This window comes from Triticum aestivum, chromosome 4D (genome assembly GCF_018294505.1).
Source record: "Triticum aestivum cultivar Chinese Spring chromosome 4D, IWGSC CS RefSeq v2.1, whole genome shotgun sequence".
Taxonomy (NCBI): Eukaryota; Viridiplantae; Streptophyta; class Magnoliopsida; order Poales; family Poaceae; genus Triticum; species Triticum aestivum.
The window spans coordinates 263226103-263282443 of NC_057805.1; the positions used below are offsets into that span (position 1 = coordinate 263226103).

Genomic DNA, 56341 nt, shown 5'->3' on the forward strand with positions numbered 1-56341 from the left:
GTCTTCGCCGGCCGCCGCCACCAACGCCGCCGCCGACGTCGCCAGCCGCCTCCCGTGGCCCGCGCCTCCCAAGGACCCCGCCGCCGTAGCCCTCTCCTCCTCCCGTCGCCGGTCGCTGCCTCTTCCCCGAGCCCCGCCTCTCCGGCCACCGCGCCCTTACCTTCTCTGGCGAGCTCGAGGTCAAGCCGAGCTCGATCCCGATCCAGTCAACGCCGAGGTTGACTTCTTCCCCCTCCCGATTTTCTCTGTCTGAAATATTTACATTACATGCCTCTGTTCATTACATTATAACTCTCCGCATATAGTTCTGTTTCGTGCGTGTAATATATAGAAATGTGCGCCTCGAGATGCTCTTCATTTTGTTCCATTGCACCATGTTCATTTTAGTCCATCTTGATGCCCAAATCTCTGGTACAAGAGTGCTAGTTGCTGTTATCTGCTGTTACTTATCAGAACTTGAGGATTAATTATTTTTGTTGCATTTAATTTGTGCATCTTTTGGGCATGAGCTCTACATGTGTTTTGTTGTATGCCATGCCATCTTTACAGAGGTGTTTGCCATGTATTTTTGTGATCTCTGTGGTGACTAGCACAAGCATGCAAACTAGGCTCCGTAATGTTTCTGATTTCAGGGACTTAGTAATTTTACTAAGTCTGTGACTGCTGTTATTATGTTGATATGTATCCATGTGGCTACAGAGAGATCCATGCTTATTTTGGTGATGTTCAGTAAGGATGTTTTGTAGATATTCTTGTAATGGATCCATTCATGGCCTTTTTTGCAATTATGGAGTGCAATAGCATGACTCAATCTTGCTCTACTTTTGCTATAAAATGTTCCTGGCAGATTGTTTACGTGTTATCCAATTTTGCCAAGCTTGTTGTAGTTGATCCTTTCATGCTATGTACTTTCTCTTGCCATGGATAGCTTCATAAACATGCCATCTTTCTGTAGATATGCTTTTTTTGTCATGCATTGCCTTGTGGTGAGTGCATCAAGGTCACCAAGATGCCCTCATAATGTCTGTTTCTGCCATGCTGTGTTTTCTGCCAAGTCTGGAACCTGTTAACGAAACTTGCTATGTTTACATGGTTGCCATCATATCTTCTGGTCCTTTTTGGCTTATGGTCAGTAAGGTACTTTTGTCATATACATTTAGTAGAATACTACCATTCCTTGTTTTGCTATGTTAAGTTCATTTAGCATGTTGATTTCTTGCTCTGAACATTGCTACCTGATGCTGTTTCAGCTATGTCCAGTAATTTCTCCGTCTGTGAACCTGATATCTTTTGCACTTTTGCCATGCTTGTTTGAACCTGTTGTGGTATGATCTAGCCGTAGCTCAGTGTTCATCCTTTGTCAAGCATCTCCTGTAGATTACTGCCATATGCTTTGTTGCTATGTTGGAGTGCTGTAGCATTGTTACTTGTTGCATTTTAAGTGCTATCATGTTGTTAATCGCAGATTCGTGTCATTCTTGTTTTGCTTGCCATTTGCAAACTGTGCATCCGTTTTCGGTGATCTCTATATCGATTTCGACCGAAATCATCTCATTTTTCCAGTGGCATGCTTGGTTTGCCAAGTTACTGCCTTGTTCATTATTTTGCTTCCGGAGCACGCATATGCATCGCATATCACATCTTGCATATCATTCATGTTTTGCATCATGTTGCTTGTGCATTTCCCGTGATTGATTGTGGTTCCGTTGCTTGTGTTCTTGTTTTGGGTAGAGCCGAGAGACGAGTTCATGAACGAGGAACCTGTTGAGTACGCTTACGAGGATCAAGCTTTCGACAACTCTGAGAACCTTGCAGGCAAGATGACCACCCCTCGAAATCACTTCTATCTTTGCTTTGCTAGTTGTTCGCTCTATTGCCATGCTGCGCTACCTACCACTTGCTATATCATGCCTCCCATATTGCCATGTCAAGCCTCTAACCATCCTTTCCTAGCAAACCGTTGTTTGGCTAAGTTACCGCTTTTGCTCAGCCCTTCTTATAGCGTTGCTAGTTGCAGGTGAAGTTGAAGTTGGTTCCATGTTGGAACATGGATATTGTTGGTGTCGTGGAATTGTCACGGCAGATGTCCTCAAGCTAGGACTTAGTCGTGGAGCCATCGCCGCTAGGAAGCTTGAAGGGGTTAAACGGGACAAGGAACACGAAGGTTTATACTGGTTCGGCCCCTTACGGTGAAGGTAAAAGCCTACGTCCAGTTGAGATGGTATTGATTAGGGTTTCGATGACCAGGGAGCTTAACTGCTATGCCTGGCTCTCGACGAGATCTTTCTTACCCCTGAACCGCTGCCGGGTCGTCCCTTTATATGGGGAGGTTGACGCCCAGTAGCTCTCAGAGTCCCGGCCGGCTCATAAGAGTGTCCGGCTCGGACTCTCAACTATTCTTGCCTTACACTACAAGTTCTACCATAATGACGGTTGTAACTACGGGCCTTAAGCCATCTCCGGGTCTTAAGCCCATATTTGGCCCACCGTCTTCAAGCTTGGCGCCGGGCTTCTGGTGATGATCCTTATGTGTAACCCGGCCCCGCCGGGCGGGTGACTCTAAGGTTTATATCCTCAACATTAGGCCCCAGATTGATTTGAGCCGGCTCATGTCAATCTTCAATCCTTTCGACAGAAAATCTCCGGCTTACAATTGTGTGAAGGCCATAACCCGGCGTGACGTCATCCTCTGGATTCCGGGTAATCCGTCGTGACGTCATCTTCCATTAAGTCCATTTTTTTACTCCACCATATCCGCAACGGATCTTATCTTTACTGCCATCCCGAAAATCGAGGCGCCTCTCGGGCGAGATAATCACGCCGTGACCTCCTCGTTTCTCGCGCCCACTTATGAGTCTGGCCTTATAAATAGCCCGACCCTCGGGTCTTCTCCATTCTCCCCCTTCTGTCGTCCCCTTCCTCTCGCTACTCCCGTGCTGCTCGAGCTCCGCCGCCGCCGCAACAGAGCTCCGCGTCCTCGTCGACCTTGGCCGCTGCATCACCCTGAACCGTCCAGAGAACCGCGGCGAACCCTCACAGCACATCTGCATCTGTAAGTTCCTTCCTCTCCGTTCCTCAGATCTGCATTAAGATTTTCGAGTTCACCGGTGTTCTTTGCTGTTCGTCATGAACTCTTCATAGATTTCACCACCACCGCCCTTTCTTGATCTTAAGATAGTATAAAACCAACGCGGTAGCTGTTTGGCACCCATTTCAAATGCAAATAGATCTCTTTTCACTGCATAAAGGCTCCGTTCGAACCCAAGAACTTCTTTTGCGTCTGTTTTAGGTCTAGAAAATTTCCTTTTTAGCCGACCGTTTTGATCCAAATTAGTTACTGCGATGTGTGAAACCTGTTTTCACCACACTTAGTAAAAAACTGCACCCGCTGAGTCATGGCGGTTTACATTTCCGGCTTAAAGAAGCCACGCACTGTAAAACCTTCCGGCTCAAAAGAAGCCACGTGCCGTAACATTTTCCGGCTCATTTACAACAAGGCTGTAGACGATTGAATTACTCTTAATACCTCCAGCGGCTTAGATAACCCGATGCACTTAGATATATGTCATTAGGCCCCTCTATAAGCCGCCTCTTTAAACATTGAGCTGTAAATTTCCTCCGGCTTATAATTAAACCGGACATTCCCTTTTATCATAGGCTTCCGACTTTCACCATGCCTCCCAAAGCTCCCAAAGCACCCATCACATGCAATTGGATGAGGTCCAACGTCACCGACGAGACCTTAGCAGATTTCGTGAAGTCGGGTTACCTGCCCAAGAAGGACGTCATGTCCTACCGTGCCCCCGACCCATCAGAGGAGAGACCACAGCCAAGAGACGGGGAGGTGGTAATTTTTGCGGATCATATGAGCCGGGGCTTCGCACCGCCTAGCTCAAAGTTCTTCAGAGACGTGCTGAATTTATTTGACCTGCGGCCACAAGACATAGGACCCAACTCGGTGTCGAATATATGCAACTTCCAAGTATTCTGCGAGGTCTACCTTGGAGAAGAGCCCAGCCTGCTACTCTTCAAAGAACTCTTTTATCTGAACCGCCAGAACGAGTGCGCCAACGGGCCGAGCTTAGAACTTGGTGGAATCTCCATTCAGCGACGGAGAGACTGCCTTTTTCCTTACGCCGAGCCGCCAAGCCACCCAAAGGACTAGAACCAGACGTGGTTCTACTGCCAAGACACTTCGCCGGCTGATGAGAGCCCGCTGCCCGGCTTTCGTCCTTCGCATCTGGAACCAACTCACCCTCTGTCAGACAAGTTATCTCAGGCGGAGCGCCAACCTCTGATTCCTACCATCAACAAGATCAAGGCCCTCCTGGGAAATGGCCTTAATGGCATTGATCTGGTCCGAGTCTGGATCTCATGGCGGGTGATCCCCTTAAGCCGCCGCCCCGGTTTAATGTGTGAGTACACGGGCCGGAAAGATGACCCCCTGAGACACAGCCGCAACGATCTTCCTGAAGACGTTGCTGAGGACATGACCAAGGCTCTCTTGAACGAGAGCTTGGTAGACTGCGGGAGGACCGGCTTAAGCCCCTTCTGCAAGACCAACCCGGCCTCAGCGGTAAGCCGCTGATCTGAACATCTTATTTTCTTCTGTAGATAGCTTTCATCTGAACTTTAAGAAATCGTCATTGTATTTTTCAGGCTGATGACAAATTCTGGAAGGTCAAATATGACCATGAGGCGGCCAAGAAGGCCAGGAAGGCTAAGAAAGCTGCCAAGAGAGCCGCTCCCCGCAAGAAGGGAAGTAGGCCTACTGCTTCAGAGCTGCTGCAACTAAGCGACAGCTCCGAGTCAGAGGTAACCCCTGAACCTGTAAGCTCTTGTTGTATTTGTTGTTTATTTCTGTCCACCTTATCAATACTGTTCATCCACAGGATGACACCGGAGCAAGTAACCCGGTGGTTGAAGAGGTAATGACACTTTCCTCCGACTCGGAGCCCTTGCCAAGGCTGAAAGTCCGAAGGGTAACCCGGAAAGTATGATTTTCACATCCTTTAGCTTATCAAGATCCTCAATTTCTTTTGAAGCAACAGATTCATGAGAGCTGGCGGCACACCCGGACCAACAAGGACGCTGACCTCTCCTCCGGTTTACCTGACGCGTCGAGGAAACGCCGGACCGAGGTTATCTCCCACTTGTACCCTTTTCATCCTTTGGCGGGTGTTATACGTCAACCGCTCAATTCTTCTGATTCAAACTATCAGGAAACCTCACCCTCCTCTGGTGACTCGATGCAATCAAACCTGTCGGCCTTCAAGACCGTACCCGGGTAATGATGATCATCTCTTTGTTGTGCTTATCTTTACTCATACTTTTGTACTAACCTTTTTGTCCTTTCAGTGCCCAGGCAAAGCTCAGCAAGAGGGTGCAAAAGAACAAGCCGGTCGAAGAGCCGGACTTGCCTGAACCGGAGGTTGCAGCTCAAGAACCGCCAGTTGCCTCTGCTCCTGTAGCCACCGCTCCAACCGACAAGCCAATCGCAGAAACTTCTGCTAACCCGGAGACCTCCAGCCTGGCTCAGCCGGCCGATGACCCGGACGTGGTAATCACCCGGACGGAGTTTGTTGAGCCGGGGAGACCCACTGTGCTGGCCAAGTGCTCCGCCAAGGAAGAGTTGCTGGAGAGCCGCCGGGCCAGTCTGGACCTCACCGACTATGCCAATCTGAGCATCGGAGAGATCGTCTCCGGCTATGTCAGTCAGGTGCACAAGAGCCGGGATTTAGAGATTGACATGGTGAATCAGATTCAGCAGAAGTCTGAGGTACCACTCTTCTTGCTTACTGCATAGTTATCTTGTTATCTTTACCATACTCTAGCCCCCAAGTCAACTACTTATGATAGAATACGTTGTAGACTTATCTTCCGGCTTACTCGCATGAACCGGTAATTTGTAAATAGAAACGTTCGATATGCATTAGCCCCCAAGTGCCAAGTGTCTTTGCTTGGAAAGTGCTTGGGACTTTTAAAATTGCACAATAACTGTTCATACTATAACCCGGAAATTATGCAGGCTGCTTGCAAGAAGTTTGAGGCTGACATCTCCGATCTGAAGACCCGCCTGAGGACGCAAGAAACTGAGACCCGGAAGGCCAACGCCAAATTTGTGTCCAGTATTGCTGCTCAAGAGAAGCTGAAAAAGGACTTTGAAGCTGAACGGAAATCTTGGGCCGAAGAGAAGGCTGCTCTGGTGAGCCGAGCTGAACAGGCGGAGAAAGCTCTGACGGAGAGAACCGCCGAACTCTCCGGCTTAAAGCGCCACGTGTCACAGATGGTCGCCGCCATCTTCGGTAAGTTATTCCACCGGCTTTCATCAAGTTTACAATCTTTATGGCTCGTAACTCCCATCATTGCCAGCGGCTTATTTTACTCTGTTAAACAGGTCCAAGAAGCGCCAACCTCAACCAAAGCGTGCTGACCAAGTTGAAGGCCGTGTACACTCTGGTGGAGCAACTCTACACCGGGTCACAGCACGCCTTGGCCGTAGTGGCCCTATCCAATGAGGTGCCGACTCACCTGGCGGAAGTTCTTCGCCGGCTTGCCGTTCTTCCTCAGCGTGTCCAAGAGCTGCGACGGGCCTCTGCAAGAGCCGGCGCCATAGCGGCTCTGAGCCGGGCCGAGGCGTTCCTTCCAGAACTAGACCCGGCGGACATTGCCATTGGCTACCCCAGCTTGAAGGAAGACGGCACCCCCTTCGACCAAAGGGACTTTGCAGCCTGCGTGAAGATCGTACGCCCGGTGGCCACTCTGATTGGAAATGACACGAATCTGACCAAGTACCAGCCGGGTTACGATGCAGAGAATCAGAGGATCCCCACTCCGCGTTATGAAGCCATCAGCTTAGTCCTGCCGACTCGTAAGCACACCTTTGCCCCGGACATTGACCCGGCCGGGTTAATTGACGAGGAAGCTCAATTTGAAGCTCTGAGCGGCATTGACTGGAAATCGTCAACTCTCCAGGTCTTGGGAATAGCCGGAGGAGCGGAGAGGGATGAGCCGGAAACTTCAACCCAGCAAGCATCTTAACTCTGTAGGCGGTTTATTCAAACAATGCTTCACCCTTTTGGACTCGATTAGTCTTGTAATAGAATAGGACCATTTTAACTTTGTCGTGCCATCGTGCACGTGCTGAATGCTTTAATTCCATTGATGTTGTTTCCTTATATTCCTCCGGGTCATAATGATTATTCATGTTCCTTAAGCTCAAATAGCTGTCTTTTACTATCCTGCATAGAAAAACAAATCACAAGTCTCTAGGCGGCTTACCGCACTGAGAATCATAGTCTTATACATATAACCCGGAATATGAATCACAAAAGACTGGTCCTCAATTATGTTCTTGATATAACCGTAATAACACACTTACCGGCCCGCAAGCACACTCCCGGCTTATATAACCCGGCTAATAAGGTTGATACCTCAATTCTGGTTTACCAGTCTTAATAACGCCGATTGTGTTCGACTAGTACTGTGAATCAAAGTTAAGCCGGCAAAGTGAGACCCGCCGTGCACACTTGAAACAATCAGAAGAATTCGTTGCAAATCAGAAAATCTTAGGGGCTTCCGGTTCGAATACGACCAGAGACCCGTCCCAAAGGGGTGATGCTAAGATTCGAATGTGATCATATAGCCCCCAGTGGGTGTGGCGATGCCAATCAAGAGGGTACCGACAGCTATGTTCTCTTAGGTTCGAATACGACCCATGTTTGAACAGGAAGCCCCCAAATGACCTTAGGAGTTGTTTAACGACGCTGATTCGAATACGATCCACGTCGGTTCCCAAAGGGGGGTTGAACTATGATTCAAATATGATCAAAGAAAACTCCCCAACGAGCTCAGCACTTTGCCAATCAAATGGGTATCGACAGCTATGTTCTCTTTGGTTCGAATACGACCTATGTTTGAACAGGAAGCCCCCAAGTGACTATATTGCGTATGGCTAGATTCGAATACGATCATAAGCCGGATCCCCGTTCAAGTTATCATGTGATTTTGCAATGAAAACAACACGTTCACCTTTGGAGGAGAAAAAAGGGCAGAGGTCCTGCTTTATTGCTTATCATAATATATACATGGCTTAGAGAAATATGTACATTATGAGAGCCGGTGGCTCAAGTGTAATAAGGTCGAAGCTGAGCTATGTTCCACGGCCGACGGGTCTCTTCCTCCGACTTACGTGAATCTTTGTGCTCCCGAATGTCAATGAGGTAATATGACCCGTTGTGCAAATTCTTGCTGACCACAAAGGGCCCTTCCCAAGGCGGGGACAGCTTGTGCGCATCTGTTTGATCTTGGATGAGCCGGAGCACCAGATCGCCTTCCTGGAAGACCCGGGATTTAACCCGGCGACTGTGATAACGGCGCAGGTCTTGTTGGTAAATCGCTGAGCGAGCTGCTGCCACATCACGCTGTTCGTCCAACAAGTCAAGAGCATCTTGGCGCGCCTGTTCGTTATCCGCCTCAACATAAGCCGCCACTCGAGGCGAATCATGACGGATGTCACTGGGGAGGACTGCTTCCGCTCCATAAACCATGAAGAAAGGCGTGAAACCTGTAGACCTATTAGGAGTAGTGTTGATGCTCCACAACACGGAGGGTAACTCCTCCACCCAACAACCCGGCATCCGTTGTAAAGGGACCAAAAGCCGGGGTTTAATGCCTTTCAGAATCTCCTGATTAGCCCTCTCAGCTTGACCATTGGATTGAGGGTGAGCCACTGATGAAACATCAAGTCGAATATGCTCTCGTTGACAAAACTCCTCCATGGCGCCTTTGGATAGATCGGTACCATTGTCAGTGATAATGCTGTGTGGAAAGCCAAAGCGAAAGATCACCTTTTTCATAAACTGAACTGCCGTGGCTGCATCACACTTGCTAACTGGCTCCGCTTCAACCCACTTGGTAAATTTGTCAACTGCCACCAAGAGGTGGGTCTTCTTATCCTTGGACCTTTTAAAAGGCCCAACCATATCAAGCCCCCAGACCACAAAGGGCCAAGTAATTGGGATCATCCTCAGCTCCTGAGCCGGCACATGAGCCCGTCGCGAGAACCTTTGGCAACCATCACATTTACTGACCAAGTCCTCCGCATCAGCATGAGCCGTCAGCCAATAAAAACCATGACGAAAAGCCTTGGCCACAAGAGACTTTGAGCCGGCATGATGGCACAATCCCCTTCATGAATCTCACGCAAGATCTCTTGACCTTCCTCAGGGGAGACACAGCGCTGGAACGCTCCCGTAACACTGCGGCGATGCAGCTCACCATTGATAACAACCATTGACTTAAACCGCCGGGTTATTTGTCTGGCCAAAGTTTCATCCTCAGGCAAATCTCCCCAGGTCATGTAAGCCAGATAGGGCACTGTCCAATCCGGGATGATGTGGAGAGCTGCCACCAGTCGTGCCTCCGGGTCAGGGACAGCCAAGTCTTCCTTTGTAGGCAACTTAACAGAAGGGTTATGCAGGACGTCCAGGAAAATATTAGGCGGCACCGGTTTTCGCTGAGAGCCCAGCCGGCTTAGAGCATCAGCCGCCTCGTTCTTCCTGCGATCGATGTGCTCTACTTGATAACCCTGAAAGTGCCCAGCAATGGCATCAACTTCACGGCGATAAGCCGCCATGAGAGGGTCCTTGGAGTCCCACTTCCCTGATACTTGTTGAGCCACCAAGTCTGAGTCGCCGAAGCACCTTACCCGGCTCAAGCTCATCTCCTTAGCCATCCGAAGACCGTGGAGCAAGGCCTCGTACTCAGCCGCATTGTTAGTGCAAGGAAACATCAACTGTAGCACATAATGGAACTTGTCACCCTTAGGGGAAGCCAACACGACTCCAGCCCCCGAGCCCTCCAATTGCCTGGACCCATCGAAGTGAATAGTCCAATATGTGTTATCCGGCTTTTGCTCGGGCACTTGTAACTCTGTCCAATCGTTGATGAAATCCACCAAGACTTGAGATTTAACAGCAGTGCATGGTACGTATTTTAGACCATGAGGTCCGAGTTCTATAGCCCACTTAGCCACTCTCCCTGTGGCCTCTCTGTTTTGAATGATATCTCCAAGGGGGGCAGAACTGACCACAGTGATGGGGTGACCCTGGAAATAATGCTTAAGCTTCCGGCTTGCCATGAATACACCATAAACAAGCTTCTGCCAATGTGGATACCGCTGTTTGGACTCGATGAGCACTTCGCTGACATAATAAACCGGCCGCTGAACTGGATGCTCCTTACCCTCTTCCTTGCGCTCCACCACCACAGCCACACTGACGGATCGTGTGTTAGCAGCCACATACAGCAATAAAGGCTCCTTGTCAACCGGAGCAGCAAGGACTGGGGGCTCTGCCAGCTGCCTCTTCAAATCCTCAAAAGCAGTATTAGCTGCATCGTTCCAGACAAAGTCATCAGTTTTCTTCATCAACTGATATAATGGCATGGCCTTCTCCCCCAAACGGCTTATAAAACGGCTTAAAGCAGCGATACGACCCGCCAAGCGTTGGACGTCGTTTATACACGCCGGCTTAGCCAGGGAGGTGATGGCCTTGATCTTCTCTGGGTTAGCTTCAATGCCTCTGTTAGAAACCAAGAAACCCAAGAGCTTGCCTGCAGGAACACCAAAAACACACTTGGCCGGGTTAAGCATGATCTTGTAGACCCGGAGATTATCAAAGGTTTCCCTCAGATCATCTATCAAGGTTTCCTCCTTCCTAGATTTAACCACAATATCATCCACATAAGCATGAACATTGCGCCCAATCTGGTTATGAAGACAGTTCTGCACGCAACGCTGATAAGTCGCTTGTGCACTCTTGAGTCCAAAGGGCATAGACACATAGCAGAAGGCTCCAAAGGGAGTGATGAACGCCATCTTCTCCTGGTCCTTAACTGCCATTTTAATCTGATGATATCCGGAATAAGCATCCAAGAAGCTTAAGCGCTCACAACCCGCCGTAGCATCAATGATTTGATCAATACGGGGAAGGGCAAAAGGATCAGCCGGACACGCCTTGTTTAAGTCCGTGTAGTCCACACACATCCGCCAGGTGTCATTCTTCTTGAGCACGAGCACCGGGTTAGCTAACCACTCTGGGTGAAAGACTTCAACAATAAACCCGGCCGCCAAGAGCCGGGCCACCTCTTCACCAATAGCTTTCCGCCTCTCTTCATTAAACCGCCGAAGGAATTGCCTGACCGGCTTAAATTTTGGATCAACATTGAGAGTGTGCTCAGCGAGTTCCCTAGGTACACCTGGCATGTCAGAAGGCTTCCATGCAAAAATGTCCCTATTCTCACGGATGAACTCGATGAGCGCGCTTTCCTATTTTGGATCTAAATTGGCACTGATGCTAAACTGCTGAGATGAATCACCTGGAACGAAATCAACAAGTTTAGTCTCATCAGCCGACTTAAATTTCATTGTCGGCTCATGCTCCGTAGTCGGCTTTTTCAGAGAGGTCATATCTGTTGGGTCAACATTGTCCTTGTAAAATTTTAACTCCTCTGTTGCACAAACAGATTCTGCATAAGCTGCATCACCTTCCTCACACTCCAAGGCCACCTTTCGGCTGCCATGAACCGTAATGGTCCCATTGAGACCCGGCATCTTGAGCTGTAAATACACGTAACACGGCCGTGCCATGAACTTGGCGTAACCCGGCCGCCCAAATATGGCATGATACGGGCTTCTTATCTTGACCACCTCAAAGGTCAATTTTTCCACCCTGTAGTTGTGCTCGTCTCCAAAGGCCACTTCCAACTCGATCTTGCCGACTGGATAAGCCGACTTACCAGGTACCACACCATGGAAAATAGTGTTTGACTGGCTGAGGTTCTTATCAATCAATCCCATACGACGGAAAGTCTCATAATAGAGGATGTTGATGCTGCTGCCTCCATCCATGAGCACCTTAGTGAACTTATATCCTCCCACCTGAGGAGCCACCACCAAGGCCAAGTGACCCGGATTATCCACCCGGGGAGGGTGATCCTCCCTACTCCACACTATAGGCTACTCAGACCATCGTAAATAGCGTGGAACCGCCGGCTCAACAGCATTCACAGCCCTCTTATGAAGCTTCTGATCTCGCTTACACAGACTGGTGGTAAATACATGATACTGTCCACCGCTAAGCTGCTTTGGATTGGTCTGATAACCCCCCTGCTGCTGTTGATGACCCTGGCCAGACTGCTGATTAAAGCCCCCTTGACCGTTCTGAGGATTAGAATTTGAGCCGCCGCTCGGGCCATGAAATCCGCCGGCGCCTGAACCACCGCCCGGGCCAGTGTTGCCGTTAAAGGCATTGGAATTCTTAAAGGCCTTCATGATTGCACAATCCTTCCACAGATGAGTAGCTGCCTTCTCTCTGGAACCATGCCTTGGACAAGGCTCATTCAACAGTTGCTCCAGCGTCGGGCCTGACCCGCCGGCTCGGGGAGGGGGCCTCCCCTTGCGTCTCTGGCCATTACCCTGTGAACTGGCGTTGGCCACGAACTCTAGGCTGTCGTCGGCCTTACGCTTGCCACCTCCTTGGTTCCCCAGGTTATGCTGAGGACCCTTGCCATTGTCGTTCTTCTTTCCCTTCCCTGTCCTTTCATCATCTGAAGCGGGGTCCTTGGTACTATCAGAATCGGCGTACTTGACGAGAGCCGCCATCAGCATACCCATGTCATTGCAGTCGCGCTTAAGCCGCCCGAGTTTCATCTTCAGGGGCAGAAAACGACAATTTTGCTCCAACATTAAGACTGCAGAGCCGGCATCCATCTTATCCGATGAGTGTATGATCTCTTTGACCCGGCGAACCCAATGTGTCGTAGACTCACCCTCCTGTTGCTTACAGTTAGTCAAATCCACTATTGACATAGACTGTCTACAGGTGTCTTTGAAGTTTTGTATGAACCGGGCCTTCAGCTCAGCCCAAGATCTGATGGAATTCGGCGGTAGCCCTTTCAACCAAGTGTGGGCAGTCCCATCTAGCATCATGGTGAAGTACTTGGCCATCGCCGCTTCACTGACCTCCAGCAGTTCCATGGCCATCTCGTAACTTTCGATCCAGGTTGCGGGTTGTAAGTCAGTCGTGTAATTAGGCACCTTCCTAGGGCCTTTGAAGTCCTTGGGTAGACGCTCATTGCGGAGAGCTGGCACTAAACAAGGGACACCTCCAGTCCTGGTAGGGATACCCACGTCGACGGAAGTCGTCGGATAAGCCGGGGGAGTCTGGTAAGCCGTCAACTGAGGCACCTGCTCCGCCTCTTGCCGCGCTCTGTCTTGGTCTGCTACGTGAAAGGCTCCATTATGAGCCGGGCCATGGCCAGGGGGCGGGTCATGGTGTCGGACATTACTTGAGCCGGTCGCTGAGACCATGTGTCTGCTATAACTCGGGCTCCGGCCTGGACGAGGGGTCGAGTGGATCCTGTCCCGGCTGTAAGAGTACGCCTCTTGCTGTGCCAGCGCTGTCTGAAGGAGTTCCCTGACCCGGCGGGTTTCAATAGCCGTTGGAGAGTCGCCGTCAATTGGGAGGGCCGCCAGCCGTGCTGCTGCGGCGACCATGTTCTCCAGTGGGTTAGCATAATGACCCGGTGGTATTGGCACATACTGAGGCGGGGCAGGGCTCACCCGGGGAGGCCCCATTACTTGTGGCTGAACAGGGGTCCCAGACCCGGGCACTATGATCCCTGGCGGGTTACTAGACCCTGCACCTGGCATGTCGAAGAGGTTTCGAGGATCGTAGACCGGAGGGAGCCGAGATTGGGCCTTTTGATGCCTCCTTCTCATGACCTCATTGGACGCGTTCTGATCCATCGTGAGCCGGAAGGACTGCGCCTGAATCAACTGAGTTTGGGCGTCAAGAGCCGCCCTCTCCGCAGCCATCCTAATCCCTTCCGCTGCCAGATCCTCCTTGGCTTTCACTAGATCTAACCTTAACTGCGCCACCTCCGCGTCATGCTGAGCTTGATCCGCCGGGTCAACCGCGGCGGTCAACTGGGTCGTCATCTTGTCCGTGAGATCCATCAGCACCTGAGCCGGCGAGGGCACCGGGTTTCCCGCCCCAGCAGCAGGGTTCTGAACAGGCTGCGCACCGGCCATGAAGATTCCAACCCGGCTCGGCGGCTCAAACGGGTCCGGAATACTGTCGCCATCGGAACAACCCATGAGCCTGCCATCTTGAAGTTGATACAACGAGTTTGACTCATCTGTGGACGACTCGCCGTCAGAGCCGGCGGCCGTCTCATCACCAGATCCAGATCCACCAGAGATCCCTCCATGGACACATCCCACAAAAGCATGCTTCAAGGCAGGCAGGGCTCGGGCGGGTCGTGCGCGCTGAGCCATCTCGATGAGATCGGTGCAGAGACCCGGCTCAGGGCCCGGCTCACCAATCTTGCCAATGAAAACATGAATTCCGCCGAAGGGGACCCGGTATCCGTACTCAATTGAGCCGGAATCGGGGCCCCAGTTCGCATCGTCGATGTAGAGCTTGCCGCGACGACTCTTGGTCATCCGGCCCATAGCGTATCCCTTGAGCCCTTCGAAGCTGCCCTTCAAGAACTCAAATCCACTGTGCGCTGGCCCCACGGTGGGCGCCAACTGTCGTGGAATTGTCATGGCAGATGTCCTCAAGCTAGGACTTAGTCGTGGAACCATCGCCGCTAGGAAGCTTGAAGGGGTTAAACGGGACAAGGAACACGAAGGTTTATACTGGTTCGGCCCCTTACGGTGAAGGTAAAAGCCTACGTCCAGTTGAGATGGTATTGATTAGGGTTTCGATGACCAGGGAGCTTAACTGCTATGCCTGGCTCTCGACGAGATCTTTCTTATCCCTGAACCGCTGCCGGGTCGTCCCTTTATATGGGGAGGTTGACGCCCAGCAGCTCTCAGAGTCCCGGCCGGCTCATAAGAGTGTCCGGCTCGGACTCTCAACTATTCTTGCCTTACACTACAAGTTCTACCATAATGACGGTTGTAACTACGGGCCTTAAGCCATCTCCGGATCTTAAGCCCATCTTTGGCCCACCGTCTTCAAGCTTGGCGCCGGGCTTCAGGTGATGATCCTTATGTGTAACCCGGCCCCGCCGGGCGGGTGACTCTAAGGTTTATATCCTCAACAGTTGGGATATCACAATATCTCTTATTTAATTAATGCATCTATATATATATGGTAAAGGGTGGAAGGCTCGGCCTTATGCCTGGTGTTTTGTTCCACTCTTGCCGCCCTAGTTTCCGTCATACCGGTATTATGTTCCTTGAGTTTGCGTTCCTTACGCGGTTGGGTGATTTATGGGACCCCCTTGACAGTTCGCCTTGAATAAAACTCCTCCAGCAAGGTCCAACCTTGGTTTTACCATTTGCAACCTAAGCCTTTTCCCCCGGGTTTTCGCGAGTCCGAGGGTCATCTTTATTTAAACCCCCGGGCCAGTGCTCCTCTGAGCATTGGTCCAACCTGTCAGTCGCCGGTGGCCACCAGGGGCAACTCTCGGCTCGCCTATCGGAAGCTTGGACAATCCGGTGTGCCCTGAGAACGAGATATGTGCAGCTCCTATCGGGATTTGTCGGCACATTCGGGCGGCTTTGCTGGTCTTGTTTTACCATTGCCGAAATGTCGTATAAACCGGGATTCCGAGACTGATCGGGCCTTTCCGGGAGAAGGTTTATCCTTCGTTGACCATGAGAGCTTATGATGGGCTAAGTTGGGACACCCCTGTAGGGTATTATCTTTCGAAAACCGTGCCCGCGGTTATGAGGCAGATGGGAATTTGTTAATGTCCGGTTGTGGAGAACTTGTCACTTGACCCAATTAAAATACATCAACCGCGTGTGTAGCCGTGATGGTCTCTTCTCGGCGGAGTCCGGGAAGTGAACACGGTTTCGGGGTTATGTTTGGCGTAAGTAGGAGTTCAGGATCACTTCTTGCTCATTACTAGTTGACGACCATTCCGCTGCTTCTCTTCTCGCTCTCTTTTGCGTATGTTAGCCACCATATATGCTTAGTGCCTGCTGCAATTCCACCTCTTTACACCATCCTTTCCTATAAGCTTAAATAGCCTTGATCTCACGGGTGTGAGATTGTTGAGTCCTCGTGACTCACAGATTCTACCAAAACAGTTGCAGGTGCCGACGATGCCAGTGCAGATGACGAAACCGAGCTCAAGTGGGAGTTCGACGAGGAACGTGGTCATTACTATGTGTCTTTTCCTGATGATCAGTAGTGGAGCCCGGTTGGGTCGATCGGGGATCTAGCATTTGGGGTTATCTTATTTTCATTTGGATTTGACCGTAGTCGGTCTATGTGTGGATTTTGGATGATGTATGAATTATATTTATGTATTGTGTGAAGTGGCGATTGTAAGCCAACTCTCGTTATGCCATTCTTGTTCATTACATGGGATTGTGTGAAGATGACCCTTCTTGCGACAAAACCACAATGCGGTTATGCCTCTAAGTCGTGCCTCGACACGTGGGAGATATAGCCGCATCGTGGGCGTTACAATACTGATTGTTTCTACCATGGTGTACAGAATTTTTATCAAATTGCCATGGTCTACCAAGTAATAAGTAACATGCTTGCATGGGTTCCACATCACAATCAACATAATCAACATATGTAGAGATACTAAAATGCACACGAACAATACGTGTTACCTTAACCTTGCCACTATTGTTGAACAATTGGATGTAGTAAGGATGTGGGTGTGGTCTTGTGGTGAGATATAGCTTCTCCACCATCCCCATGCTAGCTAAGTTGTTGCAGCTCCCTCCATCTATGATGAGGTGAACAGAACGTTCCTTCACAACTCCCTTTGTATGGAACAAATTATGCCTCTGATTTTTCTCAGCTTGTGTGACATGCACACTCAGAAAACGTTGAACAACTAAAATTCCATACCTGTCAGCAGCCATGTATTGCATCTCATTATCAGAATCATCTCCACCGTGTTATTCACTTGTAATAAGAGCCAAAGTCTCCTCATCGTAATCACTAGTGGACTCATACCCACCATCCTCAGTAGGAATCATAACACGCGAAGATTGGCGTTCTCTCCCATAATGACCTCTTCCTTTACAACGACGACAAATAATAGCATGTGTGTGCCCTGTTGATCCATGGATGAAGAAGAGCTCTGGGCAGGCCCAGAAGGTGTACTCCTGGCGGATGGTGGTTGTGGTGCCTATTTTCTTGTATGTCGGTTGGAATTGGCGGCTAAAGTCAGTGGTGCTGCAGTAGGACGTGTGGGAGTATAGGATGTACGTGGTGTCCATGACGAAGACCGACCTGAAGAAAAATTAGTTCGCGCCAATGCCTTTCGATCCTGCACTTCACGTTCAGCTTTGCAAGCAAGATGGAATAAACGAGTGATATTATTATACTCCTTATACTCTAGAATGGTCGGAATCTCTTTATTTAATCCACCCATAAAGCGTGCAAGCATAGCTTCATTATCCTCAACAATACCACATCTAATCATGCTAGTTTGTAATTCCTGATAATATTCTTCTACATAATTTTCCCCTTGTCTTAAACGCTGCAATTTTTGAAGTAATTCACATTGATAATATGGTGGAACCCAACGAGTACGCATAGCAGTTTTCAAAGCATCCCAAGTAGCTGGAATATGATATAATCTACAATGTTCAGACCACCAAACACATGCAAAACTAGTGAAAGCACAAATAGCAGCAGGAACACGTCTCTCCACAGGATATTATAAACATGTAAAACGTTGTTTAGTTTCTAATTTCCATGTAAGATATATATCAGGAATATATCTACCCTCAAATGGCGGAATATTCAATTTTAGGTAGGAAGATGGTCATGATCTCGTACCTCAGGTGGTGGTGCAGCCCTACCGTTGCGATGATATGCATGAGGACGACCTAGTGGTGGGGGTGCTGGTGGTTGCACATAGTTCTGATTTTGATCAACCTCATCCTCGTAATGGTTCTCCACCTCTGCAGTAGCAGCAGGAGCTATAGAAGCATTAACAACAGTAGTAGTGGCACCAGAAGTTTGTCCTGGCTCAAGAGGAACACGTTGCGCTCGCCCTACTGGATCGTGACATGGAGGCGGTTGTTGTTGTTGTTGTTGTTGCAATGGTGCAGCAGATGTGGGTTGTGGTTGTGGTAGACGCGCGAGTACTTGATCGAACTTGGTGTCTAACTTGGTGTCAATTGTCTACTCGATATCATCAATCTTCTCCAGGGCGTTTCCAAAGCTGGCCATCAAGTCTTCCACCTGTTGACCAAACATTTGCTAAAATTTATCATGAAGGTCCTTCTTCGTCATGTTCTCCCAGTCAATCTCATCCGCTTGTGGTCCTGCCATGGTTAGCAACAAGAGAAACACACAAAATCATGATCCTACAGACTACTAGAAAGAGGTGATGGTGGGGTGTCACCAAACTGTCAACCAAATCTCAAATTCTTACCAGTTCTAACCCAGTAGCAGGTGGTGACCGGCAACTGTTATAGTCAAAACTCTCAAAGCATGGACAAAGCGATTGCTAGGTGGTGTCAAACGCACGATGTAGATCTATGTGGAGTTGGGAAGGCTTATGATATGGTAGCAAAAATGTCAGAAATAATCAATTCAGAGATGCAAAGTTGAATAAACGCTCAACAATGGTACTGTGCTTGTCCTAGGCTAGACCGTGCTAGAGATGCGAGCCTAGTACACTAAAAAATTCACGGCGCTGCACGGAAACAAGGGAAAAGCACACTCAGAAAAAAAAATTGCTCTTTTTTTGCGCTCTTTTTTTGCTCCTTTTTTTTGCCGAAAATCACTATAAGGACGAGTGTCTCAAAACTCTTCCCAAGTCAAAATAATAGGATATACATGAATTTTTTTGACTATTTTTCAGAAATCAGGGCAGCGATGACCAAAAAGTGAGATAAAAAATCAGTATGATGGCACGTGTCTCAAAAGACTGAGAAAATCCTAAAAACAGGATAGGGAAAAATATTTTGTTGATTTCAATGATGTTTTGACTTGGGAGTGTTGGTTTGATGATGTTTTGTTGATTTTAATCCATGGATTCATTGTGTTACTAGTCGATCTATCTTTCCCCCAAGTTTCCCCACTTTTCATCCATGAAATCTCTCCAATTTTGCCCCCAAAATCGAGTTCCTTGAGTTCATCCTCGGACATGGAGCCCTGACATCCGACCCGTGGCCCCGGACATTCTGCCCGTAGGCCCGAACAACCGGCTCCTGGAACGCAAATCGCGCTCGGTTCTGGACATCAGGTCCCGGATTTCCGGCCTCGACCCTGGATGTCCGGTCCCTGGCATTTTAGCCTTCGGTGTTTCACTGTTTTGACCATAACTAATTCATCCTAAGTGCGATTTTGACGTTCTTTAGCTCGTTTTGAAGCTATTGACATCCCCCATAACATAAAAATACTTCCAACATCATTTGACTCCATCAAAAAAATTCGTACTTTGGCACCTTTGCCTAGGCCTTCCATCATAACATCCGCATTGCCACCACCGACTTCCGCAACCTAACCCATTTTATTCCCCATTGTATTTGAGGTTGTTTGAGTTGTGATTCGAGTCTCCTAAGGTGTTTCGGCTACTTAGGGACAGTTGCTTCTTCATTAACCACCACCATAACTTTCGCATAGGCTTGCCCACCATACACTTCCTCCACCCCAACTTAACCCAATTTTGTTTGTGTTTTGAGTTGTGTCTCCTAAGGTGTTTCGGCTACTCAGGACCGTGTTTTCAACTCAGACACCTTGTATATCCCATCATACCCTTCCGCCACCTTAACCCATTTTGACCGGGTTTCCACCAATACTTCCGCAACCACCACCGCCTTTCCGCTACCACCATTTGACATTTGCCTTTGGAGATTTTGAGTTTGCGGTTTTTCCATTTCTTAGGGTATTTCAGCTAACTAGAAATGGTTTGACATCGACAACACTGCCGCTCAACTTTGTCAAGGATTCAACATCGACCACCTTCACCATTTTGACACCCTAACCGTAAGCTGGATGGTAACCTCGATATCACCTTGGTATTGTGGTATCCCATCATTTTACATTCATTGTTGCCATAGTATTGATAACCCCTAGCCCATTTTGCATCACTTGCCAATCGAGACTAGCCATTGAGTATTGTTGGCAATGTTACTTGTACACATTAGTGATCATCGACCCGCCCTTCCATTGCATACATACCATATCATTTTGGTATCATCATCTTCGTATCATCATATCATCTCTTATGTCACAAGATTGTTCCCACATATACAATATTGCCATCTTGGTTTGTGCATTTCGCATTGTGGCCAAAAAAAGAATAAGCTTTTAAGCAAAGAGAGAAAAGAGAGCTTGTAAGGAATAGCCATAGCACCATACCACATTGCACATTAAGATTGTCATATCCGATCATCTTCAGAATATCATCGGGAACATCATATATAGATAGCATACTTGGGATAGAAAGTCGTTGCATTTTTGCTTAGAAGGTTGTTCACAAGTCTCGTCTCCGCCTATTGTGCAATCGTGCTAGCGTCTCTAGAGTTGTGCAACAAGAGAATTTTCCGTGGATTCCACATTATGAGCTCATTCCTTGGTTGCACGGCCCCATCTATCTATCCTTGTGTGTGGTTCCGTGTACCATTGATTGCTATTGGTCAACTTGTTTCACTTGTGAATTTGTTAATCTCTTTCAACATTATTGACTCTTGCTAACAATTGCATCAAATTTTTGGACCGCTATCCTCTCCAAGCTACTCCATAAGCCTTACTTGTGTAGGTGTGAGAATTGACGAGAATTGGTACCAATTCTTCTATTTCCTTGTTACATTATTGAGTGATCATTGATCCATCTTCAACATTGGATAAGATACATTTGGTCTAATTCTTCTCTTTCTCACCCTCACATTTGCTCGAGTCTTGTGATGGATAGGGAAAGCATTTCATGTCCGATCTTCGATGACAAAGACGCGCGAACTACTACATCACCAAAATGTCCATCTTCGATCTACAGCGATAAGGTGCATAGTCAAGATTGCGAGAGTGCATCGACAACCTCGCCATCGACATACGACACTCCAAAGCACATACAAGAGACTACTTTGTGTCATGGGAAAACACGGCCACCTATGGGGCCTTCGACCCCTTGTAGTTCTGCAGGGGGAAGAGCACATTGCACAAAGAGCGGAGGGCGCAGAGCAGCACAGCTGCGATCATGCAGGCAGTTTTACCCAGGTTCAGGCCGCCGCGAGGCATAAAACCCTACTCCTGCTTTGGTGGATTGATGAGGGGACCATGGTGGAGACGCAACACTCTAGCCCGGCCAGGTTGCCTCAGGGCGAGAGAAGCTACACGCGTATGAGAGTACAAGGGTCTAAGTTCTTTCTAAGTTTGCCACGCCCCTCCTTTTATAGATCAAGGGGTCACCGCAATGGAAAATCAGTCATTGCGTACTGATTAGATAGCAAATAGTACTATCATACCTAACACTATAGACAGGACAAGGTGCATTAAATGCACCGCTTAGTGTCACATCGTAGCGCAGCCCGGCAAGCCTTGTCGGGTCGTTTGGGCACCTTCTCGCCTGCCTGTGTGAGACATCTGTGGACGGGTCTCATTTGGAGGCGATTTCCTTCGGAAGTGGCTGCCACGTGCCAAATAAAAGCCACATAGTCACTTGGGGGTCGACACCGCACCGCCCGGTGACTTACATTGTGAGGTGGAGCGGTGGAGTCTTGGCGGGGTAGTCCTCCCTCATCGTGCCCGGCATGTCTGTCGGGACATTCTTGAGACTTGTCTTCGGGGCAACCTCGACCTCGCCAGGCTTGCCTGCCCGGTAAGGGAGGTTTTTCCTTAGTGGTGTCTTGCTCCTTTAGCTTGGTCTTGGTCTTCTTGATCCGCCCCTTGATTTCTCAAAGGTCTGATCTCTTCTGCTTGGTCTAGTCTTGGACATTGCAATCTTGCTCTTAAACCTGTGTACAGTCTGGGCAACAGACCTTGGGGTTTCACTGGTGCGCGTTGGTCCTAAATAAATGGTTTTTTACCCCTTTCCGCGACGGCATTTGGAACCGTCGCCAAGTGAGTGTGGGCGATAGGGGGGTCCTTCCCACACGACCTAGAAACTGTCGGGGATATGCCCTCCTGGCATACACGTTCGGCAAAATGAGGTCGTGTGCGACCGGCGAGCGCTCAAATACGGAAATACGTACAGTAGAGCCAAAAAATACAATTATACGGCAAAATTGTTTCCGATCGCAAGTACATCCCACACAGTCAGTCCCCGCTAAACGTTTCCATTCGTATGCACATCGCACACAGTCGCTCCAAGGAAAACGTTTCCGTGCACAGGTACATCACACACAATTTTTCCCGTTAAATCGTTTGCGTTATTGAATGTATCACACACGATCCGTTGAAGAAACTGTGTTGCAAAGGATGTCCATCACACACAGTTTTTATGTGATAAACGTTTGCGCAAGGTGGCCTAATGCAAACAGTTTTCAAGAGAAAGTCGTGTGTGATTGTTCATTGATCCAACACGGTTCATTCCTAGAAACTATGTGCGTTGCCTGAGGTCATTGGCCACGTTATTTTTTCAACAACCGTTTGCAATAGCAAAACACAATTAGCAGGCTAATTCGCCATTAGCAGGCTAATTATCCAATTATTCATAATCTATTTATTAATCTAATTGACATTTCATATTAAGCACGCAATATATTTCATTTTCCATATTAAGGAAGCAGAATTTCACAATTGAAATACATCAGAGTACAACATGATATAGCTTCAGCACTCAGCTACCCCATTACACAACTTCACCAGTAGCAAGTTCCACATGCAACATGTAGAACCTTTCGAAATTAGCATCATAGACGGTATATAGACAGATGCATCTCATCTGGAAGACTACTAAAGCGGAAGGCGAATATTGAGCCTTCATTCATGTTGAAGGTCTTTTCAACTTTACACCAGTGCCTGTGGGTGATTGGTCGTCTGTCCTTCGTCCTCATCAGTAACACTTCAATATTGAACCGTGGGTGTTGTATGAAAACCTTCCTCGCCTCCTGACCATAGAGGTGGTTTGAGAGGTAATCATCAATGAACTGCTTTGGAATGGCCTGAAAACAAGGATGTGCATAAATATCTTCTCTATATTGAAAATGGGGCAAAGGAATAAAAAAAGGCAAGGTACAATAGTTAGTACCATCTTGTAGTGAATTGATGTCTTCTTCATTGTGCAGACAAAGATCTTGTTGTTTTTTGTCGCTAATTTCTTTATCCTAACAATCTTTCTGAGTTTATTGATTTGATTGATATTCATGGACAACTCATTTCCCCATATGCAAAAAGGGTCGAACAGTGGGTCAAAACCTCTGACAGCAGGACCTACATGTGCAAGACCAAATTGTTAAAAACCAAAATATTAGAATGGTTCCTGCAATTGCATGATCATGTGCTATTAGACAACGGACCATGCACGTGCTAACCTCGATTGTAAACCTTAGTGCTTCCCATTGTTTCCCTGCAACACATATAAGGTAGTTAGTCATCAGGTTAAGTAAGGGTTCGCATGCTATCAGTAAAATATGTTGATGAAAAATAAGCACATTGCAAATTCATCAAATTAATTGAAGCCACACGAAAGACCCGTTTATCCAAACCAATCATGATTAATAACTAGGAAATATAGCACTTGTATATGTTTCTCATGTATTAAGTGCAGCCAAATTCGATTTATTCCTCACATGCACAACAATACAAAATTCTACCCACAATAATTGGACATCGCATTGCAGAATTGAACCAAGCAGTTAACTAAACACCACAACAAATGAACCAAACATTAACTAAGCACCACATTGCACAATATGACATACTCCTAATAGAAGATCAGAGAGTTAACCAAACAGTTAACTATAGCCAACTATAGCAATTGTATTACAGCCAAATTCAATTTATTCCTCACATGGTGTACAATAACAGAATGCACCCACAATTTTGTAAAGAAATATTCGATTTATTTCTCACATGGAAGACAATACAAAATTGCAGCCTGAAGAATTGAACATCACATTTGCAGAATTGAACCAAACAGTTAACTGAAGACGACAACTAATTAACAAAACAGTTAATAAGTGAGCACCACACTGCATGACATATAGAACATATACACTAGAGCAACAGATTGCATGGTGAAATTAGATAGCACAATTCACTAGAATTTGTGAAGGAAAGGCAGGAGCAGCACACACAACGGGTAAACCGAGCATGCTTAACAGGCGTAGCTAGCAATTGGCAAGGTGCTCCTTCAAGATCTGGGGGTCGGCACGAATGGCAGCCATCGCGACCTCATCCGCGCGTGCGGCCGTGATTTGCTTCTCCGCTACCAAATTCTCCTTGAGTTCTGGCTATACTGCGTGCACCATGGCTTAGGCCGACGCTTATTTGGTGGAGGGGTCGGTGATTTGGGTGGAAGGTGTCGCGCTCGCACCGGCGGTCAGGGCATGTGGGATTTGGAAGGAGGAGGAGGATGGGAGTCGGGTGTGGATTACCTGCCTGGATAGAGGAGGCCGAGCAGCGTGAAGGAGGGTCGCCGGCGAGGAGGCGGCGGCGCTGCAAGCAAGGAGTGAAGGTTTCAACATGGAAAGGGAGGCGGAAAGAGGGGAAATGTGGCTTCTGGTAAGGGGGAGGGGCGGGGAGGTAGATATTTCTGCGGAAGCCGAAAATTTGGAATCGCTTCAGCCAAAAAACCGGCGCGCAAAGTGTCATCAGACACGGTCCCTTATTCAGAACTGTGCACGATATGTGGACATCACAAATGATTCAGATAGCTTAACCCGTGTGTGATGAGTTTGAACATCAAAAGTTTTGGTTCAAATTTCCATGGTTACAGTGGTCATCCACGTCATTGCATAATTTGGGTACACAAAGGAGACTACAGCACAACCACACTTCTTAATCGAGCAAGTTCAGCAATTAAACAGAGCTAACTAACCTAAACATTACTCTAACAAATTAAAGACCCACGCTTTTAATTAAACAAAACAAAGAGCACTACTACGGCTGGTGCTCGTCGATCTCCGCCGCCGCCTCCATGTCCAGCTCGCGCCCGACGGTCTCCTGGGAAGGGGCTCCATGGCATCCATCGCACCATACTCGGCAAGCATCTCGTCGTCCGCGTCCACCATCTCTTTGGAAAAGGCCGCCACTTGCTAGGCGTGGGCGGACGCGATCTGGGCTTGGACGGGCTCCGTCGTCGCAAGGTATGCGGCGGAGGAACGGGCGGCTGCTCGAACGCTATCGGCGATTGCCAGCTCCTCGGCCGTGGGTTGCCGACCATTGTCAGAGAAGCTTCGCTCGATTTGTGCGGTGACCGCCAGGAGCTAGGCGTGGGCGGCCTCGACATGGTCGTGGGCGACCTCCGTCAGGGCTAAGGCCGCCGCTGCGGAACGAACAGCTGTTGTGCCGCTCTCGCCAGTTGCTATCCCCGAGGCAGATGTTGCTGCCGCCACCTGAGAAGCAACAGCGGCCGTTTGGGCTGCCTTTGTCGCCCGGTCGCAAATTGCGGCCGCGCTCATGCACCTTATTAGCACGCACATGGCGGCTGCGGCCGCGCTCTCGTCGGAGTGGGCCACCGAAGTTGCCCTCACGACGAGGGTCCACGTGCCCATCTTTCACCAGCGACGATTGAACAGTGAAATGATATTTGGGGAGCGAGCTAGTGTGCTTGAGACGCCGGCTATGGATTGTAGCCGACGCACCTTCTCGTGTAAGCCATAGGCATACTATACACCAACGGTGCTCCAAGATATTTTGTACTACATCTCACACGATTGCTGATAATAAAGTGTGTGCGATCTACTTGATTTTTCATCTTGATTTGAATTACATAATGGGGTCACAGCGGCAATGGACGGTGTTTGAATTGCTAGACCTTTTATCTGGAGTGAACATGCAACTATATGTGTGTCGTAAAAGAAATGGAATTATTCAGGGTTCGTTTGAACATTTTATACATTAAATTGGTTTTCTAGCCATTTCAGGTGAACAATTCAAATTTGAACTACATGCACATGCTCCAGTGCATATAAATTGGTTGAAAAATCAAATCTGTGTCCTTGGGTGCATGCTTAGGTCCCATGCAAGAAATGGGAATGAATTTCAAACACCACGGCACCGTTGATTGCTCGCAAAATATTGAGATGCCTGGTTTTTAAATTCTAGTAAACCCAAAACTCGTCTAAAATTCATGAAACTTCGAATGCTATCATGGAGCGGCATCAGCATGCCGTGGTACAAATTTTGTCCCATTTGGGGCTGGTTTGGGTATATGCTTCTCACAAACCGGAGCTTCTCACAACAAGCATGATGGTTTTCGGTAGAGAACGTCCCACCTTTGGGGACGAAACGATATCCATTGCCTCTTATTGCTTTCAAATTTTTTTCTCATGTCAACATAGAACAACAAGAGTGTTGTTTGAATTTTTGTGATTTTTCGGGGTTCGTTTGGACATTTTTATGCATTAACTTGGTTTTCTAGCCATTTCAGGTGAACAATTCAAATTTGAACTACATGCACATGCTTCAGTGCATATAAATTGGTTGAAAAATCAAATATGTGTCCTTAGGTGCATGCTTAGGTCCCATGCAAGAAATGGGAATGAATTTCAAACACCGGGGCACCGTTGATTGCCGGCAAAACATTGGGATGCCTGATTTTTAAATTCTAGTAAATCTAAAACTTGTCTGAAATTCATGAAACTTGGCATGCTATCATGGAGCGGCATCAACATGTCATGGTACAAATTTTGTCCCATTTGGGGCAGGTTTCGGTATATGCTTCTCACAAACCGGAGCTTCTCACAACATGCATGATGGTTTTTGGTAGGGAACGTCCCACCTTTGGAGACGAAACGATATCCATTGCCTCTTATTGCTTTCAAATTTTTTTCTCGTGTCAACATAGAACAATAGGAGTGTTGCGTGAATTTTTGTGATTTTTCGGGGTTCGTTTGGACATTTTAATGCATTAACTGAGTTTTTAATGCATTTATGTGCATAATTCAAATTTGAACTACATGCACATGCTTCAGTGCATATAAATTGGTTAAAAAATCAAATATGTGTCCTTGGATGCATGCTTAGGTCCCATGCAAGAAATGGGAATGAATTTCAAACACCAGGCCACCGTTGATTGCCGGCAAAACATTGAGATGCCTGGTTTTAAATTCTAGTAAATCCAAAACTCGTCTGAAATTCATGAAACTTGGCATGCTATCATGGAGCGGCATCAACATGCCGTGGTACAAATTTTGTCCCATTTGGGGCAGGTTTGGGTATATGCTTCTCACAACAAGCATGATGGTTTTCGGTAGGGAAACGTCCCACCTTTGGGGACGAAACGATATCCATTGCCTCTTATTGCTTTCAATTTTTTCTCGTGTCAGCATAGAACAACATGAGTGTTGTGTGAATTTTTGTGATTTTTCGGGGTTCGTTTGGACATTTTTATGCATGAACTGGGTTTTCAATGCATTTCTGTCCATAATTCAAATTTGAACTACATGCACATGCTCCAGTGCATATAAATTGGTTGAAAAATCAAGTATGTGTCCTTGGGTGCATGCTTAGTTCCCATGAAAGAAATGGGAATGAATTTCTAACACCAGGGCACCGTTGATTGCCGGCAAAACATTGAGATGCCTGGTTTTCTAATTCTAGTAAAATCTAAAATTCTGTTAACCATTCACTTGACGCCACGTGTCTTGGTTTTAATGGCTGTAGGAGGTGCCGTGCGGACAGCTGCTTGACCTTGACTGAACGGGAGGCGTGCGAGCGCCATCCGATGCGCAGGCTGACCGAGAGGCGTGCAAGCTGTACTTGAGTGCGCAGGCTCACCGGGAAGTGTGCGAGCTGTACGCTGCGGAGGCTCACTGGGAAGTGAGCCCTTTGACTTCCATGGCCGCCCGCCTTGCTCGCATCCTCTTCATTAATGGTGTCCAAGCCGCAGTTTAATTCGCTTTTTAAATATAAAACACTCATCGCAAACGTTTTAGTTAGAACACCCGTATGCAAACCGACAGCTTCCCCAAGAAGCCGAGAGAAAATGTGCCGAGCAGGATTTCTCCAGCTTTTGATCGCAAACGTTTTAGATAGAATACCCGTATGCAAAGTGAGAGCAGTGCAAGATTTGTGCATCCCTTCAACGCAAACGGTTGCTTTGGATGACCTGTGTACAACCACGTAAAAACAATTTGGTAAGATTTATCAATCCTTGTAACACTGCGATTTGTCAAAATATGAAGCTAAAAATCTCTAGCAGTATCTAATTTTTGTAACTAAAATTCAGTAATTAAGCATAGATTTCATTCATACATTAAGCAGTCGTTCGTAATTAATACAAATAGTTCAACTCGACAGCTGAACTGACCAAACTTTTCCCCAATTGTTGCCAACCACGTACTGGAATAGCTAGTTCAACTATATATACTAGCTAATTTTAAGTATGTTTTACAGTTCCACCACATCTATAGTCAGATGAACTGAACAAAATAGCCCCTAAATAATAATAATACTACTGCGGAGGGGCTTTGTACTACTTCCGGCTGCCTCTCCTCTACCGAGCGCGCTCAGTAAGAGGCGGAGGAGGAGGAGCCTACCGACAAGCTGGGCAACCGCAATGTGGTGCCTGCCGGTAATGCAGCTTCAGCGACGCTCGCCTCGAACGCCCTCTGCCGCTCCAGACGACCCCTCTCGAAGGGGTGGTTCTCCTCGTAGATCTCCTGATTCCTTGCCTCTGAGGCAGCGTGTGCCGCAGCTACTGTGGCGGTAAGGCTCTTTGCATGCTCGACAAGGTGCTCCTCCTCCTCCCGTAGGAACTCGGTGTAGCGCGCAAGGTCGCTGTCGCATGTGCGGGCATCCATCTCCGCCTCCCGCCTTCGGGCGGCAGTGGCAGAGCGGGTGATGATCCCGGCGGTCGATGGTGGGCTGGCGGCCACGACAGCCGACGGCGGGGTGGTGGCCACGACCACCACCTCCCGCCTTCGGGCCGCGGTGGCAGGGGGGGTGATGGCCACAGTGGCCGGCAGTGGGGTGGCGGCCATGACGGCCATCTCCCGCCTTCGGGCAGCGGGGGCGGAGCTGGCGATGGCCCTGGCTTTCAACGGTGGTGTTGCGGCAACGGCGGCCGGCTACAGCTGCCGACGGGCACCGGCGGCGGAGCGTGTGGTGGGTGTTCTGCGCACACCCAACAGGGACGCCACGCGCACTACACTACACCGGGGACTGCGCCACCGCCGCGGTGTAGCCTCTCAGCTGGAGCTGTCCTCTGATGACGGCGGAGTGGCTGAGCGACGATGACAGACCGGTGCCATTGGCGAATGTGGGAGAAGCAGACGAGATAAGCTACAGGGATGGAGGGGAAAATGTGACGCAGGACTCGCCCGCCGTGAGGGTTTTTATAGCAGGCCGGTAAGCATTGGGATTTTGGGGGATTTCACCGAGTCGGGCGGGAAGCTTGCGCGGGAACCTGCGAGGTTGCATGGGAACAGGCTCACCGACGATTCATTGGCGCCACAGTTTGGCAAAAAGAACGCCTCCGAGCGCTGCACAAGCTTGCGCTGTAAATCGTTTGCGGCAGCGGGGTGACAAGACGTGCGAGAGGAGGACGAAAGGCCACGTACACATATGGTTAATAAAAAACATTTGCGATTTAATTACCTACTATACCACCGTCCTGGTTTATAAGTATGATTTAACTAATAAAATACCGCCAAAGATTATATAGTTGGATTTGTGTTTGAACATAGTTTCCAATTATATAATTTTTAAAACATGCATTAACGTTTTGTTGGTTAAATTTGAGGGCAAAGTATGGCACGGAATATAAAGCAGACTATAGACTAGACGGAGGTGGTACCACACGGCCGCTCTCTACGCAGCGGCGCAACTGTCGGTCGACTTGTAGGCGACCATTTCCTGCGTGTTCAACTGCTCTATGCGTGTGGTTACTTGCGGTTCAGGCGGCCACGGCGCGCTCTGCTCTCGCGTCCCTCTGGGTGCTCCGCCCTCTCCCTCCACACGCGCTACCAGTGTTTTGGGCCGGCGCACGATCACGCACGTTCGTGTGCAAGCGGTTGCGTCGGGCGTTGCGCGACGATGCAGTTACCCGCTGCAAAAACTGCCATGCGGACAAGCCGAGAATCCACGCTGCCCGGCCCCCTTTTATTCCTGCGGCCATTTACCTTCATCTCTCGTCTCACACGACACAATAAGCACACCCACGAGGACACATACAGAGAGGACATCCAGCGGTTCCAATGGCGCTCCCCGTGGCTCCAATGGCGCCCCAGCGGCCGACGACGACAACGGCGGGCAGTTCATCACGCATCACGTAGTGGACACCCACGTGAGGGGGAAGGCCCTCTCGGTGATGTACACAAACGATCCGGTCTCGGTGGAGAGCTCCATCCAAACTATGGAGCAGTTCCTTGCCGAGGACAAGTACCTAGTGGTCGGCTTCGACCTCGAGTACACCATCGGTCGTGTCGGGCACGATCAGAAGGTTGCCGTCGCCCAGTTGTGCGCGCGACATGACGTCCTCGTCTACCACTTCCACCTTGCCACAAGGCCTTGTGAGCATTTCTCCAGCTTTATCAACAACTCCGACTATAGTTTCGCTACAGTGAACACCACCAACGATCTAAAAGAGCTCAAGGTTTCAGACTTGAAATGCCCGAATCTTGTCAACATCCAGCACCACTACAAGGTCTGGGGCAGCGACGAAAGCAAACTGAGCTCCCTGGTTGACCTCGCCTCGGCCATCATCGACCCCTACTACGCGAAGATGAAGCAAGAGAGCAATAAGGAGAAGAACGCCTGGCACAGTGTGTGGCATAAGAGACTGGATGAACAACATGTCAAGTATGCGGCCATGGACGCATACACAAGCTACGAGACGTACAGGCGGATCGTTGACATGAGGAACTGTCTTCTTCCTGACCCAGACGAGGGATTGAGCCAGGAGCGTCACAAGAAGTAGATGACTAGATGATCGTTTCTCCTATTTTAGAATGCATGCAATTGTTTATTGAGGTGTGTGCGAATGATCTGTATAGTCACTTTTGTAATTGGATGTTTATTTAAGTTATATATATATACATGTTATTCTACTGTAGACAAAGCAATTCACACACCTTATTAGCAGCAATCATATGTGTTATTATTGGTCTTCGCACACATTTCAGATTACGGACATGTTTGCCGCGTATCACACACATCTTGTTCAGTTGAACCGTTTCCATTGTGTTGCCCAATCACACACAGTTCATCCCAGTGAACCGTATGATGTATATCGCACACACCTTCATCTGACTGCCCGTTTCTTTTGTGCCTCCTCATCCCAAACAGTTAATTGAGCTGAACCGTATGCCCTGCATCGCACGCGCAACTATATTCTGAACCGTGTTTGATGCATCTGTCATCGCAAACGTTTTGCACCTTTTTTGTACACCACCGTTTGTGATTATTGCATCGCACACAGTTTTGTCGAAAGGTCTCTGATCGTAGTGTCGCGTTAGCGGCATCCTGCAGTAGTGTTTGTTGCACCTACAGGAGCTCCCGGGCCTAGCCTGAACGCGCTGCCGGGCGTCGTCGGGGTAGGCCCTGTCCCGTACACATGCGAGAGGGTGGTGGTAGCTTGTCCTTTGATATCTTCTTTGCTTCTTCATTAATCTGAGCTTGGATCAGTTTCCAGCTTTCCCGAGCGCCGTGTAGGACGTCGTGGGGGAGATAATGAGCCACGATCCATGGGAGACTCACGACCCACGTTCACGGGGCGTAACTGCCATCCCATTATCTTCCCCGCTCGTGGTGCCTCTACCATGTGTGTTGCATGCATTACGCAGGGTTGGTGGAGGATGCAGAGGGCACGGCAATGAGCGTCGTGGCAGAAAATCAGACGTCGTGCATTGTTGCAGGGGGCGGCCTTGATTCCTTGAGCCGTTGATGGTGAGGGGGAGCCGGACTAGAGGAGCGGGGCGGCTACCTCCATGGAAAAGAGCTAGCCCCCTGCCTCACTCGCCTATAAAAAGGGATGCGGGGCAGAGTGCTCTCCACACATCTCACTGCTTCCTTTCCCTTAGCAGTTCTTGCCCACCATGGTGAGAGGCCGAGGGCGTGGCGCTATTCCTGTGGTGGCGACGACAACTTCTGCTCGACAACGTCTCCTTCCTCCCTCGAAAGACACGGGGGCGGAGCCCACCATGAGAGGAGGTGGGAGGGGGAGAGGTCGCGGCAGTCATGGCGTTCGAGGTCAAGGAGGACGAGGGGGCGCCCTGGTCGCCCCTCCGCCGATCTCGCAACCTCCATTGGAGGGCACGTCAAAGACCACACTGGAGTTCATCAGCAGACTGCACAGATCCCTGCTCGGTCGTCTCCACCTCCCTGCTCCATTCACGAGGGTGATGGAGCTCGAACAGCCGCGTGCATTGAAGTTGGACATGAGGGGTTGTTGTAATGGCAACATGCAGGTGGATGTGTTCTTCCCTGCCCCTCATGTCATGTTCTTCCGACGCGGCTGGAGGACCTTTGCTCGCGCCCATAGCTTGTGGGAGGGGCATGTCCTCCATTTTAAATTAATGGAGGCCAATTTGCTCTCCATCAAGATCTTTGGGTGCTCGGGTACTTGCTTAGGTACTTGCTTAGGGTGCTGCGTGGAGAGCTCGACCGACGACAAAAGCTTCTCCTCGAGCGATAGCAACGCGGAGGACAGTGATGGCAATGACGACAGTGCCTACAAGGAAGACTCCGGCTCCGACTCCGGCTGAACACCTGTCGCACCATCACTGTCAGCTGGCGGCACCACCATCTGCACTTGCATCTCCTCTCCGGCAAGGTGATTTGCCGTGGAGTTGGAATGAGAGGTGTGGATGGTGCCTCCGGTTCCTCCAGTAGCCTTCCAGTTGGACCCTGGCATGCTTCCTCGTGTTCTCCAGCTTTGTTCGCCCAACCGCGTCCTGCTGGCCCTGGTGGCAGTGGCCAGGGGGCCGTCTCCGCCGCTCTCTTCACCATCACCTTCACCCGCACCCTCTCGCTCTTGTCAGGCTCCTCGCCAAGGGGCCTGACGGGGTCAGGCTGGGTTTCTGCCCAGGCGCTCCTTTTGCCCTCTTCACCTCCCACCGCAGTGCCTAGGAGGAGAGGGACAAGAAAGGGCACTTCAACTTTTTTCAGTCTAAAATATGTAGGCACTTGCCAAACTTTAGTCTAAATTATGTAATCTTCTTTACCCATGTTTGTGTTCTGTATCAGCATATTAATGAAAAAGACATGCCATGCTGGGTACTTGTGCATGTATCATATCCATGCAGAGGTGAAATGCCTCTATACACTAGTAGACTGCCCATGCGTTTCCATGGGCTTTCTGAATTTTGTACTGGTTGTATGTCAAATTTTATACAAATAGAAAAGATGGATAATAACAAAAGAAAAAACAATTGAAATCTACTTCACTTGAAAAAGTAATTCGACTATATACATAGAAAGATTATCATATCTGATGCATGAAATAAAGAAGCTGGTACGCTAACATTGAACTCTTTATTGTGCACTCCATTTAATATGATCATAACACTAGAATTCCTTTTTTTAATTTATGCTTAATATCAATTTTTTCAAGAAAGCATGTGCATTTTTATTATCCATTAATTAAAAACAACACATGGAGGATTTTCGTTCCCTTTAATGTTCGAAAACAATTATTCCAACATGTTACAACCAAAAACTTCATTGCAATATGCCATTTGCTGGCAAACTATTACATATGAATTTAGGCATTTGAAACCATACAATTTACCATTTATAAACTAATGAAGCAAAACACATCCGCAAGAAGATGCTACTCGCACCTATCTTTGCGGAGGTAGATATATCAATCTTTGACATTTACTATTTAAATTTGTATTGACATCTATTTTTATTTTTATAATAATTTTCCAGTTTTATTTGAGTTATGTAACTTCATATTTGGTGTATTGCCTCAAAAGGATTTTTACATAAGGCTCAAAAAGAAATGTGTGTGTTGTAATATGAACTATGACATAAAAGGGAAGCGAGCAACCTCCTATCAAAAAACCAACAGGAGAGAAACCCTGATTAGATATACTCAGACATTAACATCAAATATAAGGGTGAAAGGGTGAATAACATGCATCATCGATTGTGAATTACAAGGCTAAAACTTGCCCAGAGAATATTGGCACAAAAGTCTAATACACGGTAGGATTGAGGTCTATAATATTAGTCTTACTGATTGTTCATTATTCTATTTGCAACGGAGGAAGAGAGAGAGAGAGTCAGATACCCAAATTGTCTCCATATGTCTGGCTATCAGAAAACCCAGACCATATGTGAGGACGCCTCCGGATAGCACACCACATTAGGCCGGAAAAAACACAGTTATTTAAAATATTGCAAGGCATCCAGAAGATATTAACATTGTGAATTGCTACGCGCTTAAATGCATAATACAATCAACTAACAAGTTACCAGCATGCTTCTCATTTTGAGCCAGTCCACCTATTGAGGACTTCTTGATTAATACCTACAATCGTTCCAGATAGCCTGCAAAACAATATTTAAAAGTCAGTAAATACTATAAAAATAATAACTTCAGTTGAGTTGGAAAGCTTAAATTAAAAAACAATAAATATATGCAGGGTTATTTCATACTGCTATTTGAATGAGCACCAATAGCCTCCTTGTCGGTGTCATAATATATCATCCAAAATCATACTGGGGCAACCTTATACAACTTAAGATTGTCACAGATGTGAAAAACACTTCCATGTTGAAAGGAATCCATGCTTAGGCAGGAACAATATAACAGAAAAATATTGCGGACCAAATTGTTCATGGAACTTTGCAGTGTGATATAGGCTACAAATGGGTATGATAGGCAACTAAGACTACCAAATTTCCATTGTACCATAATGTCTAGCCCAAGAATTTTGCACCACATCTTATTTGGCACTACATCAACATTTAGCACGACAGCAACGACCACATAACATCTTCATCACTGGTGAGTGATCTGATCTTGTCTCTTCATCACTGGTAAACGACCACACCACATCTTCATCACTGGTGAACGACCACATAACGTCTTCGTCATTGGTGAGCGATCTGATCTTGTCTCTTCCTACCCGTGAAAACACAAATATTAAATTCTATTGCACAAATATATTCATAACATGTAAATAAGAGGGAAAAGAAATATGGCAATTTAATGATCGCCTAGCAAGTTGGCAGCATCCCAAGTAATGATCAATTTTAGACATAATCTTTAACTACAAGAATGAGTTCACTACATTCATCATTGAGACAGGACTTTCAACACCTGGGTGCCCCTACACCTCCATGAACTGTAAATTCAAAACAATTTGAAAAAAAAAATTCTGAAACTTTGGGACATCAAACATTCGATATTTTTACGAAGTTTCAGCCACAACAAACATTCAAGGAGCACTCACCTAAAAAACAAAATCACAGTTTAAAGTTTATGTGCACTTTTGAGCAGTGTTTTCTTTGGCGAGGGCTCCTCAAATTTTATTTATGGCTGAAACTTTGCAAGAACATCAAAAGTTTAATCATATTTAATCCCCCAAAGTTTCAGATTTGTCTATTTTTTCAATTTGTTTTGAATTTACTGTTCATGAGGGTGGGGCACCCGGGAGCTGTCACACCTTTCTCCTCATCATTTCTTTTTTCTGGGCATTTTTTACCCGATGTAAGAGATAATACAAGGACACACTTAAAGTATGCTAAAGCGGTGTAGTGCCAACAGGCATGGATAGTTATGCAAGTACAAACTCATGTTCTGGGCATTTTTTACCATGAACGATAAATGGAACGACCAATAGTAAGCAGATTAGGAAAATTATGCATCTTTCTTTGTCCATAATAAGTAATGTCTCTTCTGCCAAGTCAGTTAATTGTGTAACTATATCATTCGGCCACAACTCTGTCCACCTGGGGGGGTGTGCTAGCATTAGAAGCATGTATCTAAACTCTGATTACCAGCACGTACAATGATTATCACTAATGCTGGTGCGAAGAGAACTCACCTGCGGTGAGAAACTGAAGAAGTGTTGGCTGCGGGTTGAAGGAGCTCGAAGCGGTTGGTATCACTGAACATGTTGTGTTTCAGAACGACCCCTAGAAAACTTTACAAAGGGTGTTTCTGTCCACCGACATAAATCAAGAGATAAAGTTGTGATCGAGCGGCAAGCCTGATAAGCCACTCCAAACCAATCAAAAAAGAGATCAATCTATGACTTGTTGAGTAATTAACAAACCTGGTGTTGTTCTCTTCTATCCATGGTCCGCCCGCTCCCCACCCAGGTTCTCCCTCGTGCCCTGTCTGTCCGCTCCTAGCTTACTCCCAGCTCTTTGTTGCCAACTTATTTAGCTTTGTCCGCTCGGTACCAACTGCACATCAAAGAATAGCAGATTAGTACGTCGACAGGGATAGAAAAAATTATGAAACTCACAAAAATTGGACTTTGCAATTATCAACAAACACTAATCTAAATACCTTGTAAATCTCACGTAGTGCACGGGTTCTCTGAATATCATTGTGTTACAATTTTTTTTCCTTTCTAAGTGTACTACCAGGTGCAGAATCCATTGACCACCATGATCCTCTATCACATTAAAACTGATGTACATCATCAGATTAGAGTCTCTATTCCCGTTGATAAATTATGTAACACTCTGAAACACAAAAATATTACTATCCCTATGTCAAGTGAGTAAAGAAAGAACAATTTATCTTCATACTCCCATATTTATGAAAAATATTCAGTCAACAAGAACATGCATACTTGCCCACTTCATTGCAAGCTAGCTCAAGTATGCAGCAAGGTTAATTATTAATTAATGTAAAATATGTCTGCCACTTAACAAAATTTAGAACGAAATGGACAACTACGAAGAAGGCAAGAAGCCAAAATATTTTGTGCCTTTTTGGTTTTCATTACATGATACGGGCAGAGTATGATACTTATCTGAATTACATGAAGGCACAAGAAAAGCTAGTGAAGAATGAAGAAACTTTAATCTAACCTCGTTCAATCTGGTGTATTTTCTTGAGCACACGTGCTAGTGTCTTTGCTCTTCTTCTTGGACTCGTCAACTTTGTATGCATGGGGTGCTGGCAAGCTCTCTAAGGAGGACAGTAGCTCTCATCCATGACCGCCTTGATGTCGTTGGTGAAGTAGCGGGGTGATATCGTGGAATTTCTTGGCTGCTTGTGTGGGTGACCTCAGGGCGTCGCTTGTGGGAGGTCACAGAGGTGCGCGTGATGTCGGTGAAGGTGGCTCTAAAGAACAAGCATTCAACATACAATTAAAAACTGCACATACAGATTATACATGCCCTCCATATGCCACAGTTCAGATTATACATGTCTTACCTACATCTCAATACTCAACATAATATTGGTCGTTTTCTAAAAAAATATAATGTTTTTGCTCAGATTGTCCTCCTTGCCTTCTATAATTTTTATGTTCGTGTACGCTACACTATTTCCTGCTTAAAAAAACAGTTACTGATCAGTGTAAATGGATAACATAGCGAGGACAAAAAAATGACCTGTACAAACTCCTAGCCACATTTCCCCTGAACTCATCTCCATCGGTGACCAAGTACGAGTGAAAAATCGCCTGCTCCCTAGCCTGTCAACCACTCTAGGTGTAAATAGAACAACCGCCAGTCGTTGCCTCCGAGTCCCCTATCCTGCACACAACATGCAGAGCACTTAGAAATACCACATGATTTAGAGAACATGTACAAGACTGAGAGAACTACCACATGATCCAGAGAAAAACCATCGCGTTCCTCTCGCACCGTCCGCACACAACAAGCATGATTCAAAAATTAAGAAAGAACCAACTTTGGGGAAATAGTACCATGAGTTTTACCTCCTGAGTTATGATACCTACAAGAATCCATGTCATGGCACCTGCAGTTCCAACCCAATGAGACGGAATTAAACACCGAGAGTGAAAATAATAGCCAGGTTAAAAAGTTAAGAGGTACTGAACAATTAATTACACTTGGGGCCCAAGTTGTGCATTATTTTCAGTTTAGATGCATGATGGAGGGCAGTAGATAAATGGTGCATTATAAACAAACGCTTTAGAAACATATGCACTCCTGAATCGTGTTATCTCCAAGTGCATGACTTTCAAGTAGTATGCATACGTGTGGGGTAATGAAAGAACCACCTTCAGTCATCCTTCCTGTAGAGACAGATCTTTCATAGGCCAGAAAAAAACTGTCCTTGCTGCAAATTTCCATCGATCATCCATGGATAAAATGTCTCACGGCACAGCTAGATAGATTCATTCATTGATCAGTAAATCCAGTGAAACAGGGACATAGCAGACCATCACCACATGCCCAAATCCTAGAAATTTCCATGTCCAACATAGAACCTAGCATGGCTTGATGGCCATGGCATGGACACAAAGAGCACAAGAGAAAGCACAGGACAGGAAGGCAGTGCTTTACCTACAACCGCAGAGTCAGAGAAGAAGCTGTAGTGTCAGACTAAGCGGAGTCGCATAATGGAGAATCGAGAGCAGGGAACTTGGGGACGAGGAGAGGCACATCTAGGGTTCGCCAATCGTCAACGCTCCAACTCGGGGGAGAAGATGGGCGTAACGGGATTCCCAAGGCAGGTGCACTCACCGTGCTGCGGCGAATTTGGTGAGGTACTGGATCTGGACTCCCTCCGGCCCGGCAGTGTGGCGTCCGAGGGTACCCACCACATGGTCGCGTCGTAGTGGTCGACCACACGGCTGCATGAGGACCTTCTCCGCCGACGCCCCCTCCTTCATGGGTGGAACACGGCAAATGAAGGAAATTCTAAACAAGGTGGGGGCTTTGTCTTCGGCGGCGGCGCGGATCCAGTAGCCGCTTCGTTGACGAGAACGCGTGCGTCACGGACATGGCGGCGGAGCGGAAGATGGGGCCGGTGCCGCATGGCCAGAAGATAGGGAGAGAGAGCAGTCACATCGGGGGGTGAATCAAGAGAGGAGGGTGTACGGTTTTTTTGTTTTGCAGCGAGAGAGGTGGAAGGTGAGACAAAAACCGGACGAAAAAAACAGCGGGAAAGAATTAACCGAGTGAGGCGAGACTGCCAACTCAGATATTAGGAGTAGAGATTCAAGTAAACAAGTTTTACCTGGCAAGCAATCCTGCTGATACCCTCAATTTGTTGCCGTGGGGCTAGGCCTGCCGGGCACTAAACCACAAAGAGGTTCCAGCCCCCGCCGAACCTTTTTAGTCAAAGGCCACTGCGACCACCCTGACCGAAGCACGAGTCAAAGGGTAGGAGTACCTATGGTTCGAAGGTGGCGTAGTTTTCATATGCACAAGTTTTCACTTTATAGAACATGTATGGATAAGAAGGGGCTTATCGGTTTGGCTTGCCGGGGACCGCTATGTAGGCTTGTCTTCGTTTCTTCTCTTCCGGACCAAGTCTGCGGCAAGAATCCTGCAGCTTAGTGCAGATGAAAATAGAGCTACATGCAAGCTTATCTACATGATCATGCTATGCTCATGACACTACTGCAGGATGCTGCTAACGCGACACTATGATCAGAGACCCTTCGACGAAACTGTGTGCGATGCCATAATTGCAAACGCTGGTGTAAAAAAACAGTCAAAAAAGATGCAAAACATTTGCGATGGAGAATGCATCAAACACGGTTCATATTTTAGTTGCGTGTGCGATGCAGGGCATACTGTTCAGCTCAATTAACTGTTTGCAATGAGGAGGAACAAAAGAAATGGCTGCTAGATGAAGGTGTGTGCGATATACAGCATACGGTTCACTCGGATGAACTGTTTGTGATTAGGCAACACAAAAGAAACGGTCAGCCAAATCAAGGTGTGTGCGATATACGGCATGCGGTTCACTCGGATGAACTGTTTGCGTTGAGACATGAGAACAGAAACGATTCAACTTAACAAGATGTGTGTGACACGCGGCAAACATGTATGTAGAAAACGTGTGCGAAGACCTATAACAACACAGACGATTACTGCTAACAAGTCGTGTGTGTTTTGAGCAAACGATTGCTGCTACACAATTGTGAGTGAATGACGAAAACATCACCGACAGGTTCCATTGTTTAGTCCATGTGCAATGTGATTTTCTTTGTCCGCACAACATCTACGCTCTGTCTACAGAGCATCAACATATATACTTAAAAAAGATAGCATTGCATAACCAAATTAAGCATACAGTTACACAAGTGACTACAAACATAACATTTCCACACACCAAAGTAAGCAATCACATGCATACTAAAGTAGGAGAAATGAGGATCTATATTGTTGCGAGGACGCTTGCCATTGCTCTACTTCCGGCTGGATCCCTGGCCGTTTTGGGGAGGCACTTCCTCATGTCAATGATCCTCCTGTACATGTCGTAGCTCGTGTATGCCTCCTTGGTTGCGTACACGACGTGAGCTTTGTTGAGTTTCTCCATCCAGGCCGAGTGCCAGACACGCTTGTCCTTGTTGCATGAATCCTCCATGTCTCTGCAGTAGGGGTCGATGATGGCCTCGGCGAGGTGAACCAGTGAGTCCTTCTCATGCTCCTTGCTGCCCCAGATCTTGTATTGGCCCTAGATGTCGACAAGATTCTGGCAGGCGATACCCGAATTCTCGAGCGCCTTTACATCGTTGGTGATGTCCACCGTAGCGAACATGTAGTGGGGGCTGTTGACAAACCTAGTGAAACGCTCGCAAGGCCTTGTGGCCAGGAAGTAGTGGTAGACGAGGATGTGGTGGTGCACGCACATCTGGGCGATGGCGACCTTGGGACGAGACCCGACACGAGCGCGGGTGTACTCAGGGTCGAACCCGACCACCTTGTACTTCTCCTCGGCAAGCAACAGCTCCATGATGTGGATGGAGTGCTCCACCCAGACCGGGTCATTGGTGTACACCACCGAGAGGTCCATGAACCATCTGTGGGTGTCCACCACGGCACGCATGGTGAACTGCTGCTCGTCGTCGGCAGCCGCTCGGAGCGCCATTGGAGCCGCGCAGGAACCCTCTAAGAATTTCTCGTGGTGGGTGTGCTTCTTGCAACGGCGGGGCGCGATCGAAAGGTTGAAGAGACACAAGGGTTAAATGGCCGCTGTAATAAATGGGGGCCGGCCGGCCTGTAATCGTCACGTCTTGTCACAACGTTCATAGCGGAGGATTTTAGTTCACGCTTGACAACACCGCACCGCACGCGAGGGCTCGAAGAGGCGCCAAATGTATCGTCAGTGAGCCTGTTCCCGCGCTACCGTGCTGTTTACCGCGCAAGCTTCCCGCCCAGCTAGTTTGGCCACGCGTCGGCTAGAAGAGGGACAAATCGTGGGCGTTTATTGGCAAAAAGCTTTGTAAAAATGAAGTGTGTGGAATGACTTCGGTCATAAGTTTACCCTTGGGTTATGAGATCAAAGTTACACAGAAGGTTGATGATGGACACTCGAGTGCGATAATTAATTATGCGCTCTACAATGCACACGGCGGAAGAAACCAACTGTATGCAATAATGTCGAAGATCGCAGTCAAGTTAGCTATACAGATCGTGTGCTATGAGATCGACAAGGTAAACAGATTCGAGAATGGTTAATAAAATCTAAGACCATTGCATATTAAGGTCAAAATAGTGTGTCGGGAAAAATATACAGGGGCAGACATTTTCCCCTGACTCGTGCACGGACAAGCCAAGGACGAGACAGAGATTGAAGAGCCAAGAGATTTGAAGAACCCAACAGGCAGCTCAAAGGAATCAAGATCAAACCCGAGGAGCAAGACACCGGCAAGAGAAGGGCCTCCCTTGCCAGGCAGAGGAGCCCGACAAGGGGCAAGGCCACCACCAGAAGCAAGCAACCAAGGATCCCCGGCAGAGCCTATCGGGGCTCGCGGGGCCTGAACCACCCCGTCAACAACTCAGGCACGACCCACGTCGTCAATCAGTGCGGTGTCAAGCCACAAGATGATTAAGTGGCAGCCATTCGCCACATGGCAGCTATTTCCTACAGGAGAAACCCACAGATGACACCCGTCCTGCGACGTGTCAAGGGAACAGGCGTGGAGCTGGCAAGATAACCCGGCAGGCCTTGCCGGGCAACCAGTGATGTGACACTAAGCGGCGCATTTAATGCACCCTGTCAGCCCGCAGAGTTAGGTATTATAGCACTGTTTGCTATCATATTAGTGGATAATGACCACTTTGCCACTGTGGTGACCCCTTAATCTATAAAAGGAGGCCCATGGCACTCGTAGGAGGGGTTAGATGGTTGGAAAGTTGATGAACTCAAGCCACCATACGCGCGTAGTCGCAACGGCCCCAAGGCAAACCTTGTCGGGCAAGTGTACTGCACACCACCACACTCATTCCACCATCAATCCACCAAAGCAGGAGTAGGGTCTTACGCCTCGCGGCGGCCCGAACCTGGGTAAATTGCTTGTGTGCTCTCTGTCGTGCTGCCGTGCGCTGGTCTGCTCTTTGTGCAACACGACGTCCCCCTGCCGATCCAGCAAGGGGCCACCCGGTCCCATAGGTGGCCGCGGATATCCCGCGACTTCTTTGGCGCGCCAGGTAGGGGGCTTGCTTGCGCGAACCTGAAAGCATGCGTAGCGCGTCATCTTCATCACCATCCTAGTCTCTGATGGCACCATCGACCATGGCGCCTGCGGAGGCGCAGAAGCGGAGCGGGGGAAGATCCACTCTCGCGCCGTGTTGTCGCTCTCCAAGATTTGTCGTAGCAACAGTCACGACTAGGACCATGGTTGATAACGCTGGATTTACCCCAGCGGTTTATATGGCATCATCGCCATCCGAACGCTGTCCGGACGAAGGGGCACAAGGCATGCGGGCGCGAGCTCATTCCTTCCTGTCCCTTCACCTCGTCAGCAGTCGAGTTGCTTTAGCCTCAGCATCATCGATGTCGACGATTACCATGCGACGCTTGGTCCAGCATTTTCCCCGTCGTGGGTAATCCTGAGTAGAATGTTGGTATGAGTCCACCGGAAGATGCCCCGGCAAGCACACTTCGGCGAGGCTGCCAACACTGGCATAGCCCATGCGACGGCAGCCGCTGCACTGACTCGAGGGGGAGGGGAAGCAAAAATGAAGGACATCAGAGAAGCCCGACGCCATGCCCCTATGCCTGCTAGCTACAACAAACACATGCCGACCCTTGCCAGGAGCAAGGGAATCACATGATTGCCTTCTACTTCTCCAGGCACCGTGGACGCGTCGAACGCGCGCGGCCTGGCAGACGAAAAAGAAGCTCGAAACGAAAGCTAAGACCATGGTGACACTCCTTGTTGATGCGTTTTTAGATACTTGCCGTCGTTTATCCCTTGGCTCTAGTGAGTGTTCGTAATGTGAAAGCCGTCATGCGGTGGAACCTTAGCTAGTTTCTTTGATCGCACCATCGTCCTGCCAGAGCCACGCTCGCAGGACGAGAGGCTGCATCGAGAGCTACCTAGGAAAAACCTGCCGAGACGCATCCACGCAAAGATGACTATTAAGGGCCGGACCCTTACGACAATCGCGGCAATATGATATCGGGAGGCATCCATTGCATACATAGGAATTGATCATACGAACACAAACATATAGAGTTCAATGGGATAAACGCTCATTTAAAGATTCAGCAAGGAATATCAGTTTCACACAAACGCTAGTAGTAAAATGACTAAACACAAATACGCATCATGATTCACTACAGGACTAGGTGCGATAGCTTAAACGCGAACAACCCTGTTGGCGCGGGGAGCATCCTTCTCTTTAGCGGCGGCCACGTTAGCACCAGCCGGCGGCTTCTTGAAACCATCATCAATATTGAGCTCTAGGTGGCGGCAGGCAATGTTGATCAAGACCATGAAGAGGGCATCGCGAGCGAGCCTCTGGGACTCGGTCGCAAAGCGCTCCGCCCTCCCCTCTTCATGCACCTTCAGCTTGTCGATCAACTCGTTGAAGAAGATCCCTAGCTTGACACTAGGGACCTCCTGCTCGCTGGCTGAGTAGACTGGGCCGCCCATGCCCATCGCCGCAGCTTGGGCGCTAAGACGTTCTGCAATGTCAATCAAGCTCTTGATCGAGAGATTGCTCATATCGACCCGATTCTTCAGCCTGTCCTCTGCATCTTGCCGGAGACGCTTGGCGTCTTCCAAATCCTAAAACAACAGCTGTTGACGGGATTCAAGGGACTCTACCGACTATTCCAACGAGCCGATCCTCGCCCTCATATCAGAGATATTGCCATTGGCGGTCTCCAAGCTTTGGGTCTTGGAGGAGAGCTACGACTGCACATCAGCCAGGTGAAGCTCTGCTTATCGTGCCTCTTCTTTGAGTGCCTTCACCTCCTTGGCACTCCCGGCAAGGTCTTCATTCAGTTTGGCCACCTGCCGGTCGAGCTCAGCCTTAGCAGAGGATGCGGCATCTAGATCTTCAACAAGCTTCTTCAGCTGGGATGCATGATCAGTAGCAAGGGTGTCCAGATGCTTTGTGATCCGCCAGGCTCCCCTCCCGAGCGACGACATCTTCCCTCATCATCTGAAGGATCCCTTGCTGCTTCATGAGTGCCTTGAACTTCTTGTCATGCCATTCGCGCAACTCCAGGCACTTGTCCTTCAGCTTCTGATCCACTTTGCCGGTGGATTCACGCTGCTCCTTGAGCTCCTGCCACTTCTGGTTGTGTCGGGCCTGCATTTCCTTCAAGCCCACCGCATGGACTCGATGAAAGACAAATCCATGGTGATGGCAGCTGACTCGTCGACCTCCCCACCTCCCAGACGCAGCGGTGCCAGAAGGCGCTGAGGCTCTTCATCAAGCTCTGCGTTTGTCAAGAACGGCCCGGGGGCTCCGATATCAGGCAACAATGTCACCACGGCCAGCGTGTTCGAGGAAGACGGCGGGGCATCAGCAGCGCCCCCGGAAGAGGGGAGTGGACCCATGGATTGAAGAGGAATCTTCGTCTCGATGACCACTTCCTCTCTTGGGGCGCTCTCCAGAGAATGTACCACCACTGCCAAGGAACCTTGAGATCCCGCCCCTCAATATCCGCGACCTTCACGGCTTCATCTGCGGCGGACCTCCCTATGTCCGCCACCACCTCCAACAAGTCTGGTTCTTCGGCATGGGGGTCTGCAGATGGAAGGGGCCAGTAAACAAACGAAAGGATGGAAGCCTCGAAGCGAACAAAGAAGCCAGTGGAGGCAGCTAAAGTATAAAAGAAAAGAAGGGTTGAGCTAGATACCTGGGGAAGTCTACAGGGCAGAGGTCTCTGTTTCCCCGGAAATAATCGTTGCTGGGTCACAAGCTTCGTCCTCTGTCGTGGTGAGCTCGGCAGCCTTCTGTGATATCTCTGCCGCGGAGGATTCCATAACGACATCTTCGGCTTGAGCGGTGGGGGAGACTTGCCCCTCAAGAAGGGGCTCGCCTTGTGTCACTTCGCCCCCTCCTCCGTGTGGGGGGACGCAAAGACTGTCTCCATCATCTTCGATAGGAGGGGACAAATCTTCGTTCCTAGGCCGAGGGCTGGACTGGGGGCTCGGCACAAGATCCTCTGCATCCTTCCCTGCCGAAGCCAAGCCCTCTACGCCCTTCAGTGACCCAAGGCGCCGGAGTCTCTTCCAGGAGTGGTGGACAAGGGTCTCCGCGTCCTCCTCCACTTCCCTACCGGCAACATCTAGAACAAAAGGTTAGATGGCGAAAACATTCAAACCTACTTAAGAAGATATCTACCACAAAGAGAAATCCTCCTTACTCTTTCGCGATGAGCATGGAATTCTAATTGAACTTCGTGGGAGGAGGGGACTCTTGTCCTCTCTTCAGAGACAGAAGGGTGGAACTCCTCGGCAGCTTCGATGCCTGCCGCGACTCCAAGAGCTCCGGGGAGGGCGAGCTCTGCGAGGAACTCAAGCCGGAGCGGGGGCTGGACTCCTCCTCCGAGACCACCGTCCGTTTGGTAGAAGATGCCCTTGCCCAAGCAAGACGAGGGGATTGGCGACACACCCCCTCGGCCTTGGTGGACTTGGAGGAAACCTTCTCACCTTATTGGCGGGTGGCGCTGGGTTGGAGGTCGCAGCTCCCCGGGCTGCGGTGCGCCTACGGGTACGCTAGTCTGGGTCCGGTGAGGGGGCTTGCAGCCCTGCCACAAGCCACTCCTCTTCAGGAGCCGCTGCCGCGCTCCCATCCCTCTCCACCTCCTCTCCCTCCTAGAGCTCCTTTGCTGCTGTGGCTAGAGCGTCTAGCCCGGCGAAGTTATCCCCGACAAGCTCTCCCCCGGCAGTATCTACCCTAGCTTGCGCCTCACTGCCGCCCTAGGAAGAGCTCCCATTCCCAGCCTTCCCTTTGCCTTTCCCGGCTTTCGCGGCCTTCTCCATTTCTTCCCGGTGAGCATCCTTGTCCTCCGTGACTCTCTTCAGAATATATGCTACCTCCGCAGCAGAGGTGTGTTTATACATTCCATCTTCAGCCCTGGTGGCCTTTTCCACCAAAGTGCTCGACCACTGGAGCTCTTCGTCCAGAGAAGGGAGCTGCCAAGTGCCCGATACTCCCTCAGCGTTGCAATCCAGCATCCACTTTAGTATTTGATCCCGGCAGAGTTGATGTTCAGGGGAACGATGGTTGTCGGGAGCTTGAACATCTCGAAGCGACCGAACAGCTGGTCGCACAACCAAGCATGACCATAAACTGACAAGTTATTGGCCAGCCCCGGCAGCAGTCTCATCCTATCCGCAGCGCTGCCATACAGCCACGCAGGCCTATCACTTTCCTGCAGTGGTGAGATGCTTGATGGTTAACCCGGCAGCCGCCAGGCGGATGATCCTATTAATTGACGGGCGCAACCTGTCCTCAGAAAGGCCCTTGGTGCTCCAATCTTTGTCCCGCTCAACGCACTCTTGTCGCACTGCACAAAACTTGGGGGCTTCTTTGTCCTGGATCCAACACCAATCCCCTCTCCATTCATCCCATCTCTCGCGTTGGTACCCCGGGAGGTAATTCTTCTTCGACCGTGGTATCCAGCTGATGATCCCAGAACGGTTTACTCTACTCTCCACCCGCGGGACGAAGTAATGCCGAAATAGATCCACACTGGGCATCACTCCGATGAAATTCTCACACAATGCACGAAGATGGCCATGGTCGCCATTGCATTCAACATGAAATCAAGGAGGTGAAACCCATTGATGTTCATGATTGCCTCAAACTAAGAAAAAGGAGGGCACAGACCGCAGATGAAATAAGCGTCAAAGAACCGGTAAGAATCCGGGGGGATTCACCTCGCCCGCTTCGTAGACCACGGGCGCCCCTTGCCCTTTTTCAACGGGGTGCCCCCACAGATACCCATACTTCGCTTGAAGGACGGGGCTGCTCAAGTTGGACGGAACAAAGACAACATCCTTGCTCCGCTTCTTACTCAACTCCGCCGACCTCTTGTTCCCCTCGGTGGCGGTCTCCTTCGCCGCCGCCGTCGACTTCTTCGCGGGTTTCTTCCCCATTGCTGCGGCAACACAGAAAGGGGGAGGATTCGTTGAGTAGCGGCGGAAGGATAAGCGTGATGAGGAACTGTTGCTTGGCTTGCGGAGGAAGAAGATGGGGAGCGGGGCGAGAGACAGATGAATCGTGCCGCTCCAATTTACCCTGCGCTTAAAAGGGGGGAAACTGGGGCAGGAGCGCGACGCTTCAGAAAGTTACCATTTTACCTTAACTGCAACAGTCCCACAACCCCACGACGCGCAGTAATTGCACGGAAGTGGACATTGGATTGATTAGTCATTGTGGCAAACCGTCGCGCACAGCCCTCTCTTGCCACGTGTCCGCGCACTGTTTCGGGACTAACCCAACGTGCCACGCGACACGTGTGGCCCAGGCCCGGGGGCTTATGTCGGGGAAAATATACAGGGGCAGACATTTTCCCCTGAATCGTGCATGGACAAGCCAAGGACGAGACAGAGATTGAAGAGCCAAGAGATTTGAAGAACCCAACATGCAGCTCAGAGGAATCAAGATCAAACAAGAGGAGCAAGACATCGGCAAGAGAAGGGCCTCCCTTGCCGGGCAGACGAGCCCGGCAAGGGGCGAGGCCACCACCAGAAGCAAGCAACCAAGGATCCCCTACAGAGCCTGCCGGGGCTCGCGGGGGCTGAACCACCCCACCATCCACTTAGGCACGACCCACGTCGTCAATTAGTGCGGTGTCAAGCCACAAGATGATTAAGTGGCAGCCATTCGCCACATGGCAGCCATTTCCTACAGGAGAAACCCACAGATGACACCCGTCCTGCGACGTGTCAAGGGAACAGGTGCGGAGCTGGCAAGATAGCCCGGCAGGCCTTGCCGGGCAACCAATGATGTGACACTAAGCGGCGCATTTAATGCACCCCGTCAGCCCGCGGAGTTAGGTATGATAGCACTGTTTGCTATCATATCAGTGGATAATGACCACTTTGTCACTGTGGTGACCCCTTAATCTATAAAAGGAGGCCATGGCACTCGTAGGAGGGTTAGAAGGTTGGAAAGTTGATGGACCCAAGCCACCATATGCGCGTAGTCGCTATGGCCCCAAGGCAAACCTTGCCGGGCAAGTGTACTTCACACCACCACACTCATTCCACCATCAATCCACCAAAGCCGGAGTAGGGTATTACGCCTCACAGCGGCCCGAACCTGGGTAAATTGCTTGTGTGCTCTTTGCCGTGCTGTCGTGCGCTGGTCTGCTCTTTGTGCAACGCGACGTCCCCCTGCCGAACCAGCAAGGGGCCACTCGGTCCAATAGGTGGCCGCGGATATCCCGCAACATAGTGCTAGCAATATACGAGTCTCATACGATGCCATTTCAAATTAGAAATGAAATTCAGCTCATCGGCTACAAATGCTCGCGCTGATCCGCTGAACATGGATATCAGAGAGGTTCAAACTAATATCACCGCTTCTAAGTCTGGTTTCGAAACGTCACAATTTTTGCAAAGGGGTCAGCCACTGAGAAGTCATGTATGGGGTTGATACGATGACTTCCGATTACTCTGTCATCTGAAGTTCCAAAATGAAATTCAGCATTTTTGGAGCCTATTCCTTTCTGCCGCAGGCGCCGGTGCTAATCAACAAACCATTCATTTTTGCGAAATAAATGTAGGGCAAACCTCATTTCCTTCAGCACCCTTGCTCTAAGAACAAAGAACCTGGCGAATATAATCTCCGGTAAGGTCCCTCGGTAGGAGTTCTAAGTAATTTCTGAGAGATTGTTATATTGTATCACATTATCTACCACTGGGCCTAATCTTATCTGCAAAAGAAGAAAACATGTTAGTGGCTACATGTAGTTTTGAACATTACTACATGACTATTTGGTTTACAGGATTTGTAAAATGCACTAACGTGCCATCTTCAATCTGACATGATTAACATAGGCATTTGATTACGTTCTAGAAAAATGTAGCCTTCTTCACAAGAGGTTGGAGTGGATGAAAAATTCCCTAAGAAAACTAGTACAAATGAATCCCAAGGAGAAATTCTTATTGACTGTAACCATATGGATCAAGCAACCAATATGGGGGGGGGCATGTATGTACTGAAATCCTCCAAAAGAACCTTCAGAAATCGTAGTACATTGTCATTGTAAACTTGGAAAAAGGTGTCACAAATTGAACTCTCTTATGGTTAACATTTAATAGGAAAGGAACATCACCTCGATATATAACTTCTCCAAGCACACAAAGCATCTCAGGAAACTAACAACTTGCTCCAAGTTGGGGCTGATAGATTCTAGTGCCAAGACCTTCACTGTGCGCAGTTTTGGGGTCAAGCTTGTCGGAATCATTTTCTGAATGACAGACGAACAAACATCTTCAAAATTAGAAATAATGTTAATTTGTAGAAGGGGAGGTAGAAGGCGGCAGTTGTACCTGAACGGGTGTGGATCCAATAACAAGTTCGGAGTATTTGTGAGACGAGTAGCCCACCAGTGTCAATTTCGGCGCAGAAATGACATTGATTCTTGTTGGACCTTCTTGATCAACTACAAGTGATCTCTCAAGTGTAGGTGTGTCCTCAATGACCATACCGTGGTACACATCTTGTGATGTCTTGCTACTGCACAAGCAACACACATAAATAGTCCGAAGAGTCATGGAGGTGATGTGGAAGGTACTCAAACCATTGATCGCCTGAAGACGAAGGTACCCAAGTGCGGTACAGCCACGGAGCAGGCGCTCCATGTCATCGTTTGAGAGGTAGACGGCGATGAGCTCGAGGTGCTTCAGTCGTGGTAGAATAAGAGCGAGCGCGTCATTAAGGGGGGGAATGGCAGTTCCTGAACTTGGCGACGCGCAGCATGGGCGCGAGGCGGAGTCCGGACGTTTGCAGCGACCACATATGCCCATCATCAAAAGTGAGCTCCTCGAGCTGATCTAGGACGGGGGATCGGAACCAGTCGTCAAGCTTGGCTCGGTCCTTGCCGTTGGAACGAAACATGCCCATTCTAAGGCCTCTGGTTGGGCCAAGGTGACTGGCAAGGATCTTGGAGAACGCATCCAAGCTTTTGCGATAGCCATGGCAGAGCTCGTGGGTGTCGATGAGGTCGAGAGGGCTAGAGTTCCATAGGGGGCGCCACCGTCGAGAAAGGACGGTTGTCCGTGCCCCATATTTGATTGGGAGGAGGGAGATGATGACTGTCAACATATTATCGGGGAGGCTGCTGATGAAGTCTAGGCCTGCTGGAGTTGCTTGCGGTTATAGCTCACCCCGCCTCCGCTTGTTGGCAGCCCCATTCTCCACCTCTAGAGTCTCCTTGTCAGCGGAGCTTTCTGATAGAAATGGGGTACAGGGAATATTTAGTTAAAACAGGGCAATAGAAAAGTGTATTGGTAACTAGATGTTATTAGGTAGGAATATAGTAAGAAAAGGGAATAATAATTGGTTGCTTAAATACTACAAATTCATTTGACATTGCTGGGTAAGTCAACATGCAGATAGTTGAAAAGAAAACTTACTGCGAACAAAGTCTGGACGGATGATTTTGTCGGGGAAGTTAGCATATATCTCATGACCAGACCCTTTTATGTGCAGTGCAATTTTAGTGCCAGCTTTCAGTACATAAAACTTAGAAATTTCTTTCCAAAAGCCAGTGCCAAAATAGGAGGCACCACGTTCATCAAGTCTTACAGTAGCAACGATTGTAAATCCATGGTTTGTGTGCAGTATGACATCCGTGCAGTCTTGATCTATTTAAAGGGAAAGATTGTGCACTACATAATCTGTTGCATAGCAAGGGATGTGCTGCAGAAAATGGTAGGATTGTTAAAGAAAATATGGTAACATGCAAATATGGGCCCAAATTGAAAGAACTGTACAGCGGTTGAAGTCGAAGGACAAAAATCTATAATTAAACAGATAGGGTAAACATGATGTCATGCAAATATGAGTGTAATCGAAAGAACAATACATCATTAATTTGCGTAATATAGAAAGAAGAGGGGAAAATCCCCTTTGACGTATATGGTGCATGTGGAACCTTTTATCCGAATGTAGCAATATTTAGAATATGTTTAGGAAAGTAGGCCATGCCAACCGATTTAGGGTGAGATTGAACATACCGCGCGTGTCCTCAAGTTATCTGGTATGGTGAGATGGAATCTCTGGCGGAGGTCACAAAGTCCTGAAGTGTCGGCGCACTGTACATTCTATGAATGAAAGAAAACCCTCAAATCAGCTCGAATAAAAATGAATTCACGGTGATTTCCGCCGGGTGATTAAAGGAGGCAGATGAACTAGGATAAGAGATGAGATAATACCTCATTAAATTAGTTACCTTGTCGTCCATGAGAAAGAACCCTCAGTATGGCAGATTCCCCAACTGAGCGGAGCTGGGTCGACCGCAAGCACCGTCGAGAAAGTCGATGGCCATAGGCGGTAGCAAGCGGAAGTGGCTAAATGCGGTGGGCTTTGCGGGCAGCCTGGCGGCGGCGGTAGGCATCGAACTAAGTGTTTACTGCCACGATAGGCGGTGCCATGGCATAGACGCGGATGAGCTTGTGCAGGTGTGAATGGGGACTGTACCGGATGGGGTGGCGGGCGGGGTGAGGGTTTTTGTGATGTGGGGATGGTGGGGGTTTTCTTTTTTCTTTTTTGAATTGGGTGGTGAGGGTTTTCTGTCACACAAAGAATTTTGGGGGCGACGGTTTGCTAGAGCGAACCGTGTGTGATTGACGCAACAGGCAAAATGAAAGTCATTGCACATGGTTCCAATTTTGGGAACTGTGCGTGATTGACCTACTACCTCCGTCCTGGTTTATTGGTCCCCCTTTGTAATTTTTACCAAATTTTGACCAATATTTAACATACTCAGACATAGATAATAAGCATACACGTACATAAGCGTAGTTCAACCATAAGTACATAGTTCAACCGTCATTAAGCATACTCAAGCGTACATAGTTTGATCCATCCCACATCTCATCTCATATGCCGGCACGATCCTGAAGCTTCTCCAGGTACTCGGCGTACGCACCGTGTGCCACCCTGCGAGAATACTTCTGCTTGAAGGAGCCAACGACCCATCCTCTTGCATGCGCCAGAACACTTAGATACGCGTCTTGAAGCTTGTGGTTGCAAAATGGGCCTCGATAGCCACCGTTCCAGGTCCTAATACGCCTGTTATGCATTCCCGCATAAAGCTCCCTCAAGATTTGCCTCTTGTACCTCCTCTGGCCATCTTCATCCTCGCTGTCCACATCATCAGACAGCACCTATACAAATAGTAAAACAAATTTGGCATCAAATTAATGATTACATGCTGTGAAGTAGGATTAGGAATTTATGGCTATTTATTTATATATATCCAGAGATTATGGTTTGATTTTTAAGCACAGTCGTCTATGTACATACCAATCTTGAAGACAATAATGGCACAAACATATGTAGGTCTTTCAAAATCAATTGTCAAGTCCTGGCTAGGAATTATTAGCACGAACACTAACCCTAGTTGGATTACTAGCAGAAATAATTTGCACAGATGAAACAACTAATCACTTATCACTTGTACCATTCAACCAATCAATACACTACACGGATCTAACTAAACTTACTCAGATTTCATGGATTGGGAGAACATAACCATAGGATTTCTATTCCAAAAAGGGGGAGGCAGGAGTAACCAGAGAAACCCTATGATCCATGTGACACATAAATGGGTATAGATGACTAACCAGCTGTCCATCGTCCTCGGAGTCGTTGTCAGGGTCGTCACCAGAGTCGGTGTGGAACTCCGCCTTCGGCTGTGGAAGCTCGACGCCGTCGACGACGTTAGGGTGCAACGATAACTTGCCGACGGTGACGGCAACCTCTGTCTCCATCTCCACGCCGCGCTCCGGTGCTTTAGCATCCCCGGTGTCGCCACTCCCTCTGATGGGGCACTTCGGCGGCATACTCATACACTGACGGCTTTGAGGACCGAGAGCGGCGTCGTGGATGCAAGCGGAAGGAGAGGATTGTGTGTGTGGCGAGGATGGGGGGTGCGGCCGCTCGGGCGCACCATTAATATGGAGTAGCGGGAGTTATGGGAGAGAGGCGGGCGACTGTCAACCCGATGGCTCGCCTCCCGGTGAGCCTGCGCACTGGACTGCTGGCATGCCTACGAAAGTTTCACACAGCTACTCGAACGCCTCCTGATGACACTGTGCAGCGAGCACGCCTCTATCAATTCACACACCTGCACGCACGCCTCCCCGTCTACCTGCGCGGCGGACTGCTCGCATGCGTCCTGTCAACTCATGCCTGCTCGCACGGCACACGGGTCGCGCGGTGGCACGTATATTGTTTTTCTATTTGGATGATTAATGTTGCCGCTTTATTGCTTAACCGAAGCATGGCACGTATCCATTGTTGGTCTAACGCTCACGCTTCGAATAAATAATCCGTTTGGGATATTGGTTCCCAAATATTAACAATCTCCCATTTGTAATTAGATAAAGATTACATCAAAACTGTTCTCAAATTTGACAAAAAAAGTACATGCCACTTTGTATTGGTGTCCATATGACAACACGATAAGTTTCATGAACTTCAAATAAGTTTTGGATGTACTAGAATTTAAAAATCAAGATTCTCAATGTTTGAAATTTGTTGCACGGGGAGTAAACATGCACCCAGTGAGACACATGTGTTTTTGCAATCCATTTAGGTGCACTGTCACGTGTACATGTAGCTCAAATTTTATTTTTGCACATTATACCCATAGAAAATCAATCAATTAATGTACTAAAATGTCTTAATGATCTCTGTGATTTTTTTGAAATTAAAACGTCCCTCCTTTGGTAATATATGTTCACCGCGGGATAATTAATTTAACATGCATCGTAGTTGCGGTGGATTCGCGGTGTGTGTGTGGGTATGTGCATCTGGGGGTGGCGGGCGGCTCGTAGTACACTACGAGTTGTGAGCCACCGTGTGGGTTGGCCGTTTTGTTAGACAGGCCGGTGCCACATCAGAGTCGTGAAATCATTATTTAAAACATTACACAACCCTTTCATACATACATGTTTTGGCCACATGCAGTCGATGGTTGTCCTACACGACACTCGATACTCGCGTGTGACGCTTTCTGTGGGCCCGCGAGGTCGTCATCCATCACTTTGACGAACAGCCGGCAGTGAGGTTAATTTGACCAGCAAGGTAGAATCTTTTTTGTTTGTGTTATGGTGGTATATAGTATGCGTCGAAGAGGTGGGAGGGGACTAGCATATATACTATACGTACGCGTCTGTGAACAAGTACACCTCACTCAGTGTCGGTACTTTTTGGTTTCCGAGGCACGTGCCACATCGAAATTGTGAAATTGGCTATTCAAACATCACACAACACATTTTTCGGCCGCATGCATGCGCGCGGTGGTTATCCTAGCTAGGACACTCACGTGTGACGCTTCCATCTATGGGCCCACGAGGCCATCGTCGATGCATGCATGCATCACTTTGACCTACATCGGGAGAGGTTAATTAATTTCACCATCGATGAGGATTCTTTTGTGTTGTACATATTAGGGCAGGAGCATATAGTATGCGATGAAGAGGGGGGAAGGTATGTAGTACGCTTCATGAACCTCACTCTGTGTGGGTGCATGGTTTACGGTTTTTGAGGCATGTGGCACATCAAAGTTGTGCATTTTGGGTATTCAACATATATATGTTTGGCCCACATGCAAAGCGGTGGTGGTTTTCCTCTCGCACCGACTTAAGCGGTTATCAGCGATATCGATGCTTTCCATCTGTGGGCCTGCTTGGTCCATCACTACTTTTTGCCTGACAACAAGAGAGGTTACTTTGACTTAGGAGGGGGTTATTTTTTGCTTGTAATACGGTATATATATAGGTCATGCTCTAGGATGACATGCATTATACAGTTTCAGCACACACACTTGCATGTGTACGCAGTCGAAGTGGCTAGTACAACGACACATCATGAACCGATCTCGCTCTATGTGGGGAGCTAGAGTACGATTTTTGATGCACGCGCCACATCAATGTTGTGACATGGTATTCAAACATGCATGCATGCATCACCTCCATACATATGCATGTAGTGGTTGCCTACGGTACACTCCCTCGTGTGGTTATCGGCGACAAGCCTATATATTTGTGGTCCCGCATGGACATCCATGATCACCTTGACCAACAACAAGATAGGTTACCATGGTGGATTCTTCATTTGGTTCATATTATCGTAGTATAGGTCATGGTGAGATTTAGACCTTAAGTTTGAGTGCATATACTATGCATGCATGCATGAATCCCCGTTGTTGGCTTGAAGTGTGGTGTAACATACATATGCATCGTCAACCTAACCCTCACTCAGTGTGGGGATTTCTAGTTCGAAATCACGGTGCCACATCAAAGTTGTTCCATTGTTACTCAAAAACACAACTATCCATACATATGTTTGGGCTACACGCATGCAGTGGTTGTCATCGGGGACTAGCTACTTGCGTGATTATTGGCGAGCTAGCCCATCTCCGAGGTCGCATGGACGGCCATCACTTTGACCAACAACAAGAGAGAGGTTGTACGACCAAGGTGGATTATTCTTGGTCCGTTTTATGATCCATCTTGGTGAGATATGCCTCTCTGGCCCGTCGACTGAAAGTGTGTGTGTGTGTGTGCGTGGGGTGGGGGGTTGCTACTTCGCACTTTTCTAGGTGAACCTCCGTTGGGGGGGCATGCAATCATAGCCTAGGATTCCTTCGTGGTGACACGAGGGGGGCTGCTAGCTACTTC

At 48.5% G+C, this 56341-nt stretch overlaps 1 long non-coding RNA gene across 11 annotated transcripts; it reads right to left on the reverse strand.

Moving 5' to 3' along the window:
* Positions 1–34169: 34169 nt before the first annotated feature.
* LOC123097424 (uncharacterized) lies at positions 34170–39079 on the reverse strand. Of its 11 annotated transcripts, none has more exons than XR_006447176.1 (8): positions 38273–39078; positions 37967–38007; positions 37459–37781; positions 37110–37365; positions 36341–36473; positions 36110–36225; positions 34716–35184; positions 34170–34607 (listed from the first exon to the last, which is right to left on the reverse strand). It is a non-coding gene; the product is annotated as an uncharacterized lncRNA (long non-coding RNA). The 11 variants fall into 11 exon arrangements; XR_006447179.1 differs by lacking the exon at positions 34170–34607 and adding an exon at positions 36580–36688 and having other exon boundaries at positions 34834–35184; positions 38273–39079; XR_006447174.1 differs by lacking the exon at positions 34170–34607 and adding an exon at positions 36580–36702 and having other exon boundaries at positions 34834–35184; positions 38273–39079.
* Positions 39080–56341: the final 17262 nt, after the last annotated feature.